General features: G+C 38.7%; 1 protein-coding gene across 1 annotated transcript; it reads left to right on the forward strand.

The window, feature by feature from the left end:
* The first annotated feature begins 33843 nt into the window (after nucleotides 1-33843).
* On the forward strand, nucleotides 33844-34318 carry LOC145033619 (transcription factor). The gene has a single exon (XM_078982199.1). The coding sequence runs from the start codon at nucleotides 33943-33945 to the stop codon at nucleotides 34183-34185; it is 243 nt and encodes an 80-aa protein (XP_078838325.1). The 5' UTR covers nucleotides 33844-33942; the 3' UTR covers nucleotides 34186-34318.
* The last annotated feature ends 37771 nt before the right edge of the window (nucleotides 34319-72089 follow it).

The raw sequence follows: 72089 nt of genomic DNA on the forward strand, positions 1-72089 counted from the left end.
CTAAAAAATCGAGGATAACCATTCGCGAGACACCATCAAATGTAAAACATGCATGTCAAAGCTAGACATTCTTCACAAAAGAAACAAAGAACAATAGTGGAATGAAGTGAAAAACAAGTGGTGAAAGACCAAGTGATGATATTAACATCTATAATGGGAAGAGTAAATTACATGCAGGGTCCTTATGGTTTGGGGTGATTTGCACGTTTGGTCCTTAACTTATTTTTTTTAACTCTGAAGGTCCCTATTGTTTGTTTTTGTTGCACGCTTGGTCCATGTCTTACCTAAACAGTCTATTTTATCCTTGATCTTTTAATTTATTTAAATAAACACACGCCCAACCCCACTTCCACCTCACCTTACATTACCCTACCTACACCACCTTTTTTAAATAAATTAAATAATCAAGGACAAAATAGTTTTTTTTAGGTAAGACATGGATGAAGTGCACAACAAAAACAAACTTTATGGACCTTATGTGTTAAAATAATAAGTTATAAGTCAAATGTAACATCCCAAAATTTAAGGCCAAAAATTTCATTTTTAGAAAAGTTATTATATAACCAACAGTATAAGAAAACATCCATAATATCATGTCATGCCAAAACCAAAGTAGAAATAATCAAAACATGTTATCATAAAAAAATATCAGAGTGTAACCCAAATATTTCATGTGCGGAAAACCATAGTGTGATGTGCTGCGATCGATCTAACTCCTTTCCTTTGAAAACGAGTACCTGAAACCAAAACTGTAAACCGTAAGCACGAAGCTTAGTGAGTTCCCCCCATCATACCACATACCATACAATCACATAACATACATACTGTCGAGCAATTCTAGGGTGCCCGACCTACCCGGTACGACCATTTTAGGGTGCCGACCTACCCGTGTCAAGCCTTTCTGGGGTGTTGACCTACTCGTGTCAAGCCGTTTTGGGGTGCTGACTTACCCATCGGTCCCAACAACCGAACATTGCGGACTATTCCACCCCTATTGCTACTATCCTATATATCATAACATAAACATACTATCAGACATATATGGGGTGTCCGAACTACCCTTCGGTCTTAATAACCGAACCTAGGGACTATTCTCCTCCTACTACCACTATCACATATAACATATCATGCCAGCATATAAACATATCAGGTAGTAGCTATCACAAAGACAATCATCTAACATACGAATCCTACTGGTGGGCCGACATTATGGTCGTAGACCCACCGCTACTGGAAGGTAACTCACCTCAAACCGTTGAAGTCCCGTAGACTTAACCCTATACTGCTGAAGTCCCGCAGACCCAAGCTCAACTGTTGGATGATAGATTCCCGAACTGTCAATATCAAAACATCACTCAATTAATAATTGGGTTCCAACGCATAACCATAAATACATACTTCGGGTAAATACTACTTTACCACTTACTCAAGCTTTATTCAAGCCCAAGGCCCAATCCAAAGGCCCAAAAGTCAAATATATGTCAAAGCCCAACATATGGCCCAATTTTCCAAATTGGGCCCAAACCTTTACAAGATCTTACCATAAGGCCCAACCATTTATTCTAGTCCAGCCTTTGAAAGTTTAATGGTCCAATATTATATAATCATTAAGGCCCAACTATGGCCCATCTATGGACTAATTTTCCAAATTTGGCCCAACTCCTTATATGGGCCTTACCTCAAACCCCATTAATTATTCTAGTCCATTTGCTTGATCTTGGACGGCCCATTAATAATCCAATCATCAAAGCCCAATAAAAGGCCCAACAATAAAACCAAGTGAAATTAGGGTTTTCACATAAAATAACAATTAGGGTTTAGGGTTAAGTGTTTCTCACTTAACCCATTAAGGACTTAATCCGTTATGTACTTAATCCATGAAGTCCATCATTCTTCTAAATAAGCCATATGGTGTAATTGGGCTTAATCACACAATTCCATTCCAATGGCCCAAAAGTGGGTCTCAATAAGTCCAAGCCCATAAATCCAATATTAGGGTTTTCTAAACCCTAATTAGGGTTTCCAACCCCATCTTAGCCCAATAGGCCCAACTAATATGTCTTTTGATTAATTAATGTTCATTATACTCATTAAGGTTTCACTAGGCCCATTAATCATCTATTTGGGCTTTTAGGTCCCTTAAACTTTATAGGCCCATTAGGGTTTATTAAGCCCATTAAGCCTTATTGGGCCCATTAGGGTTTCTTAAGCCTATTAAACCTTATTTGGCCCATTAGGGTTTCTTAGTCCCATTGTCCAACCGGTGGTGGTTTTTTGTTTTCCTTTCATTATTCAATTTGTAATTTACACTTTACAATGCTGAAACTCAAAATAAACACACACACTAAACAACATAAACACACACACAGCCACCCTATGGTGGCCGGTGGTGGTAGAAGGTTGTAGCCACCACCTCATGGTGGTTGCAGAGGCAGCTCTTGCGATCTCCGGCCAAATACTAAGCAACCATCTTAAAAAACACAATGATCCAAGGGTTTACTTACATAGCCACCACCTTATAGTGGCCTGTGATGGCGGGAAATGATTTCAGGGCAACAACTACCATGGTCGGCGGCCATGGTGGTTCTTATCTCTTGATCTCCGGCTAAGCTTTCATGCTCACACAGCAAACATAAACAGTAGCAACAACACACGTTAACTTGGACACACCTCCACCTGATGGCATGCAACTAATGAAGCTCGACAGTGGAAGGGAACAACCGCTGGGGCGACAGTGATGACCCAACAACGGAAGAAGGTGGGGAAGGAGAGTATGCCGGAAAGCAAATCGTTCATGGTCTGTGCGACGACAATGGTCGCGGTTCCCTCCTCTGTCTTTGGCGGCTACAACAGCACACCAACATCTCCAGCAGTAGCGAAAGACTTCGTCATCACAGGCAAAGGGAACGTCGGCGACGCAAGATGGTGGTTCAGTAATACTTGTCGACAAGGCAGTAGGCGGAACCGGGCTGTCGGACTCGGTGATGCAACCGGTGGCTGATGAGGGTTCCAATGGTGATGGTGGCTACCAGAAGTGAAGATGGAGAGGGTTGCGGTTGCTACACCTTAGGGTTATGGTTATGAGAAAATGAAACAGTTAAATACCTGGTTCCCTTAAGATCTATCCCATAAACGCATAAATGGTCCCTCCTTCCATTGTTCTTTCGAAATAACATCTGAAATTTACGATTTAGCCCCTCCAGCTAGAAACTATTTCAAAGTAAATCCCATATTTACCTTTTCAACCCTCAGTCTTAAAATTCCTTACAAATTGAGTATAATACTTACCAAACAGCCCCCTCTCTTCAATATCTTTCTAAATAAGGTCCAAATGTTACTCTTTTAACCCTCAATCTCTTAAAGTGTGACAATTATCTCCTCGAGACCAACCTTCGACATATAATTATTTATTTTAGGGTTAATATTCCTTCATTAATTTATTCATCTATTAAATGAATAAACAGAGTGTTACAACTCTCCCCCACTTAAATTAGATTTTGTCCTTGAAATCTTTCCTTACCATCTCTTACGACCCATACCACTTCAGTAATATGGTCACCATCCTGGGCACACCCTAGCCTTTCCCATGGTAGCTATGACCAATCTTCGCAAAGCCCCAAAAATCAGTAGGTGAATGAACTCCTCGCAACAAAATCACATGTATTCTGTTCGAAATCTGATGTTTCGAGATGGTATGAATCCCTAACATACCACTCATACCAAGTTATTATCGTTGAATCCAATCTGTTTATCCTTCAACTGACTACTTAACTTCTAATCACCCGTGGTTCCCACTATAAAACAGGGCCACAGACCAAAATATCCTTACATATTACTTATACTTGGCCAAGGCTCAGCTAATTCTATCGTGAGTGACTTGTCACTCCCCAATCAACCAACTATTCCGTCTGTACTTGCGACCTAAGACACGAGTACTAACACTACCCCAGACGCTGAAATTGCCTTAACACTGAAATGCCTAAAGCATAAAGTCGCCACATGGCTGCTTTTCCAAAATCCATTGAGACCTCCCTGGTCTTAATTTGTTCATCAGTCATCTGAAATACCAAGTCCCGACCCGGCTACGGAGCCAAAGGACTCCCACTTAGTCACCTCACACAACTTCTGAACGAAATCCTTCTCTGGAACTAGTTACAACTAGTTATCATGCCACTATGACTCTAAAAACCTTTCGATCTACCCGATCGGTTCCATACGTCGAATCTTGAGGTTACCAAACCCAAGGCTAAAAGTGATGGCTCCATGACCAACGGTAACCTTATATCATACATGAACCTAAGCAATCCATTTCTACCATGATCTTATAATTGTAGTGACGTTCCAACTGTCGTATCGCAGGCTCAACCACATCTAATCCATTTGGGTAATCCCAAAATCCAATAGGTGGATTTCCATATCCTCACTGCCGCACTCGAACTGGTGGGTACTATTGTTCCTTCTGTGTCCTAACAATGCACTCATACTATCTACCAACCTAGTGAATGCTACGGATACACCTATAGACCTACAACACTCTATCATTATCTCGCTGCTAGTGAATGCTATGGCTACACCCGCAGACTTACAACACTTCCCATGCTACTGACCACTACTGAATGCTACGGCTACCCCCGTAGTCTTACAGCATTCCATACTAACTGCCCACTAGTGAATGCTAAGGCTACCCTTGTAGTCTTAAAACACTTTCAAAACTGGGTCAAACACGCACTCGACCTAACACACCACTGAACTTGAGTCCTAACCGAAACCCTAACCTGGTTCCCGAAACCTGCTATCACGTGACCCCACTGTATCAGTGCCTCGCAAAGCCGGAACCCTAACCTGGTACCCACTGTATCAAAACTGGGTCGAACACTCACGTGACCCCACTGAACTTGAGTCCTAACCAGAACCCTAACCTGGTACCCATTCCTGTGATCAAAGCGTCACAGTAAACAATGAAATCATCTACACCCTCCGGCACGGTGAGAATCAGTGCCTCGCAAAGCCGCTGTCTAAGAGTCTCAAAGGCTGCCTGCTGCTCAGGCCCCCAACGAAAGGCCATCGATTTCTTGGTCAGTCGGGTTAAAGGAACCACAATCTCGGAGAAGACCCATGTAAATTTCCGGTAATAACTAGCTATACCCAGGAAACTCTAAATCTCATATGGAGACCTCGGAATCTCCGACTGTATCATAGCCTCTATCTTAGCTGGATCAACTAGAATACCCTTCTAGCTGACAAGGTGCCCAAGTGATTGCACCCCGCGCAACCAAAACTCACATTTGGAGAACTTTATAAAAAGTATCGTCCCCACTTAGATAAAAAGTCTCTTCCCCACTTAGATTCAAATAAGTCTTCACGGCATGAGAGAATTGAGGGATTCCTAATCCTTCTCGCTTTCTAGTATCCCACTGACGACATGATGTGCTAACCAATGCTAGCGATCAATCACTGGTTAAACCTTAAGATCACCCATACTCGGAAATCTTGATGAGTACTCTTGAAATCTGGTCCAGTCTGACACCTCAATCCACCTCCCATGCTGACAACTAGAGGCTCAAATCTTCACTCTGACTGACGAGTCGTCGTTCTAACTTCCAACCTTGCAGCACCACTGGAATCTATCCGTACACAGCCCATGCGAAAATACAATTCTCTTGAACATCCAATGACCAACCACTTATGCATCTAACACTCATAGATGACATCACCATCTTCGTGCTACTAATCCTGTCTTAGAAACAGTAGGTTCTTGATCTCCAAAGTTCTTTCATCGCAAATGTCGACCATATACAAACCAATGATAGAATCACAGAACTTTGACTTCACTGGAGAACCATCCCACTAATTCCCGACCAGGGATCTCCCAAATAATACTCCTAAAAAAATCTTGATAAGGATCCCGAATGATAGCAGTACACGCAGAACCTACTTCACAAGATGTGTGTCCCTCTGTGGGTTCATCAAGGACTTTTCATCATGCAGGATGGAATATATGATCCTTGATAACCCAAACACTAGTAGAAAACCAACCCGAGATCTAACTTATCCAAACTCATTCACAATTCCAAAGCGATACGTACTCCCAACATCCACCTAATAATAGTAGAAGATGACATACCCTCAACATCTGGAGGAATACTGATCACCTTCAGCTGACATAATCAACCCCGACACACCTGTACCAGCGTAAACCCTTGGAGTGACAAACTCCCTTGCGCACTCTCCAGCACATGCTTCACTGACTCCAGCCCTGCTGGTCTTTCATCTGATGATCGAAAGTATTGGGTTTCTCCCTGGGACCCCCTATTATATGCACCTGGCACGACTCTCTCTTCTCAAATTGCTCCCAAATGGATCTCGCATCTGCACACTCTTGGAAGTCATATCTTTCAAGGTCTGACACCCTGTCAGGCTCACTAGCTCACTTACCAATGGCTAAGCTGCAACAACTGAAACATCCTATGTCCACAAACCGGGTCACAAACTCTTCCCCAAAACTTCTTAGATTCTCCAAGACTCTCACCGATTCGAGTATGGATCCTGTGCTTTCATTAGTACGGGCCCAATACTACCTTCCACACCTATCCATACTTTCCTCAGCAATCCTCCTGAATCCTCCAAGTCAATTCCTCAAATGGTACACCCAAGTCGCATTAAGCCTCACTACTAACCCATTGAAACATATCCTAGGCTTCCCTAGGTTCCCGTACCCACCCAGTCCTCAACTGTTGAAAGATTCCCAGTAATGTCAACTAGCTACTTCCTGACTATAGCCACATGCAATAGAGATAAGATAATCCTTCAAGTAATAGAACCATCACCAGAACGGTTGGAATCAGAAAAGAGCTGCACAATAGGGTTAAATCTATCACTCTGAGATTATCCAGCCCGTGCCACATGTGACTTAGCATATTCACTTAATAGCTAGCTCACATTACTAAAAGTCCCACAAAGCACAAAGCAAGCATCATTTAGACAATGGAAAATCTAACCATAATATTCCAATCAAACCATCTTATCCTCTAATCAGGAATATGCACATGCAATTCAAAGGCTCATACAATCAGGCATAATCTAAACAGGGTATCCTATTACTGACTGATAAGTACTAGCATGCAAATCTACAAGCACATACAATAGGCATATAAGGCATCCTTCTAGATCCCCAATCGTAATCTAGCATGCAGTTCTCATAACCATATCATAACATAACATAACATATCATATCATGTATGGGTATCTTGGGAAAACTTACTTAAGCTCGGCTGATTGCATGCATCACACACCTTGTTCTTTTCAAAGTTCTTTTCTCTTTCTAAACTTCTTTTTATAAAAGTGTTTTACTTATGAAAATTTTCATACCAAGTCCTTAGTTTGAGTTCAGTCACACCCAAGAGTGTGCCCGAATCCCTCAAACCAAGGCTCTGATACCAACTTGTAACATCCTAAAATTTAAGGCCAAAATTTTCATTTTTAGATAAGTTATTATAAAACCAACAATATAAGAAAACATCCATAATATCATGTGATGACAAAACCAAAGTATAAATAATCAAAACATGTTATCATAAAACAATATTAGAGTGTAATCTCAAAGATCTCATGTGCGGAAAACAATAGTATGATGCGCTGCGATCGAGTCGGCTCCTTTCCTTTGAAAACGAGTACCTGAAACCAAAACTATAAACCGTAAGCAGGAAGCTTAGTGAGTTCCCCCATCGTACGACCTACCATACAATCACATAGCATACATACTCTCAGGCAATTATGAGGTGCCCAACCTACCCGGTACGACCATTCTGGGGTGTCGACCTACCCGTGTCAAGCCTTTCTAGGGTCCTGACCTACCCGTGTCAAGCTGTTCTGGGGTGCTGACCTACCCATCGGTCCTAACAACTGAACCTCGGGGACTATTCAACCCCCTACTGCTACTATCACATATATCATAATATAAACATACTATCATACATATCTGGGGTGTCCAAACTACCCTTCGGTCTTAATAACCGAACTTGGGGATATTCCCCTCCTACTACCACTATCACATATAACATATCATGCAAGCATATAAACATATCAGGTAGTAGAAAACCTAGATGAGTATCACAAAGACAATCATCTAACATACAACTCCTAATTGTGGGCCGACATTGTGGGTGTAAACCCATCGCTACTAGGAGGTAACTCACCTCACACTGTTGAAGTCTCATAGACTCAACCCCACACTGCTAAAGTGTCGCATACCCAAGCTCAGCTGCTGGATGATAGATTCCCGAACTGTCAATATCAAAACATCACCCAATTAATAATTGGGTTCCAACACATAACCATAAATACATACTTGGGGTAAATAGTACTTTACCCCTAACTCAGCTTTATTCAAGCCGAAGGCCCAATCCAAAGGCCCAAAATTCAACTATAAGTCAAAGCCCAACATATAGCCCAATTTTCCAAATTGGGCCCAAACCTTTACAAGGTCTTACCAAAAAGCCCAACTATTTATTCTAGTCCAACATTTGATAGTTTAATGGTCCAATATTATATTATCATTAAGGCCCAATTATGGCCCATCTATGGCCCAATTTGGAACTCCTCATATGGGCCTTACCTCAAAGCCCATTAATTATTCTAGTCCATTTGCTTGATCTTGGACGGCCTATTAATAACCCAATCATCAAGGCCCGATAAAAGGCCCAACAATAAACCCAAGTGAAACTAGGGTTTTCACATAAAATGACAATTAGGGTTAAGTGTTTCTTACTTAACCTATTAAGGATTTAATCCATTAAGGAATTAATCCATTAAGTCCATCATTCTTCTAAATAATTCATATGGTGTGATTGGGCTTAATCACACAATTTCATTCCAATGGCCCAAAAGTAGGTCCCAATTAGTCCAAGCCCATAAATCCAATACTAGGGTTTTCTAAACACTAATTAGGGTTTCCAACCCCAACTTAGCCCAATAGGACCAGTTGATATGTCTTTTGATTAATTAAGGTTCATTAGACTCATTAAGGTTTCACTAGGCCCATTAGTCATCTATTTAGGCTTTTAGGTCCATTAAGCTTTATTGGGCCCATTAGGGTTTATTAAGCCTATTAAGCCTCATTGGGACCATTAGGGTTTCTTAAGCCCATTAAGCCTCATTAGGCCCATTAGGGTCTCTTAGTCTCATTGTCTAACCATCCAAACAAGTCAAAACACCATCAAAGCAAACCGTCACCCGACACAACGGCCGGTGGCGGCAGCCACCACCTCATGGTGGTGGTTTTCACTTTTCCTTTCATTATTCAATTTGTAATTTACACTTTACAATGCTGAAACTCAAAATAAACACACACACACACACACTAAACAACATAAATGCACACACATCCACCCTATAGTGGCCGGTGGTGGTAGAAGGTTGCAGCCACCACCTCACTGTGGTGGTAGTGGCAGCTCTTGCAATTTCTGGACAAATACTAAGCAACAACCTTCAAAAACACACTGATCCAAGGGTTAACTCACACAGCCGCCACCTCACAGTGGCATGTGGTGGTGGAAAACAGTTTCAGGGAAATAACCACTATGGTCGGCGACCATGGTGGGTTTTCTCTCTCAATGTCCAACTAAGCTTTCATGCTCACACAACAAACATAATTAGTAGCAACATCACACGTTAACTTAGACACACCTCCACCTGATGGCGTGCAACTCACGAAGTTCGGCAGTGGAAGGGAACAGCCGATGGGGTGGCAGTGATGACACAAAAAAGGAAGAAGGTGGGGAAGGAGAGTACGCCAGAGAGAAACTCATTCACGGTCCGTGCGACGACGATGCTCACATTTCCATCCTCCGTCTTTGGCGGCTACAACGACACACCAACGTCTCCGGCAGTAGCGACGGAATTCATCATCACAGGAAAAGGGAACGTCGGCGGCGCAAGATGGTGGTTCGGTAATACTTGTCGACAAGGCAGTAGGCGGAAGCGGGTTGCCAAACTCGGTGATGCAACCGGTAGCTGATGAGGGTTCCAATGGCGATGGTAGCTACTGGAAGTGAAGATGGAGAGGGTTGCGGTTGTTGCACCTTAGGGTTAGGGTTATGAGATAATGAAACAATTAAATATCCGGTTCCCTTAAGATCTATCCCATAAACGCATAAATGGTCCGTCCTTCCATTAATTTTTCCAAAAAACTTCCGAAATTTACGATTTAGCCCCTCCAGCTAGAAATTATTTCAAACTAAATCCCATATTTACCTTTTCATCCCTCAGTCTTAAAATTCCTTACAAATTGAGTATAATACTTACCAACCCCCCCCCCCCCCACCCATCTTCAAGATCTTTCTAAATAAGGTCCATATGCTACTCTTTTAACCCCCAACTCTTAAATTGTGACAATTAACTCCTCGAGAACAACCTTCGACATATAATTATTTATTTTAGGGTTACTATTTTTTTTATTAATTTATTCATTTATTAAATAAATAAACGGAGTGTTACATCAAACGTGAAAATTACCCCAAAACATAGGGACCATTTGTGTAATTTACTCGAAGGGAAAAAAAAACAGGAAAATTGATCGTCGACACATCAATTACCCTAGCGGTTATGCGACCCGACAAACGCATGGAACCAACATCGGACAATTTGTTCTGCAAGTCAATTAAATCACATTTAAGCCCAATTATTAAACACAATTTAGCAAAAGTCATTGATAATTAGGTTGGGAGCTTAATGATGTATGGGGGTTAGCCCATACATAAAGGCAATATGATACCACTAAAAGCAGTCCGACCAACACAGTAAGCCTATAGCTTACTAGGCCGACTCTCTTTATTGAATGAAAACTAACTAGCAAGGAAGCAATATATTATGTCAATAAAATCACCCATACAAAGTCTCATACAACATCCAACGAAACATGTAAAAATTAATACTACTATATTAAAGGGTATTATCCTTGTAATTTATGGAAAAATACGTAACCTGGTTAAAGAAGTAAGAACCCGGTCCATCTCGCCTATATACAAGAACTTCAATACACATTGATATGGCCATAATTCTCTCACCTTAAGCAATTTTACATTACTTGTAATTGAAATCTAACTTAGGAATCAGAGAGCAATATCGGGGTCTATCATTCGGTATTACTTTCTAACCTAGCATTTATCTACCTTTTGCAATATGCCTTCCTATTTGTGCATTAGAAGATGACATTCCTAACCAGCTATCAGGCATCCGAAAGGAAACACCGACAATTTTCGACATCATATGTAACTCTGAGATAGCCTTGTCCTAAAAATTCATGTTGTAGTTCATGATAAATGTATCATATTATTTTGGTAATGATATAAGGATCAAGATCGTAGCTAACTCATAGGAAAGGGAGAACCACGTCTCCCAGATTATCAATATGACTCTTCATCTTGATTATATGTGAGCTCATATTCTGTCTTGCATTTTGGGCCATCTAAAAAATTTAACAAAGTTGATTTAGTAGTTTTGATGTTTTAAATCTTTAATAATTGATACCCTTTTGTTTCCTTAAACATTAATTAGTTAGAGTCTAGGATCCAACGTTGCAAATCAAATAATCAGTTAGGTGACCTTTATTTCAACAAGGTATGTAGCGATTACTAGTTACATCCAAATGTAATTCCTAGTAGTATGGACCTCAAACAACTTTTGTTAATTGGTATGTTTGATCTCATTTATGCACTAGTTCTCTAATGCTTAGGTGAGCTTTATCATAAAATATACCCAAGCAAGTAATCCGTATTAAAAGGCATGTAGAATCGGCACGTAACTTCTGGTTAGCTAACCTTTATCCCACTAGAAAATTTTAAAACTACCTCGATCATCAAAAGATAAATCCAAGTTGTTAGGTGACCTTTAACCCACAAAGATCATACAAGTGACAAGTGAGTGTCTATTAAAAGGACGTCATAGACTTGTGTTTTTAAAGGGCTTTATATGTTTTATAAATCTAGTTTGAACAACATATCATATCATGTATATTGCATTCATCCAATTATACATGTTACCTTTTAGAAAAATCATATTTTTTTTTGGTGTTGAAGTTTGTTATGATTTTTATAATCTCCATTTTAACCCATTTTGCTTATTTTCAAAATATTATCATTTAAAAAAACACCTTATAATTAAAAAAAAATTATTTTGAAAGTAACAAACTCATGATGATTAATGGTTTTATTTATTGGTTGTCTAGCATGCCAAATCCTATTATCATCCATACAAACAAAATAATAACAATTCAATCATCACATACATATTGTAAGGGTAATAACCAAACCAGAACTATGTGATATTTCATGTGAGCCATACATGAAATATTAAGTCCTTTTCCTAGCGGACACTTGGGACCAAAATATTTATGAGATGTTGTTGACGAAGCTCACACTTGTGAAAACATCTAATGCATCCAAGACATTCAATACTCCATGAATTTGAACTTGTTCCAACAACATGCAACACATTGTAAAGGGTTGCATTAGTATCAACGTATGCAACACTTTTCAAAAAGGTTGCATCAACATCAGGGTGTTCATTAGCATCAATGTATGCAACACGCTAAAAAGGTTACATCAGTGTTAGGTTGTCCATAAACAATAGCTTATCCAAAACACTAACAAAGTTGCATCAATGTGAGGGTCTCCATTAACATCAGCGTATGCAACATGCTAACAAGGTTGCATCAGCATTAGGTTTTCCATAAACATCAGCTTTTGCAAAATACAAAAAATGTTGCATCCATGTTAGGGTCTCCATCAGTATCAGCGTATGCAACACTTGGTGAAAAGGTTGCATCAGCATTAGAGTGTCCATCAGCAATAGCATCAGATTCTTTAGCAACACTCCTTAATAGCAACACATTACAAAAAAGGTTGTGTTTTACACTATTATTAAAACCAACAAAGTTGAACCCTTTTCGATCTTCAAAATAGCTCCATCTTTATTTATTGTTACATTTTAAAGTACTTGTCCTAGATTACAAACTAATTTACTACTTACAAAAAGAATAAAATGAAGAAATTCCTATTTTATGTTATAAACCACTAAAATAAATAAATAATATTACAACCACATGAAAAAGGCCAACAACATTCAACGCATGGTCATTGGCTTGTTTATGCACATATAATCTTACTAAAATTATCAAGTAGCATTTTTTTTTTATAAGGAAATGTAAATGTGATCAAATTCATGTAGTTAAAAAAAACTTTGATCACATTTTATAATAAACTAGCATTACTTGTTTCCAAAGAAGCCTTGCATGAAATTTCATACAACATAAAAATCGTCAATGGAATCCAAAAACTAAATATTATCATTTCATCCATAAAATCTATGCATGTAGAAAACGATCTGATACATATTGATGGAAATTTGATGTTCAAGATCAAGTTTAATAACATAACATGTCAAATTTTCAATTGAAGACTTTAACAAACTTGAACATCATAAAATCTTACAAATGATCACTCTACATGTACAAGTAATAATTTTAAATAAACAACCATATAAGGATAAAATAAATAACATTTGTTGTTATTTGTTCCTCTCTGGAGGTAGATCATTTATGATGAAGGCATAACCCAAGTTAGAGTTCCACTAGATGAAGCTTGTTTGGATGTTTATCTTTCTCTTGTATTCTTTTAGTTCTTAAGCTTAAAAGGAGACAAAACAAATTTGCCTTCTAAGAGAACTTTAAGGTTAGCTTTCCTCTAATCATTAAGAGATTAAACCAACACATTTTTGTATATAAATATAGGTATTTTCGACGATAATGAGAAGAGAAGCAAGAGCAACAATTTTGAAAGTCTTATCTTCTTTTATGCCCATCTCCAACATGAAAAAACCCATCATCACAGCTCGACATGAATTGGGTAGTCTTCCCAATGAGACTAATGATGATGGCGGCGGCGTGATTTAAGAGAGATAGAGAAGGGAAGAGTGTCATGCACACTTTTCTCTCTCTCATCATAAAATATATCTTTTATATTTTGTAAAACTTCCACTTGATATATATTTATCTATGTACTTTAAATTTAATTATATACTTATTTCTTTTATTTATTTATTTGTATGTTTAAACAGATAAATAAACCATACAAAAATAATCATTTATCATTAAATGATAAAACTTGGTTCATACAATATGAATTATTTATTTTCTCATGAAATAATAAATAAAAGAGATAATATTTTATCAATGTGACCCTATAGGACCCTATATTCTGGGTAATATCATTTTATGAACATTCTTGACTATATAGAATCAAGGCTAATAACCATACATCATAGATTTATAATGTCTTCTAAATGTCCAAGAGCTAAAATTATCTTCATTCTTCACAAAATCCTCCAAACTACATACATGCCAAAACATAAATGTTATGCTTGAAAATCCTAGTGAGTATAGTGGGGGTTAACTATTCAATAAAAATGAGAGTGACATCCTTTCCCAAAGTCAACCTTCCCAAAAACAGTCTTCAAAATCTTAAAATATCAATACGATATAAGCTTGGGAATGAACTTCACAACATAAAGGAATTACAAGTAAATATAGAATCAAACAAATCAATAAATAAAGTATTCAATGCACCATTAGCTTCCTAATAACATTAAAACGTTTACTTTTCCTAATATTTATTTTTATTTAACTTTTGAAATATATATATATATATATATATATATATATATATATATATATATATATATATATATATATATATATATATGTTTACCAAAAAGGATAAAATTTTCTGGCCCAAAAATATAGATTTTACATTAAAAGAGGTGCATAAAACAACTATAGAGTTCAAGGCATAAAAGAGGGATTTTCATTGTCCTCTATCGTAATGCTCATCCCTTACGATATAGGGTTATACTTTCCTAACATACGGATATAGTTAGACATGGAAATGGATTATATGTAGAGAGAATCAACATTGATCCAACACTCTCTAACAAGATTCAAAATCTTATTCTACTCTAAAAAGTTTTAAATAATCAAAATTATACCCATATCCACTAAATCAAAGGATATTCAATTCCTTTACAATATTAAAGTTTACACCATTGTTATACATTCCATAAAGTAGCATTTAAAATTATATAAATAATATCATATTTTACTTAACAAAAGTTGATATCACAGGAATGACATTTTACTAAATACTTCAAAATATTTATTATATAACATGAATGTTTACAATTGCTAATGATGCACGAAAAAATATAAGCATTGAAATGCTTCTTCAAAAGTTTAAGAATCTGACGAGTCAACTCACTCAAAACATATACATAAGTAAAAACATACAAGTATGCATTTGATCGGTGAGTCAGTAAAGCTTACTTGAGATATAAATGGCAACTTAATAAGGAGAATTGAATGATCTTTAGTTCTCTCTTTGGATTTCAACCTATAAACAAAACAAAAAAGGTATATAAATAAAAAATTTAATATTTGGGATAGGTTATAAACAAAGAGGATAACTAATGACCCATCCACAATCCGTTTGGTCTAAAGGATACGGATTGTAAATGTGTAAACAATTCAAAAAGTAAGATACTTAGTAAGATACTTATACACATAGTTCTTATATGTTTGGACCAAATCAGTGTTAGTACCACTTTATTGCCAAGTCCATTTATGTTCCAAAACCATAGGCCTATAATTTTGTACCATGTTCGTATGGTTGTGTTGTGGAAAAAATATATCACAATTAGTTAGGAATCAACCTAAATTCTTTCACAATACTATTCATTATACTTTATTAATTCATTTCATTTAAAAACATTTGCATAACGTCTTTTATAGGTCTTGATTCCACTTATGCAACGCACTTTTCCTTTAATTGCATTTCTTCAAAAATATACACCGATATTCCATGTGACAACCCGATATTTTATTTCGCTCAAACCCTAAAGTCAATCATTCCAATTTATAAGTCAAATTCATTTTTAATTATTATTAGCAAAGTTAAAGTTCGTTTGATTATTTTAATAATTAATATTTAAACGAACGGGTGAAAGGATGTGTCGTCTCGAGTCTTGAAATTGAAAACCGCAAGTACCACGTAGTTCAGGAATTCCCCGCCAAACTTTTATGTTTGGGCCAAAACTTACTTCAAAAACCACAAACTCATGCTTAAGCATGAGTTTACTCCCCAAAGTTCTTCATTTCTCATTTTCACCCTAAAGAGTAAACTCAAAATACTCTCTACTATCATCCCGATTTTCACCCGATTTCCCAAAAACGTAAGTGTTTCTCGACTTAATTAGTTGATATAACATAACATCTAGTGATTATATATCCTTTAATTCATCCACTTATGTGTTTTGACTAGTTTTCCAAAACACCAAGAACACACACTAGTGTTCTTGGACTTTTAGTTCATTACAAGCTTCCACAAAGTAAGTACTTCAATCCATGAGTCATTTAAAGCTTGTTATACATATTAATACCAAAGAAATGTCCCAAGAACAAGGTTTTCACGGTTTTGGGAGGCTTCCAAAACCGTAAACACCAAATAAAGTTCAAAGTGGTGCCTTAGGGTGCCTAGATGCTTCACAATGACTTATGGACTTGTCTAGATTTATCCTTGATGAGTTTATCACACAAAAATTACCAAAACCATACATTTGTATGTTTTTACTGTTTGGGGATATCCCAAAACCATAAACACCCCAAAAGGTGTGTAAAAGTCCCATAGTTATTCCTTATGTCTAAAATCTTACCTAGACTATTGCCATGATTGAGCTAAGGACTTGAAAACCCCCAAATACCATAAACTTATGAGTTTAAGGTAGTAAAGTCAAAGGAAAATGGTAAAGGGACCATAAACTCCATTTAGGAGTGAAATGGTGCCCTAGATCCTTCCAAAGGCCTAACCACCAAGTAGGAATGCTTCAAAGGACTTGTAAAACCTCAAAACAATATATGGTCATAAAGTGTAGAGTTTACGACCATAAACCCTTGAGTTTACTACCGTAAACTCCTTGGGTAATGGTCATGAAAATCATAAACTCCAAAGTAGTTTACCCTTAAATGCCAAACACTCTAGCTTTTCCCTACAAACACTTGGATGCAACCCTTGTGATCTTTAAACACTTAAATCAAAGTGTTTCCATGTTCTAGAGTGTCTTTAAATTATATTACTATAGATAAAGTGCCTAATTATATATATATATATATATATATATATATATATATATATATATATATATATATATATATTGATTATATGATAACTAGGCTCGTTGTGTGTGTACAAGTCTCCACTTGGCACCTAGCATCGTATCCGACACTTCAATCCAATCCACTCACAACAGGTGAGTTCGTACCCCTAAATTAACCTTTTAAATGTTTTCAAATGTTTATAAATACTTTTAGGGGGGGATACAAGTAAATTTACGATAGTTATTATCTCAATCACATGTGATTAATAACTATCGACAAGTGAATCTCTTACTTTCAAACAGTTTTACTAAACTGTTTTACTTCAAATTGTCTTAAAAACTCTTTTACATATCAAATGATTTTATAAAACTTCTTTTATACTTTTATATTATCAATTTCATGTCTATGTATGTATAGTTATATAAGCAATGTTTAAAAGGCTTAGGAAGGCCTATCTGCCCTATTTCCTTTTCGCGCTTGAGATGTTGTCTGGTGGGATATCGGGTACCCATCCGAAGGTCGTTTAAATATTAGTTATATATCATGTGTACATATATAGTCATAAAGGTCCTTCCAGTTCATTCAATACCCTTGGGTAGCAAGGGTATACTCCCATGTTCATACGTACAAGTTATATTACTAGTAAACTACAATAGGCGTAGTTTAGGTTTTACTAATACTAATACTAGAACAATGAATCATACAAAGAGTCAGTTCATACACGAGTCATAACTTATAGTGATGAGAAAAAAACATAGAACAAAGTGATGAGAAACAAACTTAATACATAGTGATGAGAAACAAACATAATACATAGTGATGAGAAACAAACATACAGGCTAGACAGAGAAAGAACACACAATGCAGCTAGCACATACATTACATATATATTACATTCAGTTATGTGAGCCATTAAATGGGTCATGGAATTACCTGCCATGACCGTTTTTGTATCCAGAATCTCCTTAATTGGGGAGCGTATGAGTTTACGTATAGATCTATACTGGATTGACTATCCTACACCTTACTACTCGCTACAGTGGGAGTTGGAAGTCTACGGGTGCCAAATATCATTTCTTACGGCGTCTTACATCGTCGTTTTACTATTGAGTCGGTAGCATGGTACATGCCGATCACATGGTACTTTAAATAACAATTGGTTTAAGGTAGTTAGTACAACGGTAGTTACTTAATACAACACTACAGTACTGTAATATTTTTCCTATTACATTCACTTCGTGAACATTCACACGATGCATGGTAATGTAAAAACTATATTTTTGGTTAATGATAGTTGGATTTGGGAAAATACACACTCTTACAAAAAACACACACAGTTACTAGATGTCTTGGTAGAAGGCTACTTTTAGTAGGAAACATAAGGTTTTCTAGGATAGTTCAAACAAATACAAACTTTACAAAACTTATACATTACAACTTACAAACATCCTACAAATGCTTTCATACAAACACAGACACTAATATACTTATGATCTCACCAACATTAAGCTGATACTCGCTTTCAAAATAACTTGTATTCTCAGGTCATCACTAGACAAGTACAGGTGCTGGGCTTTTGAGAAGATGGAGTTCGTTCGAGACTCATCTTTTATTTTGATATGTATATTTTTGGTGTCTATAACTTTGACAAAACACACATGCATGAAATTATATTATTAATGCAATGGATGATGTTGTTGCTTGTTTACTACTATTCATTGGTGTGATACTGTACATGACGTCCTCCACCCCCAAACGATTCCGCCATTCAGGTTTTAGGGTGTGACAGATTGGTATCAAAGCATTGTTTATAGCTAATTGAGTGTATCAACCCATAAAAGATATACGAACTATAAACACAAGCGAGATTAAAATACTCTGATAAAGAGTTTATACTTTTAAATAATAAAATATTTAACTAAGTATACATACCTGCATTCATACTAAAATCATTGTCACTAAGACAACACAAAAGTATTACGATTGTTGGGCAGCACAAGTAGACTTAGAGACATATGGTCAACCCTGGGAAGATGTAGCCTGGTCAACTACATTATCCGAGGAGTGACTAGCATGTGCCTAAGGATGCTTGTGAGGTTGCAACAAGTCTAAAAACTTACCAACACTACCACAATAAGAAGAGTAGAACATAACATTAAACTTAAAATACTATAGGAGTATTTTGTGTTACTATAATTACTTATCTAAGAATTAAAGGTCTTTAGTGGTATGATCTAGACAAGTATTGGAGTAACTGATAAAGATCACCTTATAATTATCTAGTTAGTCCGTCTATTAATTAGTTCCTTATCTCTTTTCTCGCATATATATGATGGTTGGATTCCATCATCATGACGACCCGTACTTTCCACCCAACCAATGCTGGATGGCTTGAAGCAGAATACGATGATGAGCATCTAATCCCTTTGGATGATCATCAAGCAGAAGGCTTCTCGGATGGATCTGACTCCGAGCTCGAAGTTAACAACCTACCTCAAGTAGGTCAAGCCCCGAATAACAACCCCTGGCCTGCATTTCAAGGACCCACACCTCTGTGGGTAACAAACTTGAATACATGGAGCCGAGAACAGGGTCAACCCATTCCCTACAATGGAGACAGAAGTTTCTACAACCTCACTGAAGGAGGTTCTGCTGACAGGGTCGTACCTGTCATGGTTTGTAGGATTTATCGGAACACGATACTGGGTCAATCAACTATCAATCGAGTCTTGGAGATTGACGCCAACTCTGGCGTTAACACTGTCCACATTCGCCAACTAGAGTCTGCTCACGAAAGGGCTCTGGTTCAAAATGCAGCTCTTCAGCGAGAACTCGTTGAAACCCGAGCTGAAGTTAGAGAACTTCGAGCTCAGCAAGAAAGAGCTGATAGGTGCATGAGGGACATAGAACGTCTCCTGTTGGGATCAAGAAATCACTATGGTAGTTCTCGTTGCCGATAGATTCTCATCAACTTCTCCCTTTTGGATATAACCTAGTTATGTAAAAACTTTGGTCTATCTTTGTAAATCATAGGTCCGTTAGGTCTTCGTTAGGTTGTAATTCTGTCAAAATTTTCCCAGTTTGGTTGATGTAAGGCCTCTTACTGTAGGCCGTTTTCCCGAATTTGTTACATCTGTAATCCCAGTAATATTGACAGGTACCTAATATTATGGGAATTATTATCCAAATGTAATCATCTATTATTTTTAGATCTACATTCAATCATATTGTTGGGCTATGAGGAGTTAGTCCATGAGTCACTCTCATAAATTCTTCCATTGAATTCTTATCAATGCTTTCATCTTCATAAACTTATAGATCAAAGATGCCGCCTCGCAGAAATCCAAGGAGAAACCTTAATAACGAAACACCACCTCCTCAACCACCTACTCCTCAGTTCGACACGACAGCTCTAAATGCTGCCGTAGCTGCGGCTGTGGCTACAGCCATGGCTCAATATCATTCATCTGGTTCCACTGGAGGAGGAACCCCTGTCAGTCTGTTCACGTTGAAGCTCCTGCACACTCGAGAGAGTTCACCTATAAGGACTTCACGAACTGCAAGCCATTGTCCTTCAAAGGGACTGGCGGAGTCATTGCCCTCTCGCAATGGTTCGAGAAAATCGAATCAGTTTTCGAAATCTGCTCTTGTCCCGAGGAGAGCAAGGTGAAGTACGCTACTTGCACCTTCGAAACTAAAGCCCTAACATGGTGGAATAGCCATGTTAAGTCACTATGTCTTATAGTGGATAATGCTATGGGCTGGGATACCTTGAAAGACCTCATGATTGAGGAGTACTGCCCGAGGGGTGAGATCCAGAAGCTGGAGGAAGAACTGTGGAGCCTAACCATGAAGGGCTCCAACGTAACCGCCTATACTTCCAGATTCTATGAACTGGTGGCCCTCTGTCCCAACATGGTTCATACCGAGGGAAAGAAGATCGAGAGGTACATATGGGGGCTGATGCCTCCGTACCAGGGAAATGTCTGTTGGGTTATGAGCATTCTAACACTCCTAAGTGTACATGCAACCCTAAATACCTTGGATCTATGTTTTCTCTATTATACATGCAAATATGAACATCCAACGTATTATCCTAATCTAGCATACAATATTATCAATATAACAAGATAGAATACATACCTCTTTGATAGTGCTTGTCTTCATGAAGCTTGAGTGCCTAGTGCCTCAAGTGTGACACCTCAAATGGTTCACACAACACCATAAGCACTTGGAATAACTTAGAGAGAAATTAGAACACTTCATGAAATCGTGTAGCCCTTATACATACACATAGTGTTAGTCATAGTCACGATTTCTTGAGCCATGGGTTTCTTTTATATGGTGGCTATTAGGGTTACACCATGTAACTCATGACTTTACCCATTCCTTATGCTCCATGGATTTTAACCTCCATGGAGTATCCATGGGTCACCCCATGGACTTAGTCCAACATAAGGAATCTTGGATCACAAGCCCACATATATAAGAATGAATGATTTACACAATCAACCCATATATTTAATTAGTCTTCTTTTGACCACTTAATTAATCCTAGATTAATTCTTGATCAATACTAATTAAATAATCTCATTATTCTTATTATTAATATACTAGAACTTATAATATATTAATAACCGTAAGTGTCTTATTTCTCTCATTATAGTCTATCCAAGTGCATGATGCCATGCAACCCAAATGGACCATGCCGGGTCGGGTCAAGTCTTACCAATTATAGTTATGGACTTAGACATTAATCCAACAGTCTCCCACTTGGATAAGTCTAAAACTATTATTGCGTATGACTTCAGGAACCAACTAGCAATCGTAGCTCTCAAAAGCTTCTGTCGAACTCTGACCTTGTAGATGAACTTTGATCTTTGTCAACGACTTGTCCATTAGATAAGGGATCATATATTCCTCCATTCTAGATATCATATAGACTGAGACATGGATTATAATCATTCTCTCTGTCCATTTGTTGTTTCCCGATTTCCGATTTATGACAACTGACTAATTGAACAAATCAAATCAGTCCTGGCCCGACCGAGCACTTCCATTTGTCATCATCAAATCATCGAGGGGCCCACAGATATCGCTTTTATCCCGAAGGTAAAAGGAATGGATAAACTTCGACTCATATGGCTTGTTCTACTACTTGTTGAATCATACACAAAGGCACGTTTTATAGCACCGAGTTACCAAATGCAGTTTCGTGCAATCAATGTACAACCAACTCATAGTAACAACTCATATCTCTAGGTTTGAAGAATATAAGATATTATCGTCTCATGATCACTCGTGATAAAATCCATGAAGTGATTCCAATGAGCGCGGGTTGAATCCAATACTCAGAACTTATGAGCACTCATGAGTGTTGTAGCCCTTTGTCCAACAACTTAGACCTCTACAAGCCAACCCATGACAGTCTTAATTCATATCTACTTCCAACATATGACCGACTATGGATGGTTTGAATAACTTAGTCATTCCGGAAGAATAACCTAGTTTATTCGGGAAGTCAAAACATGCAAAGTGAAACACAATAATAATTGAATCTAATATGGTCTCAGAACTTATGAATATAAATAAAACACCTTTTATTTATCACCATATGATTACACATTATTCATTGTATATTGTTTCAGCTATCAACATTATTCTTGAATTTAAAACAATAGTTGTCCCATGCTCCAAGCATGCACACTATGTTTTCTAAACAATAGTCATGCCATACACCAAGTATGCATAATATGTTTGACTATGATCTTTATTTTGTGAACTAGATCAATTGAGCATAACTTCAATGATTCTCTTTTCACACTCCCAAATCCTTACTGCAAATGCAAGAATTCCAAATTCATGTCATTTACTGAAATCTGTTAGATTCTAAACTTATATGCATCGATCCTCTTGTAATGATTATGCACAAAGTCAGAAAGACTTAACAACAATCATTACAGAGCATTCCAAAGAAGATCAAGTCCTTGGAACCATCCTTCTTGCATTAAGTTTCCTTAATCTTACACAGATTGAAAATTCTAACTTTGAAACATTTCCAGATTCCATTTCGACTATCACTTCTGAACAAGAGTTGCCTCCTTACAGATTATGTCAATATGGTCCTTCCAGAATTATCACTATACTTCCAACTGTCCTTGAGCAACCAATCTTTGGTAAACCTTAGATTGTCCTCGACAATTGTTTAATCCTTTTTAGTCATATCCAGTTCTAAACCTTTTCCATTCTTAACGCCCCAGGCATTTGGAAAATTTTAGAAAGGATGAATATAGCACATGTAATCGGTCCTATATCCGAAGCATATGGGACACGATTCATGATGTCTCACATAAAGACTAAACCAGTCTTTTGCTATAACATTTCCATTTCAATTTGCCAAGTTCTCATAATTCAGATTATGAAAAGGGATGCCGAAATCATAATCGAATTTAAGAACGCAAATAATGGACCCATATACAGAATTTCCTTATGTTGAGCCATTCCAACATGAAATTCATATATATCCTTGACTAAATGATTAAAACCTCACGATCTAAGCTTATAGATTTGAGATGAAGTATAATTTCCTCTCCCTTAATTATAGCAAAACAACTCTTTCCCAGTTGAAACTTTTGTTTTCTATAATTAACATTGCTAGCTTGCAATACTTATTGTAATTATCATGCTCCCACTAACATGATGATTATTAGCATAACACTTATGCTCCCACTAGCTTTGACATATACTCAGAAAGCTCGACTTCTAGAAATCAATACTTTATTGACTTTCTTACCAAAGTTCAGATTTCTGATACTAGATTGTTTTGATAAGACTTTATCAAAAAACATACACCTTCCCTTAGATAGCTCATGGGTGTGTCAAAACAATTTTAAGAACTATGAAAAGGGATGCCGTAATCATAGTCTTGATCGTTTTGACCTTTGCCATTTCTCACAAGTCCAAGTTAGTGTGCCGGTAAACCACACACGCTCCACTAACGACTTTGCGAATGCAAATATTACAATTGCTATCTAACTAAAATCTACTTAGTGGAAGTGTTTCCTCACCATCATTTTCATGAATCGGAGAGAAACCTTATGACACTTAGATTTATTGGTGTATGAGTTCCTACCCATATGAATTTGTCAAAAACCATAATCACAAGACAAGGATAATGACAAATTCAAAAACCATATGGATTGAACTCAATCTTAATTTCTTGCCACCTGGTAGCTCAAGGGCCTACCATTGCTTCCAAGTTGTTGTGCAACACATTGAGAGCTCTAAGAACTCATATGCAAAGCCAACTTTAACTGGAATGGGCACAGAATATGTCAACACGATAGGTTATAAACCTTAAGTCGTGTGCTAGTGAAGAACTTCAGGTTTCATTCTTGATTAGTTCTTGAGACTTTCAAGACCTTTAAGACTCCCACTGTCTTCTTGACCTATAAGACTTCCTTGTCAAACATCCAAGAGATAGTGTGGATTCTAATCAAGACAAACACTTCACACAATTGGCCTTAGTTGGTCTTTGTTTTATCCAAAACATCACAACTTACCAATTTCAAATGTACAAGAGTAGAAAACTTTTACTCTTACATTTGTCAAGTGTTTTAAACCTTATTTAAGACATGTCACTCAAATTACAATCTTGGAGTATGACTCTAAGACTTGTATTAGAACGAAGTATGACTCATCTTCTTGATTTAACCATTTCAACAATTTCAAGATCCCTTCTTCTTAGTCATAAGAATGCACTAAGACTTCCTTAGAGAACTAATTTTGATATGGTTTCTTAATCATTAAGATGATCACAAAACTGATACTAAAGTACTCTCCCATCTTTTCAGATTTGAGAGACTTTTATCCTTCTGCCTAATTTGATTCTTCTTATTTGCTCTGCCATACGTTGGAACCTTTTCCAATGTCTCAGAGTTATACTTACGCTTGTAAGTATAATCATATTTACTAAGCTTTAGTAAACTATGACGAATAGCCTTATATCTTTTGTGGTGGACTTAATCAATGCACATGACTATGTACTCGATCCCTTAGTCCATTACTTAACTCACACATCCATGTGAATAAGTAATTAGTCTTAATTTTTCCAATACTTGAAAGTTCTCATTCATCATGCTATACAACTTGCATGATTCCAGGTCCCGGTCCAATTGAGACTTTGGATGATGAGAATCTTTCCTTATTTGGTAAATTTAGACATTACCACAAATGAAAGAATCAATTTCATATTTCCACTTTTGCTATTAATGGAATCATATAAGCAACAATTTTTCCTCAAATGCCATTGTAAGGATATTTTAAAATAAATAAAATCAAAAATTTTCTTTTATTTTAAAACTATGCGGAAAAACTTATCCTTACAATTCATATGAAAACTTGTTGTTATCTATTCCTTAGCAATATCTCATAACTCCTAAGAAGTAGCTCAAGAATCCGATCTTCAAACTACGCGATAGAAATCCATCTATGCGATCAGATTCAGCATATTCTTTCTTTAAGTTCCTTTACTTTTCTTTGATTCTTAAAACATCACCATGTGACCCAGTCACATCATGTATAAGGAATCTCAGAATAGAAACTTAACAGAGTTAGAGTAGTGGACTTTTACCTGAAGTAGAGTCAATCTTATTGACTTTAACATCCTTAGGTAAATTAGGCAGCTTCGCAACTAATGACCCTTACTTTGGCAATATAAACATATGGACCCTTTGATAATGGTACACAGGACTATTACATACTTAGCTTTTCTCTTTACCATTTGTTCAACAGAGTTGACTATGGCCGATCCCTTTCCATTGGGAAGAGAATGCTTTTTCTGTATTTCCAGTGTCACCATTGTCAATGTCCATAAAGTTTCAGGAAGTTGATCTTAACAATAGATAAGATCATTAAGAGTCTTGTCATAGTCTATTTCATAGGTGTCCCAAAGGAACTCACTATGTAACTTAGAAAGTGATTGAACCACCAACTTTCTCAAGACATTGACACCCAACTCTCCTGGCTTGTCAATATGTGACTACATCTCCAAGATGTGATCACACCTAGACCTTGTCTTGCCAATAGGGCTTGAGTGATCTTAAACTTTTCAAGAACTTGTGGGTTAGGGAGAATAATTGGAGGAGGAGAGAGAAGTATGATATCCATGGGACATCATCTTCATTAGGAATGCTTGTTTCAAGAGATTTGGGAAGATCATAAATGTCTAAACCAGACATCTTTTGGGAGATATTCAAGATAGTTGATCTAAAGTCCTTAATATGACACCCAATATGAAATATTAAGGCTAGGACCCAACAAACTATTTTATAACTTAGAAGAGGTATGCCGTAATCCAAGCTATAAAACAATTTGAAGGTAGGTGAATGACGATTCACCAATTTCCACCAAGATAAATGAAATGTATTATTAGGTTTTAATTGGTTTTTTTTTGAAACTCCTAGATCTTTTGAGATTCATTGAACTGTTCAATGGCATGTTTCAATCTCGAGTGTGCCCTTCAGGTTTTGTGACTGGGATGCCGAGGATCACAAAACAAGGTGTGAAGTAACCATGCAAATTACTGGGTACCCTTAAGTGTTTATCCCTCAATCGATGTGCCGGTTAACCACACACGCTCCATCGATACTATGATAAACATTAAGTTACCCTTTGCCTACCTTGTTAAATACGAGTTAGTGTGCCGGTTAACCACACACGCTCCACTAACCGACTTAAACAAAGTGCAAAGTGTAATTTCATGGATTAGCACCTTATTCACATTTTTCTAAGTAACTAAGATTGGGTTTTTTTTAGAGTTTAGTTACTTAGTATTTATCATTAATACTTTTAATGAAGGGAGAATTATAGTCCTGTCAAACCCGTTCGGCTAACGACCCTCCACCAGTCAAGCGAGCGGTGGGTGAGAGTGGACACCCATTAAGTTGCCATTTTATAGGCAACAACCTTATACCCACCTTATAGACCGGCTTCGTGAATGAGGCGTACTAGCGGTAAGACCGACTTTACTCTTATACATATATATATTATTAACTTATAATATTATAAAGTATAAGGGTTGAATTTTAACTTTTAAAATTCTAAGGGCTAACTTGGAATTAAAGTATTCATAAGAGAAAACTTTACAAATTCCAAAACTTGAGGGCAAGTTTTGAAACTATTCAAAACTAATTAATTCCATAACTTATGTATTTAAAGTAGTTTTAATCCAAAAACTCTTCAAGTTCCATAACTTGTGGACAAATTATGGAAGACTTTAAATTAATAAAGAATTAATCTTTTCTTTATTTTATAACTTATGGAATTAATTAAGGTTACATATTTTATTTATTTATTTATTAATGAAGTGACTCTTGAACCTCCATAACTTAAGGACAAGACTCTTCATCTTTTTTGTAACCTTTGCCAACTTTATGAGTTTTATGAGTCTTTAATGTGACTCTTCATGTAACTTAAGGATAAGTTACACAAACACATTTTATACTCAACTCTTAGATTAATTTGGATTGAAAACAACTTTTTCACTCAACTTTTCTATTAATCTAAGCAACTCATAAGAACAAGATAATTCAAATCAAACTTTTTCATGTAATTAGTCTAACCTTTAAACTAATACAAAACATGAATCTATTGACAATTATCTTGAAAATGGATTAGCATGAACATTACCACATTTAAAAAACAAGTTTATAAGTTCAAAACAACTTAGGGTAATGTTCCTAGTCCATTTCTAGCCAAAAACCTCGAAGATATGCTGTCTGGGGTCCAACTCGTCGAGTGCATGAACTCAACTCGGCGAGTTGGATGCATTTTGCCTTGGACTCGTCGAGTCCCTTCATGGACTCGGCGAGTCAGCTGGGCTGACAGCACCAAAACTCGATTTTTCAGCTTCTATTGCAGGTATAACAAGAAAACAAGCCTAGGCTCTGATACCACTGTTGGGTTATGAGCATTCTAACACTCCTAAGTGTACATGCAACCCTAAATACCTTGGATCTATGTTTTCTCTATTATACATGCAAATATGAACATCCAAGGTATTATCCTAATCTAGCATACAATATTATCAATATAACAAGATAGAATACATACCTCTTTGATAGTGCTTGTCTTCATGAAGCTTGAGTGCCTAGTGCCTCAAGTGTGACACCTCAAATGGTTCACACAACACCATAAGCACTTGGAATAACTTAGAGAGAAATTAGAACACTTCATGAAATCGTGTAGCCCTTATACATACACATAGTGTTAGTCATAGTCACGATTTCTTGAGCCATGGGTTTCTTTTATATGGTGGCTATTAGGGTTACACCATGTAACTCATGACTTTACCCATTCCTTATGCTCCATGGATTTTAACCTCCATGGAGTATCCATGGGTCACCCCATGGACTTAGTCCAACATAAGGAATCTTGGATCACAAGCCCACATATATAAGAATGAATGATTTACACAATCAACCCATATATTTAATTAGTCTTCTTTTGACCACTTAATTAATCCTAGATTAATTCTTGATCAATACTAATTAAATAATCTCATTATTCTTATTATTAATATACTAGAACTTATAATATATTAATAACCGTAAGTGTCTTATTTCTCTCATTATAGTCTATCCAAGTGCATGATGCCATGCAACCCAAATGGACCATGCCGGGTCGGGTCAAGTCTTACCAATTATAGTTATGGACTTAGACATTAATCCAACAATGTCTTGGCATCACACCCCACTACATTTGATAGTGCCAAGCGATTGGAACAGCAGCTCATAGACCATGGGGTTCGTACCCCGGCCGCAACAACTACCCTGGCCATCTCATAACCTGCAAGATCCGTTGACTCCAAGCGGAAGTTCTGGGATAACAAGAAGAAAGCTAAGGCTGCCAAAAAGCAGCAGGTCATGGCAGTGCATGCTGCGATCGCACCTGCCGCTGCTGCTCCGGTAAAGCAGTATTCTGGAAGTTTGCCCAAGTGCAACAAATGCAACTTCCATCACATCGGCGCCTGCCGGGTGATGCAGTGTTTGAACTGCAACGGAAAGGGGCACACAACCCGTTTCTGTAAAGCTCCAGCGAAGCCAATCAACCAAGTCCCCAGTGCTGGAGTGGGCCAAACTTGCTATGGATGTGGCGAGGTAGGCCACTTCAAAAGAAACTGCCTGAAGGCAGGGTTTGCCGGTGGAGCGCCAAGAGTTCTGGCCATAGGCCATGAGGAAGCGGTTGTCGACCCCACAGTGGTCACTAGTACGTTTCTCCTCGATAATGCTTATGCATGCATTCTTTTTGATAGTGGAGCAGGGAGAAGTTTCGTGAAACAAAAATTTGCTCAATTACTTAAGCAAAAATCACGAGCACTTAAAGAACCGTTCACTGTAGAAATGGCTAATGGCAAAACAGATAGCACTAACAGTATATTCATAGGGTGTACCCTAACCTTGGATAACCATTCATTTTTGATCGATCTCATGCCGGTCTCAATTAAAAGTTGCGACGTCATTATCGGCATGGATTGCTGAGTTCTTATCGTGCCGACATCATGTGTTACGAAAAGGTTGTTTGCCTAAATCTACCGTCTGGCGAAACCCTAATAGTATACAACGAGAAATCGTATCATCTCGAGCATTCAAGCTCAGAAATTCTTACAGAAAGAATGTCAAGCATTCCTTGCTCATGTGGTCGATGTGAGCCAAGAAACGAAAGACATTCAGAACATTCTAGTAGTACGCGACTTTCCTGACATCTTTCCAGAAGAACTCCCGGGATTACCTCCGCAACGTTAAGTCGAGTTCCGAATCGACTTAGTTCCAGGGGCTACCCCCGTAGCCAAATCGCCCTATTGTCTAGTACCTGCAGAGATACAAGAACTGTCCAGTCAACTTAATGAACTGCTCAGCAAGGGCTTTATAAGACCAAGCTTATCACCATGGGGAGCTCCAGTCTTGTTCGTCAAGAAGAAAGACAGATCGTTTCGCATGTGCATCTACTACAGGGAGCTCAACAAGCTGACTGTCAAAAATCGTTATCCTTTGCCTCGGATCGACGATTTATTTGACCAACTTCAAGGGGCGAACTTCTTTTCAAAAATCGACTTGAGATCCGGATATCACCAACTACGAGTGCTATGGGAGGATGTTCCAAAGACAGCCTTCCGAACTCGTTATGGGCACTACGAATTCGTAGTAATGTCATTCGGATTGACAAATGCACCCGCATTATTCATGGACTTAATGAATCGGGTGTGTCGTCCTTACTTGGATCAGTTCGTCATCGTCTTCATCGATGACACACTTATCTACTCTCATAGTAAGGAGGAGCATGGTCAACATCTGCGACAAGTCCTCGAAAAATTACGTTCGGAGAAGCTCTACGCAAAGTTCTTGAAATGTGAATTTTGGATTCGATGAGTCGAATTTTTAGGGTACGTGGTTAGCGAAGAGGGAATACACGTGGACCCTTCCAAAATCAAGTCCATTGAGAACTGGTCAGCACCGAAGACGCCTATAGAAATTCATCAAATTCTAAGCCTCGCCGGCTACTACTGCAGGTTCATTCAGAACTTCTCCCGCATAGCGAAACCTCTTACAACACTGAACCAGAAGGGCATGGCCTTTGACTGGGAAGAGAAGTAGGAGAGAGCATTCCAAACGCTCAAACGAGCCTTATGCACCGCACTAGTACTACCCCTCCCTGAAGGGATAAAAGACTTTGTAGTCTATTGCGATGCATCGAATCAAGGACTCGGGTTCTGATGCAGCGAGGTAAGGTCATCGCCTATGCCTCAAGATAGCTGAAGACACATGAGGTCAACTACACGACCCACGATCTTGAACTAGGAGCAGTTGTGTTTGCTCTGAAGATCTGTTGACATTACCTCTACGGTACGAAGAGCACTATCTTTACAGACTACAAAAGTCTGCAACATATTTTTGACCAGAAAGAGCTCAACATGAGACAACGACGGTGGGTCGAGCTACTCAGTGACTATGAATGCAAAATTCGTTATCATCCGGGTAAAGCCAATGTAGTAGCTGACGCCCTAAGTCGGAAAGAATATTATGGTCGTAGAGTCAAATCATTGACTATAACTATCCATTCACACCTGTCCACACAAATTAAGGCGGCCTAGCTCGACGCTTTGAAGCCTAAAAACGTGGCGGGTGAATCCCTGAGGAGGATGGATAAGAACTTGGAGGTTAAGGGTGGTGGAGCTTATTATTTCATGGACCGAATATGGACCCCAAAACTAGGTGGTTTCAGAGACTTGGTCATGAACAAGGCACACAACACTCATTATTCCGTGCACCCAGGATCAGATAAGATGTATCTGGATCTTAAAAAGTTATACTGGTGGCCTAACATGAAAGGAGAAATTGCTACCTGCGTGAGTAAATGCCTTACTTGCGCCAAGGTCAAGGTCGAATAACAGAAACCCTCCGGTCTACTACAACAACCGGAGATACCAGAATGGAAGTGGGAGCGTATTACTATGGATTTCATAAGCAAGTTGCCCAAGACAACGGGTGGACTTGATACCATATGGGTCATCATCGATAGACTGACCAAGTCTGCACACTTCCCGATGATCAAAGAAACAGACAAGATAGAGAAGCTTACAAGAACTTACGTTAGGGAGATTGTACGACTACACGGTGTTCCCTTATCCATTATCTCGGACAGAGATAGTTGATTCTCTTCGAGGTTCTAGCAGTCGTTACAAATTTCCTTAGGAACTAGGTTGGACATGAGTACAACCTACCATCCACAGACATACGGGAAAAGTGAGAGAACTATACAAACCTTGGAAGATATGTTGCGAGCCTGTGTGATCGACTTTGGGAAAGCATGGGATACTCATTTACCCCTTGTCGAATTTTCCTACAACAACAATTATCACACGAGCATAAAGGATGCTCCATTCGAGGCCCTCTATGGCCGAAAGTGCAGATCCCCTCTATGCTGGGCTGAGGTGGGTGATACCCAGTTAGCTAAAGGACGAGTTCTCGAAAGCACTCTCACAGGTCCATAAATTATACGGGAAACGACGGAGAAGATCGTTCAGATCCGCGAACGATTGAAAGCCTCCAAAGACCGATAGAAAAGCTACGCTGATAAACGTAGGAAACCATTGGAATTCCAGGTGGGTGACCGTGTTCTATTGAAGGTCTCACCCTGGAAGGGCTTGATACGCTTTGGAAAGCGTGGAAAGCTAAATCCAAGGTACATTGGGCCCTTCGAGATTCTCGCAAGAATCGGCCCTGTAGCTTACAAACTTAACTTACCGCGCGAACTCAGTAACGCAAGAATCGGCCTTTCGTTTGATTATTTTAATAATTAATTTTTAAACGAACGGGTGAAAGGATGTGCCATTTCGAGTCTTGAAATTGAAAACCGCAAGTACCGCGTAGTTAAGGAACTCCCGGCCAAACTTTTATGTTTGGGCCGAAATTTACTTCAAAAACCGCAAACTCATGCTTAAGCATGAGTTTGTTCCCCAAAGTTCTTCATTTCTCATTTTCATCCTAAAGAGTAAACTCAAAACACTCTCAACTATCATCCCGGTTTTCACCCGATTTCCCGAAAACATAAGTGTTTCTCGACTTGATTAGTTTATATAACATAACATCTAGTGATTATACATCCTTTAATCTATCCATTTATGTGTTTTGACTGGTTTTTCAAAACACCAAGAACACACACTAGTGTTCTTGGACTTTTAGTTCATTACAAGCTTCCACAAAGTAAGTACTTCAATCCATGAGTCACTTGGATATGTTATTTAATTAAAATCATTTGAATTTCTTAAATCATCCGATCAAACGCACTGATTTAATGTAACAATATTAAACAATTTGTAAAGTGTATTGTTAACTTGTAATAATATTAAATATTTTCAAAATAAATTAGTTAAATAAGAGCCTTTTTGAATGAGTTGCATAATTTTACTAGCAACATTTACCAAAAAATCTAAGAGTTGGGCAACTACTTCAATAATTTCGAGTATACAACTCCATAGGATTTGTTTTTAACTCTAAACGTGGATAAAACATGTTAATATGTAAGGATGTTATAGGCTACAAAAGAAAATCAATTTTTCCAAATGTCATATTCTCATTGATTTTGGCACATATTATTTTCTAGAAGTTTTAATTTTTTTTGCACTTCTCATTTTCTTTTAATTTTCATTTTGTTAAATTTAACTCCATATTTTAGTAAGATTTATATATGTAAAGTAGATCATTCTATTAAATTTAACAATAAATGTTGTATAATCTTTCAAATATATTACATTATATATTAAATTATTTATTTTATTCATTATATTTTTGTATTTATATAAACTTATTATTTTAAAAAATATGTAATGCTTATAATTTTATATTAATTTTTATTTTTTAACACTTGTAATACATAGGTTTGACATCTACTATTTCAATATAATCAAAATGCTTACATACAATACTAAAAAATCTAAAACTAAAAAGTAAATAAATAAAATTCCAAATTCTGATTGATTATTACAAATCAAATCTTTTTCAAAGTTTTAACTCATACATATGCTTGCATTGGGCTCACATGTTCTCCTTTTGGCTCCTACCCATCATTCTTTCATATAAATATGAACCCCATTTCCTTTATCATGTCCACACACCTTAACCCTAATTCTCTCTCTTCTACTGATTTTAGGATTCCTAAACAAGAGTTCAGTAGACAGATTGCGTATGGACTACAATGGTGGATTCGTGAGGGTAAAATCTAGTTTGAGAACAGGAAAAAGAACAAGAACAAGAACAAGAAGAATTAATGGGATACTGCTTAGGAAGGTGAAGAAGTTGCAAAAGCTTATACCAGGAGGAAGAGGGTTGAATGCAGATCGACTTTTTGATCATACGGCCAATTACATTATGCATCTCAAGTTACAGGTTGATGTGCTTCAAGCCCTCTCTGATGTTTATCGATCCTAGAAATCCCCTCTTTTTGTTGTCATGTTCTATATTTTTTAATATATTCTAAAGCCATATATAGGCCCTAATTATATTGTGGTTGATAATATATGATTCATATAATTGATAATTCTCATGTGGTTTATTTGTAAAACCGTTGTTTTTTTCTCACAGTCGACTTTGAATGCCTGATTCGTGTTTGGAAATGCAGGATCGAGATGTTCATGTTTGTATTGATTAGATCTGAGTTCATGTTTGAATTCTATGTGGAAATCAGCTAGTTATCATCATTCATCAATACAGTAAAATAATGTCAGAGATGTTGGGAAACAAATTGAAATCAAAGTTTCAATTGATCAAAGATCAAGAAAAAGTGGTTTATGATATTGAGACACATACATATATCAAGATGTATTATACTTCTTAACAGCTAAAATTAGACCATCATATACGTATATGTCTTATATATAGACATGTAAAAACTATATCAACATAAATGATAGTATCACATCAAGTTATACATGCATGTGAACGCCATTATTGCCATTATTGGTGATTCATGAAGTTTTGCACATGGCTAGGGTGGCAACCCTTTCTCGCATATTGTACTCCTGTTATTTTCTTCTTACACAAAATTATTTTTTCATGCACATAAAAGTTTTGGATTTATATATGTAAGAAATAAATTAAATTAGTTTATTTACGTAAATATCATTTTTGTATATGTTTCAAATGTTTGTTATAAATAATTTATTGATAAGATATTACCTATTATATTAATACTAGGTGATATATATATATATATATATATATATATATATATATATATATATATATATATATATATATATATATATATATATATATATATATATATATATATATATATATATATATATATATATATATATATAGGGATGAGCATCGGAACCGGGTACCTGCTTTTGGAACCGGAACCGCCTTCGAACTGTCGGTTCCGAAACTGGAACCGCCTTAACCAGTTCCGGTTCCGGTTCCGGTTCTCATTTTTTAGGAACCGCTACCGCTGGGTACCCACCGGAATCGATATATATATATATATATATATATATATATATATATATATATATATATATATATATATATATATATATTATGAATGTATGTGTGCGCTATTTTGACCAATTCAGAAACTATTAGTCTGATTTTGTCCGTTTTTGTTCCGAATTTATTCGATTCCGACCGAAATAAATTATGGTTTTATTGAAAAATTTTAATAAAGTTGATGTAACCGGGTTACCCGCTCCCGGAACCGGAACCGCTGGTTCCTGTACTGGTTCCAAAAATTGAAGAACTGCCTAGACCGGTTCCGGTTCCGGTTCTAACTTTCTAGGAACCTCCGGTTCCGGTTCCAGTTCTCGCCAAATAAGGCGGGTACCCGCCTACGCTCATCCATATATATATATATATATATATATATATATATATATATATATATATATATATATATATATAAAGGTCTAAATTTAAACAAATAAACTAATAAGTTTTAATTGGAGAATTTTGACATAAGAAGGTATAAAATTTATTAAAATAGAAAAACTCATAAAATGACATATGAAAAAAAATTAATTCAAAATAACCACAAAATAACATTTGATAAATTAAATGAGAGTGTGACATGTAGCAAAACAAAATGATTATTTATAAGAGTAAAATTCTAACCGAAGTAAATAAATTGACATTGCAAGACAAATAACAATTGTTGAAAACTCTTCTAATGTTTTCATGGTAATAAAAAAAAAGTTTATTATTATAGTTGTTTTTAGATTTTGAACTAATTAATAATGAAATCATTGTTTTATATTTTTGAAAATAAAATTATATATATATATATATATATATATATATATATATATATATATATATATATATATATATATATATATACATATATATATATATATATATATATATATATATATATATAAACCTCAATGGCTAAAATTTGAGTTAAGTGGATGGGGATTAAACATGAGATTTAGAGGATTTTTGTTGAATTTACGAAGATTTTTGTTTTTTCGCACTTCAACTTCATTAAAAGTACATGTTTGAAGTATGGATCCACATTTTCTTTCGGGTTAATTTAGCTCGGATAGAATCTATTAGCTTAAAACAATAGTATGAAAATATATAGAAGCCAAACTTGTCTAGATAACTTTTTGGTTTTAGAAAAAGAGAAATCCATTTGGATTTACCCGATTGAATCAGCAATCCGTATCGACTTTCCACTTACCAAACTTCCTCAATATGCTTATTGTATTAGTAAAACGGCTTCTTCCCAAAATAGGAACGCATCTTCCACATTCTGCCACCTCTAGCCTTTAGCCTTGTCACTTCCTCCTCTTAGGCTTGCCATCTACCCCATATTCCATTATCTATGTTTCCCTCTTTTGCTTTCCCAATACACCACCACAATTACCATCTCTCCCTACGCTTCATTCTCTCTGGAAAAATGTTCACGAGCACAAAGCTTTTGAAGATGACGAATATTAGTAGTCGTGGTCTAATCAACCGCTCCCATTAATTTATAGTTGTATTTTTTTTCAAAGCAATGATTCTTTATTAATTGGGATAATCGATCAAATGGTCTACATCGAATTTCTAACCCAAAGAAAACCTAGCTCATCACATATACTTAAGCCCTCTAGTGTTGCTATCAATGGACCATCTAAGAAACCAAAAAATTAAACACATTTATCCTGGTAAGGAAAATCGGGAGCTTCCCTCTCATTTGGTTTGGTATTTAAAGTTTCTTTCCTCTTGAAGTTTCTTACCGAAGATTGGTTTCTTTTTTATTTCTTCTGTAATGCCTAATCTCTGGTACGCATTTAATTATATTTTATTCACTTTTGAAGAGCTACTCAACGAGTGGGAAGCTGTCACACCCCCAAACTAGACGGTGGAAACGTCTAGGTACGGAGGACTTCATTTGTAATATCACAACATATGCATCATAGTAATCAAAGTACACACAACCATTGTATTTAAAAAAGTAAAAGTATTTACATGTGTTCAATCACTGTATATTGACACCAAAATAGTTATAGTAAAATACAGAAGATATAACTAAAAACGACTCCATCTTCTCAAAAGCTCGCAGAATACTTGCTTACTGTTTCCCTGAAAATACAAGTATTTTGAAAAGAGAGTCTGAACATAAAGTTGAGTGAGTGAATTAATATTTATGTTTAAAAGTATGTTTTCTGTTCCATGAATATGTAAGATGTTCCAGAAAATCCTATATTTTCTGCTATATATGAAAAGTAGTTTTAATCTCATAAAATCGTTCTATTTGTAAATCATTATTTTGTGTTTGTTTCATTTTTGTAAAACCTGTAAAAGTGAGTGTGCCTGACTCCACCAACTATTATTCTAAACTGTAATGTAATACTGTAAATTGTATTTTTGTAAACTAGTACTTTGAAAATGTACTCATGTTTAGTTAATTATACACTAACGTATTGTTAATATCTTTTTAATGAGTGATTATAACCATACTATAACTAGATGGTCTGCAACAAACGCTTTGAAGGCGTTTAAATTGTTGATAACAATTGTCACTTATAGGCGTGTATGACCGATTGTAGCTAGCAGCCCGAGTGAGGGGTTGTTAATGCCAATATAGATCTATACACACTTGTTTCGATCCCCGACTGGAAATTCTAGTTATAATATCAGGACTTTAACTATGTTTTTTAAATGAATAAACAACCTGAACATATTGTCTCATAAAAAACATATAAAAATTATGTGTATAATAAAAACCCAATCATTTTGAGATAAATGATTGATGGTATTTTCCTTGTTTAGTATACTCTAAATGTACTTGAAAGTTGTATACCCTTATTTAATTTTGAATCAAACTCTTGTTCTTGTACAATAGTATAAACCCATGTTCTTATAAAATAGTGTACTCTAGTATACTTAACTCGTGAGTTAGTGTTCTTGAATCATAAATTATACCTATTATAATTTATATGTACTTTCTGTATTGATACTAACTGTTCATGAATGCAACCCCTTGTTCGACATGTTACAAAGGGTATTAATACTGAATGAAATAACCGTTACATTTATATACATATACAAGATATATAACCAAAATTTAAACAACATTCGGACAAATAACCGATACCCTAAATCCGCATCCAAACAAGGAAAATGAAATAAAGTGAGTTATCAGTCCTAAGCCCTTTAAATCATATATATATATATATATATATATATATATATATATATATATATATATATATATATATATATATAATTTTTGGGGGAAAATATAAGTTTATAAAATATTTTGAAGATTCTAACATTATGAAATACTTTTGGTGACTTGATGTCATTTTAACACTATTTGAAACCATTTGATTTAAAATATTTGAAATCCATTTGTAAGATATTTTGCATACATTTGATTGTAACACAAATCATTTTGTTAGACTTGTATTCCCCCCTTACTACTGTAAAACCATGAAAATACAGGGGTATGAACTCATATGGTAGGTGGTGATCCAAGCAGCGTTTTGTTTCTTAGAAAGGAGTTTTCTTGATGTAACTGAGAGTTTTTGATGAAAAGCCGACTTTACTCGGGTAGAGTTTCCGCTAAAAAACTGAGAACTTCGGGGCTTGCTTCAGGTGTTAGATATGTCACCGGGGCTTCAGGATAGTTTAGAGAGGCTTAAAAGTGAAGAAAAGTAGGAGAGAGGTTGAAAATTTGTAACATAATCTGGAGGCATCGCATCCTATTTATAGGAGGGCTTCTCACCTCGGTACGCTGGGTGTAAATTTACGTACACTGGGCTTACTAATGAAAACCTCATTACACTAGGCGTACTTCTTGTACGCGGGGCGTACTAGTTTGGTGCTTATCCGAACTTCAGAGGTGGCAAGTCTACGAGATACACGTCAAAGCTAGTCTCTTTACGTTGGGCCTAATCTTTTCGTACGTTGGGCGTAGTGACCACCTGGCTTCGGACGTGTTGATTGAGTGGGATACGTTTCACTAAGTGAAAAAGAGGCTACATGGACAATCCGAGGCCTTGCTTTCGAGTACGCTGGGCGTACTCTTGTACGTGGACCGTACGTCTCTTTTCCAAACTTCAAAAATTCATATCTTTTACATATGAATTCCATTTTCGAAGTTCTTTATATCCATGCGTAGGTGAGATCATGCTCTACAACTTTCGTTTAGACTCCATTGGCAAAATTTGACTTTATTTTTAAAGTTATATCTTTAACAGGCCGGGAGAGGAAAAGTTCGTTAAAAAATTATAACTTCTTCATCCGACGTCCGTTTTCATCTGTCTTTTTACCATTGAATTTCTTTTGATAAGATCTCCGGTTTTTGTTTAGGTTGTTTTGGACAAAAGTTGTTCGAACTAAATTTCGAGTTTCGGCTGTGTACTGCTATGTCGAAACTTAGAAAAATCATAAGTTCTTCATACGAAGTCAGATTTAGACAGTCTTTTTATAGATACTCTTGGTTTAACATATACTATAACTTTGATTTAGATAGTTAAGGCTAAAAAGCATTATATTAAAAATTCACCTTTTATGTTAAACAACGTTTTGCCGGTTTTGTCGTGGATTTTTGATAGGTCATTACTTGTTTGTTATAACTCGGATATGGGCGTTCTTTATATTTTTGGAATCCTTGACACGATTTCTACCACTATATTCATCCCAATTAAGTTTATTTAACATTTCATTTTTGAGGGTCGATTATGTAAATGCACATAGTATATGAAAATTTCTCTTTATTATGTTAAAAAGAACTACAAATTAATCTATACTATTGAGAGGAAAATTGAGAAACACACTTGAACAAACGTTAGTACAAGTAATACTGCGGAATAAAGTTTAACTCAAAGGATCATAAAGCTCAACAATAATAAGTTAAATGTTAGATAGTTTGATAATTAGATTGTTAGGTGCATAAATATAAGGAAATATAAATGACAACAAGTATTATATCAAGTATACACTTAATTTGATTCTTAAAGAGGATTGCAATCAATCCAAGTTAGTGAGTGAGATCAAACTTAGTGATGAAGTCAAAAATGACTTTCTCCAAAGAGAGATTACGATCAAATAAATTATGAAGATACTTGCAGATGAGAGAGTAAGAAGAGAGTAAGATAAGATATGAGATTCAAGAGATGCATTTTTCATTCAGAAAGAGAACTCTATTTATAGAGTCTCGAAGGTTACAAGTCTTATCTGTTCTAATATGGCCATGCATGTCACACTGTACAAAGTGATGTAAAGACAAAAGATAACAGATAAAACTAAAACTAAGTATGGTGATGATGATTGTGGATGCGGTTGACATGATGATTGCAGATCTGGAGATGGCTTCAGATCTATCAAGTTTAAGAAGGTCACTTGTATGTTTCAACAAGTTCCCCCAAAGTGAACTCTTTAACTTCTCATCTGTTGAGCTTCCTTACTTCAATCAGCCAGTTGATTCTTCGGGTGATCTCAAATTTAACTTCCTCTGTTGTGTGTTTAAATCTTTGCACCGAAGTGAATATGACTCCCAGTTTCCTACGAGTCAGGCGGTGCATGGCTGAGATAGGGACAAAATATTTGACATTGTTGTTCACCCTTTTGAATATAACACCCAACTCTGGAAATTTTTTTGCACCCAAGGAATGTTCTTCATATCCTTCAGTGAAGATGGGTGCGGGCTCAAGTGCAGGAAGATTAAACTTTTGAGCCAAAGCAGGGTGAATGTCCGCATCTAGTTTTGCAAAGTCACATAAAGTGATTTTGAGGTATTCACATGCCCTTTCAAAGGCAATGTTCATTTTTTTAGTGTTTTTCATATTTGAGTTGAAACACCATTGCAATGAGAAATATCTCTTCCGGATTCATACAAGGAAAGTCGACTTGAGTCCGGATGTAATCACATCCTCTTCTAGTCAACGTATATTAGACGAACTCAGCCTTCATTAATTTGCGGATCTTCTAGTTTTTTACTCCGAAGGGCCTATCACATGACCATATGCTCTCAAATATGGTGTAACATCCTAAAATTCAAGGCCAAAAAAGTTTCGTTTTAAAATAGATTATAACATAAAACCATTGATATACAAACATTCATAATGATATCTCATGTCCCAATCATTATGTCAATAATCCAAAACATGTCACCATAAAAACCATTTTGTCCAAAAGTAAAATAATTTAGAGTAAACTCCCAGGAAACTCCATGCGGAAACATGTGTGTGTGATGCGTTGCTACACCGCCAGTTCCTTCCCCTTAGACGAAGAGGTAACTGAAACCAAAACTGAAACCGTAAGCACGAAGCTTAGTGAGTTCCCCCACCATACCCAAAACACATAGTCATCGGTATCTTTCAACCGGTAACCGAGAGCTACCCTCCCCTTTGGTATCATTCAACTGGTAACTAGGAGCTACCCTTACCTTCGTTATCTTTCAACCAGTAGTCGGGAACTATCCTCCCCTTTGGTATCTTTCAACCGGTTTCTGGGAACTAAACTCCCCTTCGGTATCTTTCAACCGGTATCTGGGAACTAACATCCCTTTCGGTATCTTTTAACTGGTATCTAGGGACTATTTCACCCTACCCCTATCACATATTTCATGTCATAGCATATTGGTTTCATGATAACACACATAGGCATACTGAGTTAAATAATGGCATATCACAAGCATACAACTATACATGCGTGGGTTTGTCCACCCGTTCAGTATCTTTCATCCGGTAATCGTCTTCGGTATCTTTCAACCAGTAACCAGGTCTAGCGCGCCTTATTACTACTAACACATACTCAGCACATATATAGCAACCAGAAAATTATCAAAAAGATAACCATCTCACCCATAATCTCCTACTGGTGGGTCGACATTGGTGTCGTAGACCCATCCATATTGGAAGGTAACACTCCTATTGGTGGGTCGGCATTGTCCGACCGCTGCCCCGGTGATCCTCCACCTATTATTCCCATGAAACACTTAGTCAAACACTGATAACAGTTCTTATGGTAAAATGACTATCTTACCCCAAACCAAGTCAAAGTCAAAGTCAACTTCCAGTTGACCTGACTCGCCGTGTTGGGCCTTCAACTCGTCGAGTCCCTGCCCTTCATCTACCCTTCCTCACGTTTCTACTCGTCGCATTTAGCAATGAATAAACGAGTTCTCCTTCCAAAACAACCTCGAATGAACCTTCATCTGACTCGCCAAGTTGTATGAACAACTCGTCGAGTTCATCCTCGTCCTTCAAACAGTCTTGTCCTTGACTCGCCGAGTTGTATGAACAACTCGTCGAGTTCATCTTCAAAAGTTGGGAGATTACCTTGGACTCTCTGAGTCTGCTCATCAACTCTTCGATTCTTATGAACTCCAGGTCTATGGCTAAGTCCAAAATAGTGGGTCACTCCATTAGACCCTCTAAAACCTTTCTAACACTCGACTGTGCTCCTTTGAACCCTAACAGTAAAGGGGAGTTAAGCCTCGGACTCGCTGAGTCCCAAGAACAACTTGCCGAGTCGAGGTTGTCCAAGTCTCATTTCTTGATTTCTGATGTACAACACTTGTCCAAATGATAGATCTAGGCTCCTAAGATCGATCTTGCACGTAAAGTTACAAATTTTACGTGCATGCATGGGAGAATAAGCTTAAAAGGCTCTAAAAGAAACTCTTAAAATGCATGTGGATTTCTAAGGCCCCAAAGTCAACCACTTTATGTCTTGTAGTCCCCTAAGGACCTTGGATCTGGAGTCTTAGCATCAACCATGCTTGCATTCATATTTGGTTACCAAAAATGGCTCCTTAAAGCCCTAATTTACTCCAAAAAGGGATCTAGAACATAAATGAGCAACATATAAACTTTTTTAACTCCAAAGAACTATAGATGCAACACAAACTCGAGATCGTCTGATTTCCCCTTGGCTCTTCAAGCTGTTCCTTCCTTCTTGTGATCACAAACCACCAAAATCTACCAAATAGGCCTTAGATCTTCACCAAAGATGATTAGGGTTTAATGTGAGGTGTTCTGAGAGCACAGGAGACGATGGAGGTTGTATAAGGTTGTTTAAATAGGTGCAAAACCTCATATTAGTGTTTTGTCCAGCCAGAGCCTACTTGTCGAGTCTTTCCACCGACTCGACGAGTCCGCCATTAAAACCACGGGTAGAAACCGCTACTACTCAACGAGTTGGGCTATCAACTCGTCGAGTCTCAGTCCAAGATGAGAAACAAATACTCAATGAACTATATACCTGGAACCGGGTGCTACATTTGGATCCGTGTTTTCCATGAAATTTGTTCAATCTTTAAAACTCCAGAGGCAACCTTTGCTCATCAGGGAGGCTTAGGTCAAATGGCTCAAAAATATTGAAGAACATGTCATTCGAGGAAATGGGAATGTCCCAGTAGCCATCCTCTGGAGGCTCATCATACGTTAGTACTGGCCTGTAGTCAGTATCCTGGAGCTTGCAGTTTGGATTGACCCATGAGTTAATAAGGGTTTCATCCATGGTAGTATCAAACCCATGGTCTCTCCATATTTGCTCTGCGAACTTTGCAGCTTTCCAATCTCACTTCCATTGTTGTGTTGCGGGGGAGTGTTCTTCATGCTCTGATGACATCGTTGGAGTTAAGTTTTTGAACCGCGGAGGAGTTTCTTTGAGAGGAGGTGATTCAGGTTGTTCATGCATAATTTTAGTTTGTTGAGGAGATTAAGGAGAAGGTACCAGATTCTTCTATTTGAGAGATGGTTGCGGAGAAGGAACTTTTTGTTGAGGACATGGACCGACTCAGATGGGAGTTTGTAGATGTTGATGTTGATGAGGGTGTTGATGAGAGACTTGATCCGAATTGAGGTCTTCATTTCCCCCTCTTGAGGAAGGAACACATGGTTCCTCCTCAAGCCATTGTTTAAGACCATCAATCTTGGGAATGACATCATTGAAGTGGGCTCGGATTGTATCACCAAGTTGCTTATTGTTGGGGACTATGGTTTTGAAGAGCAAAGTGTGGATCTCCTTTCTTAACTTCCGAATCTCTTGGCCATGGACATTGGAAGAGAAAGATCATCGGAGGCTGTTGATTGTTGATTCAAGAACCGAAATAATACACTCATAAGCGTTGTGAGTTTCCTCAAAAAGCTTTTGAGAATGAGGATTTTGGTATGTTATGACTGAAAGGATTTCATTCTTGATGATGGATACCTCAGTGATGAGTTTCTCCGTAGTGGTGATGAACTATTCGTGATCAACCTTTCTTTTTGTATCTAGGGTTCGGATAGCCATCTCTACCTTGAGAGAGATTCTCTCAATAGCTAGCCTTTCTCTAGCTTCAAGACGTTGAATGCGTTCGATAAGCATTTCTGGACCATGAGCGTCTTGCGGTGGGGTGGACTTCACAACAGCCAAAATTTGATCAACCTTTGCTCGTAAGCTTAGAAACTCTTTGTGAGATACAACCATTTTCTTTTTCTTCTTTTGTTTAGGTTTGGAGGTGGAATGATGTGAACGGTAGTCAAGTGTGGCCTTGGCTCAGTTCTAGCTAAGGCTAAAGAAGCTCCCTACGGTTGGGATGGTGTATTGAGTGTTTGGATAACTGAATCAAGTATAGAGTGCAACTCCTGTTCCTGAAAGAAATGAAGGCGGTAAGCCCTGGAGACCTTAAGGCGTTTTGAACCAAGTGAATCCCTTTGGGATTCATTCGAGTTCGAGTCTCAACTTGAAAATGAAATGAACACACCTGCTGTGTCCGAGTAGCTAGAGAGGGTTGAGCCGAATAGGTTTGTGGGAACCCCAAGGACTATAAAAGCCTTTTGAGAGGCTGTGGTATCTGTCTGGATACGCATATAGCTAGAGTTAGGGTTTGTCCGTTGTTTCTTGCAGACGAGAGCAGAACCTAAGTCACTATGAGACTCTTCAACATTGATAGGGGCTGTGATCAGAATCTTCATCCTAGGGCGTAACGATCCTGGACTTACGTTTTTTTGAGGTTTCACCTTTCTTTGCTTTTCCACGGGGGGATTTCTTTGATGATACTAGCTGCTTCAGACGTTGTGCTAGTGAAAGATGAGATTGAGTAGAAATTGGGGTTGCGGTACTCAGCGTACTATGGAGGTTTGTCGAGGCCATTACAGATTGACTTGGAGGAGGCGGGGTAGGAAGGTATGGGTCAATACCTTCCGTAACTTCAATATGTTCTGTGAGTTCTTGCATTTCAAGTCCAACGGAGATCAAAATATGAACAAGAAGATGTCTAAGTGGTCCAAATAAAGATTGATCTTTAGAAGTGGGATACCTTTTTAGATCTCTGGTGATGAAGAAGTTGATCCCATTTCCCATGCTCAGATGTGCATCACGGTGGAGATCAGAAATCTATACGGACCAAAAGTGAGCTCTGTTGGGGCTGTCTTCGGATTCTCTTTGGGAATGTATTGAAGGAAATCATCCCACAAGATTTTCCCATAGTTGACGGTGTTTCCAGTAAAGATGCTCCAAACCAATTCCACTAGTTTCAAGCCCATATTATCAGTGCCTCTGGTTCTCCCTGATAAACTGCGGATGATAAAATGGCACACAAACTGCCAAACAGTAGGCAACTGATTTTTCTTGAACTCGCCAAGTCCCCTGTTTTTTTGGTATCCCATCTTGTAGAGTGTTGTGATGGTGTCATTCACACTCAGGGTGATGAACTTTGTGGCAGGAAGAACACGCAAGTTGATCGCATTTAGGACTTCTCTTTGGTCAATATGACCAAAGAATCATCAATTAGATTCAGATCAACTTCATTAAGATTGTTGAGGGGTCGATATGTAGAGAATGCACATTTGAAGAGAGTCGATAGTGGAACCACGTCTGTGAAGGAGTCAAAGGCTCCAAACAGGGAATGATTTGAGATGTACTTGATCACCAAACGGATGGCTTCATTGTAAGAATGATGATCTTCAAAGATTGCCCTAAAATTTCTAGAGGCAATTGAAGGTGATTGGTTTCTTGCAGCAGAGTCAGAACCAGCGAGTTGAGCGGAACCAGAAGCCTTGGATTGCTTCTTTGAAATGCCAGACTTTACCATTGTCGAATAAAGGTTTTTTTAAGAACTTGTAGAAAAAAGTTGTAGTGCAAGAAGATGAAGATCATCGATTGAGAGTTCAGAAAGTGTAAAGCTTTCTTGGGGGGAGGGGGTGTAAGGGTTTATATACCTCCAATCTGAAACGTTTATAGGATTTACGCTATTTACAGCTATGAATCGTAAAAACCCTTGGGTTTTAACCATTTGCAGCCACCAACAAAGTAAATAAAAGAAATTATTTATTATTTTTCTAATTTTCAAAAAAATAGAGCATTTAATGATATTTCAGGCACATAAATGCACGTTTGGAGAACGTGTGGTAAGGGGCAAAAGCCCGTTGAATAAAGTAAGACTGTGGAACAGATTTGACATATTGGATGACGGGAGTTGACAGTTTAAGGAAAAGATTTCTAGAAAGATTTCTTTTATGGAAAACTGTTTTATTTGTCATGATACCTAAAGTAGGTCTGACACCAAAGGACTTTTTGAAAAGGAACTAAAACGTTGTATGCTACAAATGAATGTTTGTTGAGAATGTTTTTTTATCTAATGAGAACCATTTAATAGCACACAAAGTTCCTTGAATTTATGAAGAGGTTGAGAAATCATTAAGTGACTACAAATTGATCATTCATTGCGGATTGGTGGTGATACAACTATGGTAGGACAAAAAAACATCAGAAATAACAAACAATAAGGACAATATATATATATATATATATATATATATATATATATATATATATATATGATATATGGTTGTGGTACACAAAATATACTAAAACCATCTATCATAGATATATCTGACTAGGACCGCAACGGAGACTAGGGATGGTATGCGGTACCTATTAATTCAAAAAGAATTTTGGATCCAGATTCATCATCCCTAACATTTGCAGAAAACTGATGAGTTTTTTTGAATCAAGAGCTTTGGTAAACACATCAACAATCTCTTCATGAGTGTTAACAAAAATTAGTTTAATGTTACCTTTCAGGATGTGGTCTTTGATAAAATGATACCATAGCTCAATGTACTTCGTCTTCGAGCGATGAATAGGATTGTGAGAAATTGCTATGGTACTCTCTGAGTCACAGTAAATCGGTATCCGCAGAAACCTATATCCGTAGTCCATAAGTTGAGTTTCCATGCACAAGACTTGTGAACAACAGCTGGTTGCAGCCACATATTCTGCTTCTGTGGTAGACAATGAGACAAAAAAAATTCTTGATGACCAGTTGACGAATCTTCCACCGAGAAATTGACATCCACCGGAATTGGTTTTTCTATCCAATCTACATCCAACATTATCCGCATCTGTGAATGCTTGTAGGCTGAAGTCGTTCCCTATGGTATACCAGAGTCCTTGAGCCTTGCTACCCTTTAAGTATCTGAGAATTTGTTTAACTATGGTCATGTGAGATAGTTTTGGATCAGCTTGGTATCTTGCACATACGCCTATTGCAAAGACGATGTCTGGTCTACTTGCGGTGAGGTACATCAATGAACCAATCATTCCTCGATAAGTTTTGTGGTCTACTGATTCTCTGGAAGGATCAACATAAATCTTATATCCGAAAGCCATAGGAACCTTGGTTGATGAATAATTGTCCATTGAGTATTTCTTTAGTAGTTCAGAGGTGTATTTCTCCTGATGGATGAATATTCCTTGTGGAACTTATTTTACTTGAATTCCTAGAAAGAAATTAACCCCTCTAGTCATGCTCATTTGGAATTTGTTGATCATGAGCTTTGCAAAATCATCCACCATCCTCTGATCTATTAATTCGGAGATGATACCATCCACATATATTTGTACATGCATAAGGTGATTACCATTCGCTTTTCAAAATAAAGTAGGATCAGTCATTCTTCGTTTGTATCCGGACGAGACAAGAAATTATGAGAGAGTCTCGTACCAAGCCCTTGGAGCTTGCTTTAGACCACAAACCACTTTCTCAAGCTTGTAATAGTGATCTGGGAATTCAAGACTTTCAAAGCCCGGAGGTTGTTGAAGATAAACCTCCTATTTCAATTCACCATTTAGGAAGGCACTCTTTGCATGATGGGTTTTATGGACAAGAACTTTCATATGTGCTCATGCAAACCCTAATACTTGGATCTAGGTTTCTCTATTGTACATGCAATTCATCCAAGATTTGTAACCCTAGATCTAGCATACATAAATTAAAATTAACATAAAATATCATATCTAGATGATTACCTCTTTAAGAATGCTTGATCTTTCTTCTTTGTTGAGCTTAGAGTCATAAGTGTAACTCCTCTAATGGCTTACAAACACCAAGAAGCAAGAAGGATATTATGTGAGAGGGAGGAGGCTCTAAATTTAGGCCCTAGGGTTCTCTTGGAAGCAAGTCCTGAAATTTGAAGGCCAGGGGTCTTATTTATACTGTTGGCTGCTAGGGTTTCATTCAAAACCCTAATGGACAGTTTAATCACCAAGCAGCCTATGGAACCATCTGGAATAGGTCTTATAGACGAAATTTTGATGGACTCTCACCATAATTTTCTTCCCCCTTGATGCATTAGGTTTCCCAGCCCAGAATCCAACTATCACACATTTGACAATTTAAACCCCTTTATTTAATTAATCTCTTTTAGCCACCAAATTAATTCCTAATTAATTTCTGACTAATATTAACTACATAATGTGATTTTTCCTTTTAATATATTAATCATATAATATATTAATAAATCACAATATCCTCTCTTTCCATAAATTACCTTGACAAGTTGTTTTGGTGAAGGCAACCCAAAAGGACCATGCACAACCAGGTCAAATACATACCAAATATAGTTACGGGCTTAGACACTAATCCAACAGTCTCCCACTTGGATAAGTCTGATAAATATATCTCACATATGACTTCAAGATCCAGTTAGCAATCGTAGTTCTTATACGCTGTTGTTAACTCTGATCAAAATCTTGTCCTTTAGATAAAGGATCATATAATCCTCTCAAGATATCATGCTGACAATCACATGGAACATAGTCATACTTATTGTCCAACATATTGTTCCTTGATCTCTAATTTATTTGACATAGAAATTAGTTGAACACATCCACTTTTTCCTAACCGGGCCCGACACATAAGTCAAACCAAATCATCAAGTGGCTAGATATCGCTTTTATCCTCTTAGAATAAAAGGAACAGATAAACTTCGACTTATATGGTTTTATTATTCACTGCCTAAATCATACACAACAATGCATTTTATAACATCAAGTTACTGATGTATTCACGCATTATCAATGCACAACCAACCAACAAGCAATAACCATATCTCTAGGTTTAAAGATTATATGATAGTATCATATTGCGATCACTCGTGATGAATTCCATGAAGTGATACCAGCAAGTGCGGGTTTATTACAATGCTCAAATCATAATTCATAAGCACTCATGAACTTTGCAACAAACCTTTTCCATGCCTAAACCTTTTATACAATCTACAAACAAATTCATGAAAATCTTCTTTCATATCTACTTCCAACATATGAGTAACTATGGATAGTTTGAATAATCTTATTATTCAAGAAGTCAAAACATGCAAAATTGAAACAATAGATAGATAATCAACACAGGATAGTAACTTTACTAATAAATAATACACCTTTATTTATTCATCAAATGTTAAGTACAAATTATCTATTACACGTTTCGTATCTATCTAATCCAAACTTATATCGTCCTTCAGCCCAATGCTCCTTGCATGCTGCAAGTTCTTAACCCTACTCATTCCCTTTGTAATGGGATCTGTTGGGTTATCTTCTGACGATGCCCTGTTTACTACGAGGAGTCCTTCTTTTACCCAATGTCTTATGAAGTGATATTTTCTGTCGATATATCTAGACCTGCCATGATCCCTTGGTTCCTTGGTCAAGGCAATCGCACCTTCATTATCACAGAAAATCTCTGTAGGCTCATTTATGGATGAAACAACTCCAAGGTCTCCAATGAAGTTTTTCAGCCATATTGCCTCCTTTGATGCTTCACTCCCCGCAATGTACTATGATTCACACGTTGAATCAGCTACATTCTCCTGCTTGGAACTTTTCCAAGTCACTGCTCCTCCGTTAAGGGTAAAGACCCAACTAGACTGCGATCGTTAATTGTCCCGATCCATATAAAAACTAGCGTCACTATACCCTCGTACCCTTAAGTCATCACTCCCACCGAGGACTAGAAACCATTCCTTGGTCCTCCGGAGGTAGTTAAGAATATTCTTAACCGCAGTCCAATGAGCTCTACCAGGGTTTCCCTGATATCTGCTGACCATGCTCAAAGCGAAGGCCACATCAGGGTGAGTAGAAGTCATAGTGTACATGATTGAGCCAACTATGGAACCATAAGGTACTTAGCTCATCTCAGCTATCTATGTCTCTGTACTCGGGCTCCAAGTCTTACTCAACTTGGTATTGTTATGGATTGGCAACTCCCCTTTCTTGGAATTTTCCATACTAAAACGTTTTAGTACCCAATCCAAGTATGTATCCTGACTGAGTCCTTTTAGTATCTTACACCTGTTTCTTACTATCCTTATTCCCAAAATACATGCAGCTTCTCCGAGATCCTTCATAGCGAAGCACTTCCAATCCAGGACTTGACTTCCTGCAAGGTTGTGATGTTGTTTTCTATGATTAGTATGTCATCGACATACAATATGAGGAAGCTCACTATACTCCCACTGGCTTTGACATATACACATGACTCATCTTCGCTTCGTAGAAAACCAAACTCTTTGACCTTCTCGCCGAAACAAAGATTCCATCTGTGAGACGCTTTCTTTAATCCATAAATGGATTTCTCAAGCTTGCACACTCTATTAGGGTGCTTCGCATCGACAAAACCCTCTGGCTGATTCATGTAAACATCCTCAGCCAACTTCCCATTAAGGAAAGTAGTTTTAATATCCATCTGCCATATTTCGTAGTCATGAAACGCAACTATTGCGAGTATCACCCTAATAGACTTTATCTTCGCGACTGGTTAAAAGGTCTCATCATAATCAACTCCTAGAGTTTGAGTAAAGCCCTTCGTAACCAATCGTGCTTTATAAGTGTGCACTTTCGCATCCATGTCTGTCTTCTTCTTGAAGATCCACTTGCACCTGACCGTCTTACGACCTGGTACATTATCAACCAAATTCCAAACTTGGTTGGTGTACATAGACTGAATCTCACTGTCCATTGCCTCTTTCCATTTAGCAGACTCCGGGCCTGCCATGACTTCTTTGTAGCTGCTAGGTTCGTCCAAGTTTACTAGTATACTACCACTAATAAATGTATCCCCTTCAGTAGTAATATGGAATCCATACAATTGGGGTGGAGCACTAGCCCTACTGGAACATGTAAGAGGTAAGGACTTGTAAACAGATTCAATAGGAGTTTCCTCCTCAGGTTGATTGCCAGTGTTAGAGGTTCCTTCATCGCTCGACTATTGAAGCTCTTCAAGATCGATTCGTGTAACGCCCATAGATCCGGGCTAGTCAATTTAGAGACAATAGGGATCGAAAACGACTTTTTGACAAAAGATTATTTAGAATATATAATCTTAACCAGGTTCTAGAATACGTATCAAGGGTTTTGTACGTATAAAGAACGCCGAAATCCGAGTTATAACGAAGAAGTTATGGTTTGTCGAAGTTTTACGGCAAAACCGACACGACACCGAGAGACATAAATAGTGAATTTATGATGGATGACTTTTTAGCCTTAGTAATCTAAACAAAAGTCATAGAATATGTTAAAATGAGAGCGTCCATAAAAAGAACTCCCAAATCTGACTTCGTATGAGGAAGTTATGATTTTTCTAACATTTAGCAAAAGAGTGCACAACCCGGAAATTAGAATTTTAGATTGGACGATTTTCAGCCAAAATAATCTAAACGAGAAATGAATATATCGTTAATAGGAGTTAAATGATAAAAATACAGTCGAAAACAGAGCTCGTATGCGAAAGATATGGACGAAGCTTAGTCTCTAGTCTTCGAGCGCGACGAATTCGATACAGTTTTGTAAATCTGAGATAGAATGAGAATTAGCCAAAAGTGTCTAAATGAAAGTTGCAGTACTCATAAATACCAATATGCGGATATAAATAACATCAAAAATGAAGCTCGTATGAGAAAGATATGGGCGAAGCTTAGTCTCTACTTTTCGAATGCGACGAATTCGAATACAGTTTTGTAAATCTGAGATACAATAAGAATTAGCCGACGGGGTCTAAATGAAAGTTGTAGTACTCGTAAATACCAACGTGTGGATATAAATAACATAGAAAATAGAGCTCGTACACAGAAGATGCACACGAAGCTTAGAGACTACTTTACTATAAAACTCCTATAAATAAAGGGTGAACTCCTCATATTTTCTTCACACCATAAGCCTTTATTTCTATCTCTAACTTCTCTCTAGCCTCCCTAAACACCTCCCAATTCCAGGGAGCCTCCCTAGCACGAGAAGGAATCCCCAAAGCACCGGACGGCTCCGTGTAACACCCCAAAATTACCTGTTAAAAATTTCATTTTTTTTTAATTTAGGTGAAAACGTAAAACATCATTACAAACATTCATGATAAAAATCCATGTCTGAAAAATCGGTGACATCATAATCAGAATTCAGAGTACATCCCAGAAAATCTACAATACGGAAAACAAAAGGCGTATGTGTGATGTGCTGCTACCGCGCCGGCTCCTTTCCCTTAGCTGAAGAGGTACCTGAAATCAAAAATGAAAACCGTAAGCACAAAGCTTAGTGAGTTCCCCCATAATACCCCATACCATGCAAGCATATAACAAACAACATTCATACACAGAAGATACTCTTCATGCTCCTCCTGTGTCTTGGAATAAACCAAGATGTCATCGATAAAGACTATCACAGACCGATCCAACATCGGTCTACATAAGCGGTTCATGAGGTCCATGAACGCGGCAGGAGCATTGGTGAGCCCAAACAGCATCACCACGAACTCATAGTGGCCATAGCGCGTCCGAAATGTGGTCTTCTGCGTATCCTCCTCTCTGACCCTCATCTGATGATAACCCGAACGCAAATCAATCTTAGAGAACCAAGATGCTCCCTGAAGCTGGTCAAAAAGGTCATCAATCCTCGGGAGTGGGTAACGGTTCTTCACCATTACCTTATTCAACTCCCGATAACCTATACAAATCCAGTGCGACCCATCCTTCTTTTTCACAAACAGAATCAGGGCTCCCCAGGGTGAACTGCTCGGCCTAATGAATCACTTGTCTAGCAGCTCCTGCAGCTGCGTAGACAACTCCTGCATCTCAGGAGGAGCCAACCGATATGGTGCCTTGGCTATTAGGGCCGCAACAGGAACGAGGTCAATCCTGAACTCCACCTGTCGCTCAGGAGGTATCCCAGGAAGCTCCTCTGGGAAAACATCTGCGAAATCACGCACCACCGGAACCTCGCTCACGGTCGAATTACCCACCTCCCGGGTATCCATCACGTACGCAACGTATCCTGCACATCCCTGCTGAAGATAACGTCTAGCCCTCGCTGCTGAACCTACAGCAGGTCCGCGCTGTGGCTTCTCGCCATGAATCACTAACTCTCCCCCACCTGGGGTCCTGACTCGCACTAGCTGCTGCGCAGAATCTATCACCGCCCCATTAGGGCTCAACCAGTCCATGCCTATGATCACCTTGTTCCCACGCAACGGAATGGGAACCAAATCCACCAAGTAGCGCTCCTTGAACAACCGCAATACGCAGTCCCGAAATACCATCGATGCTCGCACCGATCGATCGTCAGCAATCTTTACTTCCAAAGGGCAATCTAGCATGCCCGAAGACTCAGGAAACTTCATGCTAAGCGCAAGGGACACAAACGATCGGGATGCACCCGAGTCGAACAACACTTGGACTGGGATACCATTCACATGGAACGATCCTAACACATATACATATACCGGGCACATATCAATATCATAACATCATATAAATAAACAAGAAGGAAAAGAATCATACCCGTCACCACATCGGGCGTTGCGCGTGCCTCCTCGGTGGTCAGCTGGAATGCACGGCTCCTCATCACTGGAGCCTTTGCCTTGCCCTGTCAGCCATCTGTGATCCGCAGGGTCGTTGGGGCTGGTGCCTTTACCGGCGTTGAACCTGTCAACTGGGGGCAATTGGCCTTCTTGTGGCCCCTCTGGTTGCAGCGGAAACACGGTAATTCAGATGTCCGTATCGCCGCAACGGGAGTAGTACAATCCCTGCTAAAGTGCCCTCCCTTGCCGCACTTGTAGCAGCCTTCTGATCCCTGCCGACATGCTCCCTCATATGTCCTGCCGCATTTCCCGCAGCGGCCCGGTCCCCCTTGGCCTTTCGGCCTCCCATCTGATCCCCGGGACTTCTTTCCTGAAGTCCCAATCACCTGACCCGCCTCTGCTTTCCTCTTCCGAATGTGCTCTAAATCAATCTCCCTCTCCCTCTCCCTGCCAATCATGGACTCCAGGGTAGGGCAAGCTGAAAACCTAACATGCTCCCGGATGTCAGCCCGAAGCATATCATGATAACGGGTCCTCCTCATATACTCGTCACTTGCATACTAGGGCACCAAAAAGGCCCTCTCCCGGAACTTGGCAGTGATCTCCGCCACGGTCTCAGTCATCTGCCTCATATCCAAAAACTCCCTGGCCAGCTGCTGAAGCTTGACAGCCGGTGCAAACTCTGCCCTGAACCTGATCACAAAGTCCGACCAGGGCATAGCCTCGATAACTGAGGCTCCCAACGAGTCTCCCACTGACTCCCACCAGTCTTGAGCTCGATCCGGCAAACACCCTGCTGCATACCTCACCTTCGACCCCTCGGGGCAGCAGCTAGTCAGCTATGCAGACTCGATGTCTGCAATCCATCGTCTGGAGGCAATGGGGTCCTTCACCCCGTGGAAATCCGGCGCACCACTATCCCTGAAGTCCTTAAAGGAGAGTGTGCGAGATCCTGACTGGCCGAATGCCATGTCGCTCCTAAACGCCCTAAGGCGATCCTCCATCAACTCGATGATCCCTTCCTTGATCGACCTGAAGATAATGGGGGTCGACTCAAGGATACCCCTGGTGATCTCAGACGCGATGAACTCGCGCAGCCTCTCATCTACTAGCTCGGAACCTGATCCCGAACCCGACCCTTCTCCTGAACTGCCAACTGCTGGCCTCGGGCGTAGTACCACCATTCTGAAATACAAGAAATAACAATTGTTAGCGATACTAATACCCCTAGAGGGATCCTACTCACTACAAGTTCCCCGGTCTTATCTTGGCCTTCCTTGATTCGGGTACGGATCCTCTGCTTTCAGTAGTACGGGCCCATACTACCTTCCACATCTATCTGTACCTTCTTCAACGACTGCCTTAACTCCACCAGGTCCTTTCCACTACCGCTAATCACTGCTACTCTTTATCCTAGGTTTGCCCTAGGAAACCCTTGACTTCACCCAACCCAGTCCTCAACTGTTGAAGGCCTCTTGGTGATGCCAATTAACTATTACCTGAATACAATCACACGTGATGAGGCTCGAATAATCCTTCGAGTAAGGGACTCATCCCTACAACGGTTAAGACTCAAACAAGAGCTATGCAATAGGGTCAAATCCAACACTCTGAGTTTATACGACCCTGATCACATGTGACTTTAGCGTATTCACCTAACAGGTAACTCCCATCACTTCAAAGCCCACATAGCACAAAGCAAACAACATTTGGACATAAGGAAAACAATCTCAAGCAACTCTATCCTCGCAGAGAGCACTAAACTATGATACAATTCTTTCATATACTTAAGCACATAAAGCAGGCACATAAGGCATCACTCCTAGATCCTTATTCCTATTCTAGCATGCTGTTCTACAAAAGCTGATAAACATAACATAAACTTGTATGGGTATTTTGGGGAATACTTACTTGAGCTCGGCCAGTTGCGCACATCACACACATTATTCTTTCTTAAAACCCTTTACTTAACCCTTTTAGAAACATTTTCTCTTTCCAAAATCTTTTAATCCCTCGATTTGAGTTCAAACACCCCCGAAGGTGTGTCCGAATCCCTCAAACTAGGGCTCTGATACCAACTTGTAACACCCCAAAATTACCGGTTAAAAATTTCATTTTTTTTTAATTTAGGTGAAAACGTAAAACATCATTACAAACATTCATGATAAAAATCCATGTCTGAAAAACCGGTGACATCATAATCAGAATTCAGAGTACATCCCAGAAAATCTACAATGCAGAAAACAAAAGGCGTATGTGTGATGTGCTGCTACCGCGCCGGCTCTTGTCCCTTAGCTGAAGAGGTACCTGAAATCAAAACTGCAAACCATAAGCACAAAGCTTAGTGAGTTCCCCCATAATACCCCATACCATGCAAGCATATAACAAACAACATTCAACTATGAGATACGGGCCCTGCCCACACTCGTGAAGATACGGGCCCTGCCCACACTTTGCTTTCTGGGAGATACGGGCCATGCCCACACTCGGCGAGTCGGACCTATGACTCGTCGATTCCAAGGCTTAAAAAGGAAAAATACTCAATTAAGATTTACGTACCAGGAACTAGGCGCTACAAATCTCCCCCACTTATTTTAGACTTCGTCCTCGAAGTCTGTTGCTCGATCCTGGAACAGCTCGCGGTATTGCTCCATCAGTTCATCCACCGGCTCCCAAGTCCACTCCGAACCCTTTCGGTGCTACCATTGCACCTTCACTAACTCCACCCTTTTGTTCCTCAAATCCTTCGACTTCCTGTTGAGGATCGCAACTGGGCGCTCAATGTAATTTAGGTTGTCGTCAACCTGAATATCCTCCAACGGCACCACTACTGAATCATCCACTAAACACTTCCGCGGCTGAGAGACATGGAAAGTGTTGTGGATCTGGCTGAGCTCGACTGGCAGCTCCAATTTATACGCCACTTTGCCCACCCGGGCTACCACCCTGAACAGTCCGATAAATCTCAAGCCCAATTTGCCCCACTTCCTGAATCGAATGACGCCTTTCCAAGGCGACACCTTCAGGAGAACCATATCTCGACTTGGAACTCCAATTCGGATCGACGCTTGTCGGCGTAACTTTTCTGCCGACTCTGAGCAGTCTGAAGCCTACTCCGAACCTGCTGGATCCTCTCGGTCGTCTCGAGCACCACCTCGGTGCTCCCCATGACTCTCTGGCCAACTTCACCCCAGCATATCGGGGTACTACACCTCTGCCCGTACAACATCTCAAATGGGGGTCAGTCAATACTCGCGTGGTAGCTGTTATTGTATGAGAACTCATCCAAGGGAAGATAGGTATCCCAGCTACCACCGAAATCTAACACACATGCCCGCCACATATCCTCCAAAGTCTGGATGGTCCGCTCTCTCTAACCATCCTTCTGCGGGTGAAAGGCGGTGCTAAAATGCAAACGAGTGCCCAACTCGTCATGAAACTTCTTCCAAAATCTGGAAGTGAATCGCACATCTCGGTCTGATATCACTGACACCGTTACCCCGTGCCGCGATACTATCTCCCTGATGTAGATATCGGCCAACTTCTCGATCGAGATGCTCTCGTGGATCGGAATAAAATGGGCGCTCTTGGTCAATCGATCCACGATGACCCAAATCGAATCTACTCTGCGCGTAGTCCTGGGAAGTTTTGTAATAAAATCCATCGTGATGTCTTCCCATTTCCACAACGGGATGTCCAACGGCTATATCTTCCCATGCGGTCTCTGATGTTCGGCCTTGACCTTCCTGCAGTTCAAGCACCGCTCGACGTACCATGCTACATCCCGCTTCATACAGGGCCACCAATAATCTAGACGAAGATCCCTATACATTTTCGTCGCCCCGGGATGAATAGAGAATCAGGACTTGTGCGCCTCCTCCATCAAGATCTGACGTACGCCTCCGTGATACGGCACTGACACCCTGCGGTGCAGTGTCAATAGTCCTCGACTACCATAATCGAAGGAGGAAACCTGACCCACCACACATTCACTCTTCCGATGTTCCTCCTTGATAGCCTCCTGTTCAGCCTCCCGGATCTGCTCCAATAGGGGAGTCACCACAGTCATCCTCATGCACATACCCCTAATCGGCGCCGCCTTGCGGCTAAGCGCATCGGCCACCACATTGGCCTTTCCCGGGTGGTAAAGGATCTGATAATCATAATCCTTCACCACGTCCAACCATAGACGCTGCCTCATGTTTAGATTCAGTTGATCCATAAGGTACTTCAAACTCTTGTGGTCCGTGTAAATGGTACATCGAACCCCGTAGAGGTAATGCCGCCAAATCTTGAGGGCGAAAACCACTGCCCCCAACTCCAAATCATGCGTCGGGTAGTTCGCCTCGTGAGGCTTGAGCTGCCTCGAAGCGTAGGCAATGACATGCCCTCTCTGCATCAATATCGCGCCCAACCCTGAAATAGACGCATCACAATAAACCACAAAGTCCTCCACGCCCTCTGGAGTTAAATGATAAAAATAAAGTCGAAAACAGAGCTCATATGTGAAAGATATGGACGAAGCTTAGTCTCTAGTCTTCGAGCGCGACGAATTCGATACAGTTTTGTAAATCTGAGATAGAATGAGAATTAGCCAAAAGTGTCTAAATGAAAGTTGCAGTACTCATAAATACCAATATGCGGACATAAATAACATCAAAAATGAAGCTCGTATGAGAAAGATATGGGCGAAGCTTTGTCTCTACTTTTCGAATGCGACGAATTCGAATACAGTTTTGTAAATCTGAGATACAATAAGAATTAGCCGACGGGGTCTAAATGAAAGTTGTAGTACTCGTAAATACCAACGTGTGGATATAAATAACATAGAAAACAGAGCTCGTACACAGAAGATACACACGAAGCTTAGAGACTACTTTACTATAAAACTCCTATAAATAAAGGGTGAACTCCTCATATTTTCTTCACACCATAAGCCTTTATTTCTATCTCTAACTTCTCTCTAGCCTCCCTAAACACCTCCCAATTCCAGGGAGCCTCCCTAGCACGAGAAGGAATCCCCAAAGCACCGGACGGCTCCGTGTAACACCCCAAAATTACCTGTTAAAAATTTCATTTTTTTTTAATTTAGGTGAAAACGTAAAACATCATTACAAACATTCATGATAAAAATCCATGTCTGAAAAATCGGTGACATCATAATCAGAATTCAGAGTACATCCCAGAAAATCTACAATACGGAAAACAAAAGGCGTATGTGTGATGTGTTGCTACCGTGCCGGCTCCTTTCCCTTAGCTGAAGAGGTACCTGAAATCAAAAATGCAAACCGTAAGCACAAAGCTTAGTGAGTTCCCCCATAATACCCCATACCATGCAAGCATATAACAAACAACATTCAACTATGAGATACGGGCCCTGCCCACACTCGTGAAGATACGGGCCCTGCCCACACTTCGCTTTCTGGGAGATACGGGCCATGCCCACACTCGTGAAGATACGAGCCCTGCCCACACTTTGCTATCTGGCTGATACGGGCCTAGCCCACACTCCACTCTCGAAGAGATACGGGCCTAGCCCACACTCAACCGCCAACTCATATCATACAAGTATCACACAGACAACAAGTATAGACAGCTCTATCATACTAGCATATATTCCAATCACTCAATTAAGAGATACGGGCTCGGTCCACACCCTAATACTAATGTCTCGTCTATACGGGCCGGCCTTCGTGCCTTAGACCCGTTACTACTGAAAGGAAACTCACCTCGAAATAGCTGCTGGTGTGTGTGGGAACCCACTGTCTGCTCCTATTGCTACTCCGGAAATCCTCCGGCTGTAATTCCCACAACATACTCAATCAATCTATATTTACTGCCTTTTGGGTGAAATTACCCTTTTACTCCCGACCATGCCCTAAGTCAAAGTCAGAGTCAACTTCCAGTTGACCCAACTCGCCGAGTTGGCTATCCAACTCGTCGAGTCTATGTCCAAACGACTATCCAGGATTCTGTTTCTACTTGTCGAGTTAGGCGTTGACTCGATGAGTTCTCCATCCAAACTGATGTTCAAGTCCTTCATCCTACTCGCCGAGTTATATGAACAACTCGGCGAGTTCATCTTCATCCGATGAACACTTATGCTGCGACTCGCCGAGTTGTATGAACAACTCGCCGAGTCTGATCTTGATCTAGGGAGATTACCTTCAACTCGCCGAGTTCTATAATGGGTGAGTTTTGGCTTCCAACTCACCGATTCCCTCCTGGACTCACCTCACGACTCGACATAACAAAAAGGGGGCAAACCCGGAGACTCGCGACTGGACTCGCCGAGTCAGATGAGTGACTCGCCGAGTCCGTTCCATGCAAGAGCTAAAAATGCGATTTTGCTCGAATCCAATCCATGTCATTTGTAGATCTGGGCTCCTTGAGCATGAATAACACGTAAAGTTTCCAACTTCACGTGTAAATATCCATCTATGGGGCTTTTAGGGTTTGAAATGCACCAAAAGAGTAGATCTAAGGTTTATGTGTAATATGGGCTCATAAAGGTAGTGGATCTGAGCTCCTGGAGCTCAACTATGCTTGTATCAAGAGACCAATCGGCTTATTTCGGAATATTATGCACATACAAGCTTGGGGAATGGCTCAAGAATGTCTTAAATGAAGCAATAAGCATGGAAACAAGGGAAAACGAGATATACCTCAATGCAACTGCTGAGAGAACACAATGGTGCTTGGATGGCTTCCCTTATTCTGGATCTACTTCCCTTCTTCTTCAAAACCTTCAAAAACACCAACAATTGCTTCAACTCTTCAAAGAACAAGCTTAAACGAGGGTTGGGAGCTCTGGGGGTGAATGGGGGCTAGCTTGGGGCGGATATGTTGCTTAAATAGGGTGCAAACACCTGAAAATTAGGGTTTCATCCAACAGCGGTGACTCGCCGAGTCCAGGATATGGACTCGCCGAGTCGCCAACTTAAACGTGTCCCGGGTCTCGTCCCTACTCGGCGAGTCGGACCTATGACTCGCCGAGTCCAAGGCTTAGAAAGGAAAAATACTCAATTAAGATTTACATACCAGGAACTAGGCGCTACACTCCGAGAAGACAAGCTTTCGGCTCGGAAACGCTGCTCCAGCGAAGTCCGGTTTTCCATAAAACCCGCTGTTAGTGAGTTACGCCTATGCTATTTTCTAAATAGCTTTTATTTAATTTTAGTAACATTATTAGAAACTTATAATAAGTACTTTGGATATTATTTTGGGTTATATAAGTATTGATTAATGCTTATATAATAGTAATAATAGCTAGACTATTAATTAGTCTCGGCGAATAATACTAGGTTTCGTCGAAGGGAATTTTTTTTAATAAGCGAAGCGCTGTCTTAGTTCGGAATCATCACCTTTTCAAGTGAGTGCATAGTCCCTTTCATGCACATGATTTTAATGCAAGTATTGATTGAAGTATTAATTATATGTTTATGTGCGAGTTAATTGATGTTGCCTGAAATACGTGTTAAAGAGCCTACATGGTTCTATATGATGATTTAGGATAAAGAGTAAACCTAAATTAATTATGAGGAATATTGGGTAGTATTTTCTTACGAGTACAAGTGAGTTATACTCAGAGAATAGAACTTTAGTATATGCCATTGATCCGGGAGCATGGATTAGACACAATCATTGTCCTTAGTCCGAGAGTATGGATTGGACATAGTCAACTGTCATTAATTCGGGAGCATGGATTAAGACATAGTCAATTTTCGTTAGTCAGGGAGTATGGATTCAGACATAGTCAGTCGTCCTCAGTCCGGGAGTATGGATAGGACATAGTCATTCGTCGTTAATCCGGGAGAATGGATTTACACATAGATACTCGTTCTTAATCCGAGCGTATAGAATGGGCACAATTATTAATCCGAGAGCATGAATTAGATCCGAGAGTATAGGTTAAGTAAGAGGTAAAATTTAAGGTCCGAGAGTATGGATAGTCTCCTTGTAAGGATTAATGGGGTGGGGTAAGAGTTGCTTATATATATATATATATATATATATATATATATATATATATATATATATATATATATATATATATATATATATATATATATATATATGGTGAAATTGTATATTTTGTGAGTTCTAAATTATATATATGATATAGCATTGTGGGATTGAAATCCTTATGTACTCACCAGGTTTCCCAACCTGACCCACTCCAACTTATTTGTATCACAAGTGTCTATATGAAGTTACATTACACTGAGAGATTAAGGAGATGTAAATCACTAGTGGTAATGAATGTAAGTTCTGTTTATGCTTATGCTTCTGTATGGATGATGACATCCCAATGTTTTAATATAAATAAAAAAATAAATTTCTTCGGAAATGCTTTGATAACGTATTTATCATGTTTTTCTAGGAATAAATTCTGCAGCATTTTTATAAAAAGGGTACTCTGATTTCTATAAAGCATAAACATAATCGATCTTTTCTGGCCGTAAAAATGGGGATGTCACAATTCTCTTCCTACTGTCCCCTTGGCTTATGAGTTCTCTCTCTCTCTCTCTCTCTCTCTCTCTCTCTCTCTCTCTCTCTCCTCGCAACAAAGACAACATTGTCACCCGATCTATAGAAGAGATAGCCAAAGGACTTCTGTGGATAGCCGATGAAACAACACTTCTCACTACGAGGTTTGAGCTTGTCATGAGTCTATCATCTTACAAAAGCTTCACAACCCCAGACTTTGATATGTTCCAACAAGGGAGCTTTCCTTGTCCACATTTCGTGAGGTGTTTTGGCAACCTTCTTAGTGGGAACTAGGTTAAGGATATGGGCAGCAGTCTCTAAGGCATACCCCTAGAAAGCTATTAGAAATGAAGCCCGACTCATCATAGAAGGAACCACGTCCAACAAGGTCCGATTACGTCTCTCGGCCAAACCATTCAATTTTGACGTCTTAGGAGGCGTCAATTGCGAAACAATTCTGCATTCCTTTAGATAGTCGTGAAACTCAAGACTTAGAAACTCTCTTCCTCAATCATATCGAAGCATCTTGATTTTCCTGCCCAGCTGATTCTCCACTTCATTCTTAAACTCTTTGAACTTTTCAAAGGTTATTGACTTGTGCTTGATTAAGTAGATATATCCATATCTGCTATAATCATCTGTAAAATTCACATAGAAGCAGCAAGCATCCCTTGTGGTGGATCTAAAGGGCCTACATACATCCATATGTATGAGATCCAATAGGCCTTCACCCCTTTCACAAGTGCCAGTAAAGGGTGACTTGGTCATCATTCCAAGTAAACAAGACTCACACATGTCATCATCTCTAAGGTCGAATGAATCCAACACTCCATCCTTTTGGAGTTGGGCTATGCGTTTCTTGTTCACATGTCCAAGGCGACAATGCCACAAGCATGCTTTGTCCAAACTATTGGACGAATTATTATTCAACACATCATATCCTAAGTTGTCTACAACCAACACAGATTCATATATACCATTACAAAATAGTGCATTAAAATAGAAAACACCATTAAGATAAACATTAATAGAACCATTACTATTAACAAATGAATATCTAAACCCTTTTATATATAATCCATGAAAAGAAATGATGTTTCTTGCCATATCTGGCGAATAGCAACAATTTTTTAAATCTAACCCTAACCCATTACTCAACACTAAGGAATAAACTCCGATCTTAGTGATAGGTGACGATCTTTTGTTTCCCATGACCAAGTTTATCCTCCCATGCTCCACTTCCCTACTTTCTCTTAGGCCCTGCAAATCAGAACAAATGTGGAAACCACATCTAGTATCAAGAACCTATGAAGTAGCAAGTGATGAGTTATTAGATTTAATTGAATACATACCTGCAAAGGTGGGCTTTATCTTCCTATCCTTAATATCTTGCAAATATTTAGGGCAGCTTTGTTTCCAGTGGCCCTTCTCATGGCTGTAAAAGCGCTTTGCATCCTTGGGGTCAGAAGATGGTTTAATGGAACCATCTTTGGTCCAACTAGAAGAAGAACCATCATGGGACCTTCCCTTTTGGTGGCTCTTAGAAGGAGCCTTACTCTTCTTACATTTTCCTTGCCCAATTTCCAACGCAGGGTCCGAATCAGTAGGAGTTGATGCAAAAGATTTATCCTTTAGTTTGCTCTTAGAAGGAGCCTTACTCTTCTTACATTTTCCTTGCCCAATTTCCAACGCAGGGTCCGAATCAGTAGGAGTTGATGCAAAAGATTTATCCTTGAGTTTGCTCTCAGCAGTCCTCAACAACCCTTAAAGCTTGCTCAAAGTGACCTCTTCTTTGTTCATGTGGTAGGTCATTCTGAATTGGTTGTAGCATGGAGGCAAGGAGTGGAGGATGATGTCGATAGCCAATTCCTCATCTAAGTTAACATTTAACTTTAGGAGAGGATCAACATACCTCTGCATCTTCTGCAGATGCGAGGCTAGGGATTCGCCACTCCCCATTCTAGCGGTGATCATATTAGTGATGATCTCATAGCGCTCTTGCCTCGCTCTTTGGTGGTACCTATCCATTAAATCTTGATGCATCTTGAATGGATACACGTCCTCATAGGACTTTTGGAGTTCTGAATTCATAGTTGCGAGCATGATGCAAGGGACATTCATAGCATCACATTCATGTGCCTCTTAGGCAGCGATTTCTTTAGCAGTGGCAGTTTCTGGATCGATCTTTTCATGCTTCTCGTCGAGAACATACTCCTTTTCCTCGTAGCAAGTGATTATCTGAATACTTTTGGATCCACTCATTGAAGTTGTTGCCATTAAAGATCACTCTCCCACAAAAATTCATGAGTGAGAATCCACCAGTAGTTGCAGGAGCATTGTTGTTGTTTGCGTTAGACATCTAAAAATAGAAAAGGATAATTTTGATTAGAATGAACCCCTAATTAATCACCCAAATGAGAAATTAGGGCTAGGATCCAACAACATTATTTACAACTCAGAAAAGGGATACCGTAATCTAAAAGCAAATAATTCGAAGGTAAGTGAATGACGATTCACTAATTTTCCACCATGAAAAGCAAAAGAGAATTATGTTTTAAATGTTTTTGAAAAACTCCAAGATCTTTGAGATTCATTGAACTTTTCCATGACATGTTTCATTCATGATATGCCTTTCAAGTTTGTGACTGGGATACCGAGGATAACAAACAAGGTGTGGATAACCATGCGAATCAACATGGTGCACTCAATGTCACTATCACCTAATCAATGTGCCGGTTAGCCACACAGACTCCATTGATCTACCATAAACATCGAGCCACCCTTCGCAACCAATGTCAACCACAAATTAGTGTGTCGGTTAACCACACGCTATAACACCCATAAAACTTAAGCCCTTCAGCCTATTCGGACCGCTCGTTGGGCCTTCGGAATATCCGGTCCGCCATGGGTATGTTGGCCTACAACACAAAGCAAGACCCACCTCAACCCAACCCCCGTCAAACAACCATGTGCACATAAAACAATTAATCACATAAAAAAGCCTTAACCAGACAAACAGTCTAACAGATCACATAGCATATCAACATCCTAACCAGGATTCCAACCTAACCGGTCACTAGCATAACATTACCCTATATACCAGGTACCGAACTTAACCATGTCACTAACATAACACCATCCTAAATACCAGGATGCAGATCTAGCAAAGCAATAACATAACAAACAATACCCGGATTTCCGTCTGATAAAGGGTCGGCCTTGGTTCCGTAGACCCTAACGATACACTGAGGATAACTCACCTACAATTGTCGATTGAAGAGATAAGACCAAGCTACTCCGACCACTGACACGAACTTCACCATAGAACACGACCAATGAACCAATTCCAAAAATACCAAAATTACCAAAATACCCTTGGAAGTCAAACTGGTCAACTCTTAGTCAAAGTCAAAGTCCTCAGTCAAAGTCAACCTTCCTGGTTGACTCCACTCGCCAAGTCAACCCGTCGACTCGTCGAGTTCTTATACTCAGAAACTCCGCTAACACTACTCAACTCGTCAAGTCACCCCAAGACTCGTCGAGTTCGACGATCAAGGAACTCCATCCTGTCCAACTCACTGAGTCGCCAACCGACTCACTAATCCAAAGCTTTAACCAAAAAAGGTTGGGTCCTGCGACCAAACTCGCTAAGTCCAAGAACAGACTCGCCGAGTCCAAGGCAATCTTCAACAGACTCGTTGAGTTATTCTTCCAACTCGCTGAGTCCATGCACATGTTCATACAACTCGTCGAGTACACGCATGTCACTCGCCGAGTCTCTCTAGTTCTCAATACATACAATGGCTTTTCAAGCCATGCAGGGGCTCAAATCCATAGGTCCACTCTTCTTTAGTCTAACCCTCACATAAAGTGGTAAACTTTACGTGAAACCAAGAAGATATAGGCCCAAAACACTCTAGTGCTTGGGTTTAAGACAAACGGGCTTCACCAATAACTCTTAGATAGAAGCTGTATGACATTTTTGACCATCACAAGCTTATATCGGAAGTAGCAACCTCAGATCTAAGCCTCTAACTCGAAATAGCTCTTAATCATACCAAAATGCCCCAAATCTCAAATGATAATAGATCTAGACATAAAAGAGCCCAAGAAACAGATTATTACCTCCAATATATGCTCCAACTAAAATAGATCCCGGATCTACACCACTCCTTTGCAGCAAGCATCTCGATCGTCAAGCCCCTTTCCAATATTTTCTCCTCCAAAGCTCCATTCTCTCTATTAATGGAGGCTCACTCGATTCTAGGGTTTCTGGATCTCAAAAGGGTAGCAAAGAGGCTGAGGGTGTGTTATAATGTGCTTTATGTAGAGCACCACCCCGGGATTAGGGTTTTCTCTCTTCAGCACCAACTTGTCGAGTCCAAGCTGCCGGCTCGGCGAGTTGGTCACTTAAATCCACGACAAATCCCGCTCCAACTCGGTGAGTTGGCATGCCTACTCGTCGAGTCCCTTTCCTTAATTTACACTTTAAGTCCTTCAATAGCACCTTTGGAATTTGGGGTGTTACACACGCGCTCCACCAACGTTTGACAAGGGTACAAAGTGTAATTCCATGGAATAGCATCATTTTCACATTTTACCCTAAAGTAACTAAGATTAGGATTTTGAAAGACATTTATTTACTAGTAATATTCATTATACTTATAATGAGGATTTAAATGCCCTATCCTATCCGTTCGGCTAACGACCCTCCACCAATCAAGGAAGCGGTGGGTGAGAGTGGACACCCATTAAGTGCTATTTTATAGGCAGCAACCTTATACCCCCCTTATAGATCGGCTTCGTGAATGAGGCCTACTAGCGATAAGACTAGCTTATTCTTATATACATATATATATATATATATATATATATATATATATATATATATATATATATATATATATATATATTAATCTTATAATAAATAAAGTATAAGGATGAATTTTAAACTTGTAAAATTCTAAAGGTTTGAAATTTAAAGTATTCAATATTAACCTTTTACTCAAAATTTAAATTTCAAGACTTGAGGGTAATTATTAAACTTTTCAAAACATAAAGGAACAAATAACAAATAATTTAAACTAAACAGACAATTTAGTGATTATTTATATTTGACCTAATGCAATTTCATGCAAGATAATTGATCAATTAATTCAAATAATCAAATTTTATCATATAAAGAATTTATTATTTAACTAATTGATAATTATCTTTTGTTTTGGTAAGGATAATCTCATAATTACAATAAAATTCCGATTTTTTCATTTAAAAACGATTTTGGCAATTACCCTTCAGCAAAATAGCATAAAATCCCAAGTTTTCCTCTGTCTGACGACCGGACTCACCGAATCACTACTTGGACTCGCCGAGTCCAACTAGTGAATCGCCGATTCGAGTCGGTCAGAGGTAGAAAAAACGATTTTTCAGTTAACAAACGATCATTACATCACATACAACAGAAACCAATCAAGGCTCTAATACCACTGATGTGTTTTATACACAAAAAGTTTTCTATGTGCTCATGCAAACCCTAATACTTGGATCTAGGTTTCTCTATTGTACATGCAATTTATCCAAGATTTTTAACCCTAGATCTATCATACATGAATCAAAATTAACATAAAATATCAAATTTAGATGATTACCTCTTTAAGAATGCCTGATCTTTCTGCTTTATTGAGCTTAGAGTCACAAGTGTAACTCCTCTAATGGCTTACAAAAACCAAGAAGCAAGAATTCTATTATGTGAGAGGGAGGAGGCTCTAAATTCGGCCCTAGGGTTCTCTTGGAAGCAAGTCCCAGAATTTGAAGGCTAGGGGTCTTATTTATACTATTGGCTGCTAGGGTTTCAGTCAAAACCATAATGGACAACTTAATCACCAGGCAGCCTATGGAACCTTCTTAAATAGGGCTTGTGGACGAAAATTTGATGGACACTCATCATAATTTCGTTTCCCCCTTGATCCATTGGGTTTCCCAGCCCGAAATCCAACTATCACACATTTGACAGCATAAACCTCTTTATTTAATTAATCTCTTTTAGCCACCAAATTTATTCCTAATTAATTTCTGACTAATAATAATTAAATAATATGATTTTTCCTTTTAATATATTAATCTTATAATATAATAATAAATCATAATGTCCTCTCTCTCTCTCTCTCTCTCTCTCTAAATTACCTTGTCAAGTTGCTTTGGTGAATGCAACCCAAAAGGACCATGCACAACCGGGTCAAGTACATACCATATATAATTACAGGCTTAGACACTAATCCAACATTACATCCATTTGATGTACTTTGATGTTCTTATTAATTGCATATGCTAAGAAGATGCATATGGCTTCCATCCAGGCTACAGGGGCATATGTTTCATCTTAATCAACACCTTCAAGTTGACTATACCCCTTAGCGACTCGTCTTGCTTTGTTTCTAACGAACGCACCAGATTCATCCAATTTATTCTTGTAAACCCATCTTTTACCAACAATAGTGTGACCATTTGGCTTTGGAACGAGTTGACACACTTTGTTTCTTTCAAAATCTGTCAGTTCCTCTTGCATTGCGAATATCCATTCAGGTTCCATTAAGGCTTCTTTGATGGTTCGTGGCTTGACTGAGGACATGAACGCTGCATAGTGACAGTTGTCAAATAAATCTATTGAGGATTGAGTTTGGATACATGCGGATAGGTTTCCGATGATTTTGACCTGGTGTGTGATCCTTTGTCCGTACATGAAGGCGAGGTTGCAGATGATAAATGACTGCGGTGGAGGGAATGCCTTCTATATCAGAGGATTCTTCAGTTGGAGACTGTAGTTCCCCCTGGACATGAGAGCATCCTGCAAAATTGTCTTAATCTAAGGGAGTTGGATCAGCATTTTCTTGAGTAGTTTAGAGAGGTTCCCATTTGATTGTGGATGGGAGTTCCCCTTAAACCTAAGATGGTTTCCCCTGGATTGTCGAGAGAGTGATAACCCTTCGATTGGTTCTTGTGTCAATGCTCTCTATGTTGTCATTGTCTGAGTCTGAGGGTACATTCGAAGGGAGAGATCCTCTGCAAGGAAGGACCGGAGCTACTTGCTCAAGTACTGGAACCTTGATATTTGTCACCTGATCCAGAGTGGAAATTTCTCCTTTAATCGGTAGAATGGATGTATTAAGTGACACTTCATCGAATAGAGTAGCACCAGAAACTTCGGCATGTTGCTGTTGAGCTTCCGAAGACACGAGAACTTCGGATAGTTGAGCTATCTCTATTGGATCAAAAAGATCATCATAGTTTATTTCAACTATGTTAAGGGGACCCGAAGAGGATGGGAAATCACTTTTGAGGATTGCTTTTGTTTCATTTGATGGAGTAGTGTTGCGGATGTAATACTCAACGAATTTGATGTCGAAGCTTTCGACTATTAGTCTTGTGGGTCTTTTGAGAACCCTATAGGCTACTTTGTTTGTTGAGTAGCCAAGAAAAATGCCTTCATCTGAATTTGGTGCAAATTTGTTCCGCTGATCCTTGTTGTTGATCACAAAACGTCTACACCCAAAGATGTAAAAGAATCTGAAATTTGGTTTACGGTTGTTAAGGTACTCATACGGAGTTTTGTTGAGATGCTTACAGATGATGCTTCAGTTTTGAACAATACAAGTTGTTGCCACTGCTTCGGCCCAGAAGTCGAGAGGAAGGTTTGCGAAGTTGAGCATATATATGGCTGCTTCCACCAGGGTGTGATTCCTTCACTCTACTACTTCATTCTATTGCGGTGTATAAGGAGTTGAGAAATTGTGACTAATACCCTTTGAAACCAAGAAACTATTTAGGAAATGATTTGTGAACTTAGTACCATTATCACATAGGATGCGTCATACTGGTAATTTGATCTGCAGTTCAATCTTCTTGATGAAATTGATCAGGACCTACAGTGTTTCAGACTTGAGTTTCAAGAAGAATACCCATGTGAAACGAGTGAAGTTATCCACTATAACCAGTATGTATTTCTTGTGATGGGGACTGGCTACGATAGATGGACCACAGAGATCAATATGTAAGAGCTCAAGAGGTTTAGAGATTGAAGAATCGGTCACCGTAGGATGGCTAGCTTTGGATTGTTTACCACATTCACAGGCAGAGCACAAAGTATCATTGCTGAATTTGAGAATTGGGAGACCTCAGACGAGTTCTCCGGTGACCAGGTTGTTGATATATCGGAAGTTAAGATGAGCTAGCTTGCAGTGCCATAGCCAGCTAACCTCGAATACTGCTTTTGATAGAAATCACAGTTGTAGTTTTCCAATTATCAGAGAAACATCCAAGGGGTAGATGGTTCCTTCGAACTTGAATTTGATCAAGCAGGTGCTTCTATCACTCGTCCTTATGTGGCAGTAATCGTTATTAAATTCAACCTGATGCCCTGTTTTAGATAGAGTGCCTACACTGATGATATTGTGTTTGAGACCATAACCTTTTAGATAGAGAAATTCCTTGTAGTAAGAACCCCATAACCTTAGATTATCCTATTCATGTTGTTGCCAAAGATGACATTTCCACCGTTGTAGATTGGCCTGAAATCCTGAAGGTATTCTAACCTTCCCGTCATGTGCAAGGAGCATACACTGGCAATTAACCACTCCTCTTCTTGTTCCTCCTTACATATTGCCTGAAATTTACTCGATTAATTTGGGCACCCAAACAAGCTTGGAGCCCGACGCTACAGATGGATTGTTTAAAGGTGCATGAACTAAGGTTACAGGGACAGATTTTGGGTTAACTTTTAATCCTAGACCTAGGTACTTGTGAGCTTTTGGAGTGTTGTGAGGTTTTGAAAAGTTACGAGACTTCTAAAAAGTGCATGGTTTTTGAAAAGTATGAGATTTTTTATAGGTACAAGTTTTTTGAAAAGTACGATTCTTTTGAAAAGAACAAGATGGGGCTCGAGATGACTCCTTTTGACGATGAAATTCAGATGATGAGTTTTTGACATTTACCCTGACATTACTTTTGGTCAGTGGTCTGGGCGATGTGGGATTAGTCTTGTGACCAGTCTTAGTGCTTTTTGTTTTTGAAACAGTGCGATTTGCACATGTGAATCTCTTAGGATGTGATTTTACAAAAGGTTGAGGTGACTTGAAAAGTGTTGGTGTTGGCAAAATCCCTTTCCATTTTGGGTCGTCTAAGGAATAGATTATAAAACCATTGCTTCGAAACGGCTTTACTTGCTTTTGGTTTTTGTTAGAAAACTTTGAAAAGGTTTTAGGAAATGTACATTTCTTTTTGCTTAATTTCTTGTATG

Source organism: Lactuca saligna, chromosome 3 (assembly GCF_052625555.1).
Source record: "Lactuca saligna cultivar CGN05327 chromosome 3, ASM5262555v1, whole genome shotgun sequence".
NCBI classification, from domain to species: Eukaryota; Viridiplantae; Streptophyta; class Magnoliopsida; order Asterales; family Asteraceae; genus Lactuca; species Lactuca saligna.

Excerpts from the sequence above, each read along its gene's own strand:
- LOC145033619 (XM_078982199.1), top strand. The coding sequence starts at position 33,943 with ATGGACTACAATGGTGGATTCGTGAGGGTAAAATCTAGTTTGAGAACA.